Consider the following 72,089-nt stretch of genomic DNA (forward strand, 5'->3'; position numbering starts at 1 on the left):
TAGTACATAAATAAATATGTAAACATGTATTTTTAAATCAAATATTTTGCAAGGAAAAACTATTATAGCGTTTTAGGTATGATTACCCACTCAATTCTTTAATATTTTTAAATAATACCATGTGAATCCAAAGCTACGACTTTCCAACTTTCCTTTTCGTTGTGTCAACTCCACATCCCACGTATCCTTAGTTCCTTACCATTCCCTATAAATATAAATCCCAACACAGCCTATTCTCAAAACACCAATAACCTTCAAAATCATTCAAGATTTCAAATAATCATCTGAGATTTCTATCTACAAATATTTGAAGGACAAAACATGGCAGGTTTAAGGTTCAATTTGGTGGTGATGATGGCATTCATGCTTGCATCTGTGCAGTTTCATGACACGGCGGCTCAGACAACCCATGTGGTCGGCGACGCCTTGGGTTGGAATATTCCTCCCAACGGACCTTCTGCTTACACCACCTGGGCATCAACTCAGACCTTCAGAGTCGGCGATGTTCTTCTCTTTAACTTCACCACCGGATTCCATAACGTCGCTGAAGTATCACAGGTGGCGTACGGCCCATGCACCACCACCAACCCCATCTCCATCGCCACCACCGGCCCCGCTAGAGTCACCTTGAATGCACCTGGCACACACTATTACGTCTGTACCGTTGGAACTCATTGCCAAATTGGTCAGAAGTTAACCATCAACGTCTCCGCCGGGTCGACCACCCCTGCTCCAGCCCCGACACCCGCCACTCCTGCGCCGGTTTCTCCACCAACCACCACCCCGACCCCTGCCCCCACCACAACAACTCCTCCACCAACATCCTCACCTGTACCTTCTGCTGGGGAAGCCAGCCCAATATCACCACCCACCTCCGGCCAATCTCCCTCAGGGAGTAACACCCCTTCTCCCACCGATAGCACCACTCTACCACCACAATCACCCAGTTTTGCTCCATCTTTCACCGCCGTGGTGCCCTTCAGTTTATTAGCGATTGCTTTAGCTTTCTTTTATTAAATCTAGTGGTTAACTTGAGACGCGTGTACGTAAATTATTTTTGTTTGGATTTTTCTTTTTAATTTTGTTTATGTACTTATTTAATACAGATTGATATTGCTTTATGTTAAACATATTATTTCATCATTTTCTTTTTGAATCCCGTGTTTGACTACATAACAGGAACAATATTACTTTGTCATCGTTTCCAAAAAAAAAAATCGTTTCCAAAAAACTCTGTCATAATTAGCTAAATGAGGAGCTTATCTATACGTAAAAGCCGTTGGTCTTATAAAACTAGATGTTAACTTATATTATTGGATTATATAAGTGGGCAAGAGGCGCAGTTAACAGATTCATCAGGTTAGGGCTTGGCCAGAGAATGGTTAAAGAAAGGCTCTATTAATAGAGGTTCGGTGGTAGTTGAAGAATACCCAACTGCTACAGTGCTTAAGAAGGCCCTAGAGATGCACAAAAAAGTGTTCACAATTAGAAATAGGTTTTCAAAATGACCTGAAATGCACAAAAAACTGCTTATTGGCCGGTTTGTAAACAAATAAAGTTCTTTAAATTATGACTTTAAATTATGACACCGAAAGCAAGTTGGTAAAATACAAAAAACTAGCAAAAAGATAGATTTTTTTAAACCGGTTTCAAACCGAACCTAACTGTTCTTGTAGGTTTGTATACTTTTGCTCGGGAATAGGTTTGAAGTCAATCCAGTTTTGACTCAATCTGGTTATGACTTTTGTTGACCAAAATCGATTCGGTTTGGAGAATTTATGGCACCTTTGAACAATGGCACATGATGTAACATACATCAGTGAATTTATGGCACATTGTCCGTCATCACCTTGTTCACGTCTTATAATATGAATTTAACAATCTAACTGTCAAAGCCACCTCATCTCTACCGATACTACTAGAGATTGAAAGACTTGTAGATCAACTAAATGATATAGGTAATGTGGTTAACAAACAAAGGCTCGTGGTTTAATTTATTAATATTGGTCTTTACATAATACATGACACCAACACAAACCTTCCCCTTATTTTAAACAACTTAAACAATGCTTGAGATCGGGTATAACCATCAACTTGCTCGTGAAGGTACACCGACTCCTAACATCCATATAGTCGTTAATAACAATCCTATTTACAATGATGGGTTTTGAACGGATCAGATTTGCCCACCACTCTTTTGCTGGTTTAATGATCATCAATTTGAGGAATGTTGACCCTACCACATGGTTATAGTAACACAATCACCGACTAGGGTGGGCGATCGCAACTACAACAAATACACCACTAAACTACATCCCACGATGCGTTAGCCCGTAAGGTTACTGATCATGTTCCCGTATTATTTATACCCAACATAAATGCTCTTTTGGAGAGACAATCTTAGGCTTCACATATGTTTACATTGTATTATAGTTGTCGTCTCGCACCCCTGTGGCTCAGCACATCCATGTATATCCTCATCGAGCCTACGAGTTTGAGAGGGGGGGGGGGGGGGTTAATGTATCCTACATCGGTGAAACATGGTCTTATAAGTGATTATATATGTTAGAGTATCCCATTTTTCCATAAGGGATCTCTTTTCCATAGGGGATCTCTTGTAGAGATAATCTCGGGCTCCACATATGTTCTCATGGTGGTAGAGCTTTAGGTTAAAACCATATAGTTGCCCAAACCCCAAAGTTGCCGACCTCCACCTCCGACTACATTCTCTAATAGTGTTGCAGAAATCGGCCGTAGCGGTCGAATAATCGGCGATTAATCGTTTGACGGCCTTGAACCGATTACGATTAGGGTGCTTGGCGGAAATTGGTCAAAATCAGTCAAACTTGGGCTTGGCGGCCCTGGTGGTTCTCGACGGTCATAGGCAAGAAATATTTAATAAAATTCAAAATTTTTAATTTTCAAATTTTAACTTTTCAAACTTTTAAGTTTTCAGATTAAAATATTATATTCAAATTTACAAAATTTCAAATTTTTAAAATTTAAAATATTCAAATACTTATTTTTTTAGGATATATTAATTTAGAGTTTCCGATTAATCGACGCCTAGTCCTATTAATCGCTTAATGACAGTCGACCACCAAGTTACCGTCAAACGATTTTTACAACCTTGTTCTCTAATAATCGTTGAGGGTGTCTTCATTATACTAAATATTTTTCCTTCTCCTTTTTCTCCTCCTAAATAATAATACAATCGTCAACACCAAACCATGGCTCCTTCCTCAGCTTCTTCTACTACATCAATGCTTTTGTCTCCTCTTACCCCTACCTCTAAGTCTTCTGTGTCCTCTTCAGATAGTATCTTCTTCTCTAGATCCCTTTTATGAGTTTGCCTCTTCCGATGTTGCTGCCTCCTTCCGATGACACCTTCTTTGTAGGAAAACCTTTGTTCTACAATCGTCTCTCTCTTTCTCTATCTCTATCATTACTAGTCATTGATCTCACTGGAATTAGTTATGCTTGCTGCAGCTTGAGCCCTCTTTCTTTCTCATTGCCTTTCTCCGGACTTCTGTGTCGCCGACTCCATCGTAGTCGTTGTTGCTGCTCCTATTCTCTTCCACAACGGAACCGCCTCTACTCACCGCTTCTTCTATCTTCATCTCCAACGAGCAAGCATTTTTAGTCGTCATCGTCAAAGCTCTACCGCTATCCTTATCTTTGTTTTTATATTTATTTGTTTCCAGTTTAAATCATCTCCTTCCGATAAAACTGAGCTCACGTTTTGCAGCAACCGGAGGGGGGGGGGGGGGGGAGGATGTTAGTGATTAGGGTTAGCTAATACTCATTAGGATTGAACCCTTTGGTATTCATATTTATATGAGGTTAAATCCTCATTATAATAAAGTAATTTATTATAAGTGTCCTCATTTTGAAATAAGATCACTAATCTACCTCATGGCGCGAACCAATCTAAGCTGCTTACTAGGATCAACTATTAGTTTTCTTGGCCATCGATATCCTCCTATAACTAATCTTAAATTTGACTATCTCCATCGTCTACACACCACACACAATATAATTCATTTACCCTAATAACCTTTGTCAATCTTTTCAAACAAGTTTTTAGCTTACCGAAAATCAATGGTACATATACAAACCACTTTCCAACTGCAAGTCTTACACTTTCCTTGTTGACACCAACTCAATGACATCATTGGTAAAGGAATTTCACAACAATTTAAGCATTGAGATCCTATTGCTATGACTAAGGGGTATAATAGATAGAAATATAAGATCGTCGTTACCATGGGGAGCATTGAGAGGGGGGGGGGGGGGGGGGAGTGGGCAGCTGCACATGTCCCATTTTTTTTATTACATATTATTTATACATTTATTTAAAAATAAAAAACTTATAATAACGTAGGAGCCCATTTTTCTCCGACTCGTCCAATGCATTTGGAGATATTTACATCCTCATGACCGACCCTGAACGTTACATCGTAACAGACTTTTTTTTGTACTCCTTAAAAAAAATTTGTGGTAATCCTTATCGCTTAGCATGACATAGATAAATATATACATCACATAATCATGAGAAGGCATGCGTTTATTCTAAAAAGCTTTAAATAACCTCATGTATAAAGATATTAATTTTACATAATTAGCATCACAGTTCATATAAAATTACTCATGTATGACATCATCTCACTATAATTTCGGATCATGACCACCACCATAGAGTTTTCAGGGTATAAGGAGCATACTCATTGGAAAAACTATCCATATGTTTGTGGCATACCACCTCTTACCACAATTTTAGTTTGTCAAATCATATTACCTCATTCTATAAAATTGGTGGTGTCATAAAACACCCACCAACCCACCATAATACACATTTTTATGTACAAAATACTACATTTGAGTGATGTTTTTGTTTTTCACGGGCGATAGAACTTCATTGTGACTCATCCCACAAACAACCTACCACACCTGGTCGGTGTGGTGTTTACCGCACCACCGCAATGCCATTTAAGCCACCGTAGTTTCAGGTGCCATGTACTCCCATCGGTCTAAGACCATATGTTAGTGATTAGGGTTAGGCTAATACTTATTAGGGTAGAACCCTTTTGTATTCATATTTATATGAGGTTAAATCCTCATTATAATAAAGTAATTTATTATAAGTGTCCTCATTTTGAAATAAGATCACTAATCTACCCCATGACGCGAACCAATATAAGCTGCCTACTAGGATCAACTATTAGTTTTCTTGGCCATCGATATCCTCCTATAACTAATCTTAAAGTTGACTATCTCCATCGTCTACACACCACATACAATATAATTCATTTACCCTAATAACCTTTGTCAATCTTTTCAAACAAATTTTTGGCTTACCGAAAATCAATGGTACATATACAAACCACTTTCCAACTGCAAGTCTTACACTTTCCTTATTGATACCAACTCAATGACATCGTTGGTAGAGGAATCTCACGATATAATTTAAGCATTGAGATCCTATTGCTATGACTAAGGGGTATAATAGATAGAAATATAAGATCATCGTTACCATGGGGAGCATTGAGAGGGGGGGGGGGGGGGGGGAGTGGGCAGCTGTACATGTCCCAATTTTTTTATTATATATTATATATACATTTATTTAAAAATATAAAACTTATAATAACGTAGGAGCCCATTTTTCTTTGACTCGTCCAATGCATTTGGAGATATTTACATCCTCATGACCAGCCCTGATCGTTACATCGTAACAAACCTTTTTTTTTTGTACTCCTTAAAAAAAATTAGTGGTAATCCTTATCGCTTAGCATGACATAGATAAATATATACATCACATAATCATGAGAAGGCATGTGTTTATTCTAAAAAGCTTTAAATAACCTCATGTATAAAGATATTAATTTTACATAATTAGCATCACAGTTCATATAAAATTACTCATGTATGACATCATCTCACCATAATTTCGGATCATGACCACCACCATAGAGTTTTCAGGGTATAAGGAGCATACTCATTGGAAAAACTATCCATATGTTTGTGGCATACCACCTCTTACCATAATTTTAGTTTGTCAAATCATATTCCCTCATTCTATTAAATTGGTGGTGTCATACAACACCCACCAACCCACCATAATACACATTTTTATGCACAAAATATTACATTTGAGTGATGTTTTTGTTTTTCACGGGCGATAGAACTTCATTGTGACTCATCCCACAAACAACCTACCACACCTGGTCGGTGTGGTGTTTACCGCACCACCGCAATGCCATTTAAGCCACCGTAGTGTCAGGTGCCATGTACTCCCATCGGTCTAAGACCATATGTTTTTTTTATCATTTATCTTTCATTATTTTATTGAGACGTCAACATCGCATCACTACATTCATCCATCTTTTAGACTTTTAAATTGTGTTATATGTATGTTTTATCTTTTTATTTTTTTAATTTTTGATAAAAACAATAATTTCTAAATTTAAAATAATGTTTATTTACTAAATAAAAACGAAATTAAATAAAAGATTAATATTTTAGTGTAAATTACATCATTGGTCCCTCATGCATATGTCAAAATGCATGTTTAGTCCCTATTTTCTAAAATTAACTCGGACGGTCCCTGGTTTTGTTTTTTCTTACATGCTAAGTCCCTATTGACATAAAATGACTATTTTGCCTTAAAATTTTCTTTTTCAATTTTATTTTTTTTTATTTATCACTTTTAGATTGAAAAAAAAGAAAAATAAAATAAATATCTACACCCCCAACCTATACTTCCCATTCCCTGCCCCAGCTCGTCTCCCTCCTTCTCACCACTTCTTCCTCTATATCGATCCTACCACTAACATCGGTAAAGAACATCACCACTGGTCAACACTAACACCGCCACTGGTCGATGTCATCACCACCATAGCTCTTCTTCACAAACTTCCCTTCTGAAACCTATTTTAAACCATATATGTAGCCTGATTTTCAGAGATGACAATGGAGTTTGAGGGGTTAAAACGGGAGCAGAAACCACAAGAAGAGGAGATTTTAGGTATGAACAAAAGACTTGAGGCGATGAAGCAGCAACCAGAACAAATTATGGCGGTTCTTTAAAGTAGCTATTAGAATTATCCAAAGCACTCTTTGATATCAAAATCCAAGCAAAAGAAACCGGTGATGGAGATGAAGAAATCGACGTATTGATAGCGACGTATTGAATTACTTTTTTGTTCTCCATCTCTTGGCAGACGTATGTAAGATTTAAGGCGATATTCTTTCTCCTCTCCTCGAGATCCTCTACCTATGATGGCGATGGAGGCTGGAATCAAAGCAAGAAGGTTCATCGATCATTAGAAGTGAAAACCTAGGCAGCGACGGCAGCGATATCCGCCAAATGTCGGCACCAGAAAACCATATGGGATCTTTATGGTTTTGTGTAGCTTAAATTATAGCTTAGATTTTGAAAGCGAAACAAAAATTATTGTCGGAGAAGACGACCACCAATGAGCACCTGTGTTTGGGTTGGGTAAGTAAAGGGGGAGGAGTGGTGGTGAATATTCCAGTGATGTTATATGGAGAGAGAGAGAGAGAGAGAGAGAGAGAGAGAGAGAGAGAGAGAGAGAGAGAGAGAGAGAGAGAGAGAGAGAGAGAGAGAGAGAGAGATTTAAAAAGGAGAGGCCATATTTTTTTAATTAAAAATAATAATAATAACATTAAATTAATTGGAAAAGAAATAGACAAAGGGTATTATGGTCATTTTAGATCTGTCAAGGACCAGATGCGCAACAAAAATGTATATCAGGGACGAAAAGTTCAAGTTTTATGCAAACGAGGGACAGTGCGAGTTAATTTTAAAAAACAGGGACTAAACACGCTTTCTGACATGTACATGAGGGACGATTGGTGTAAATTACCCAATATTTTAAGATTTTACATTAGTTTGCTATCACAAAGACGTGTATTATAGAAATCAATGGATTTATAAATAAATTGATAAAACATGCAATACGTACGTGATATGTCACTAGTCGTAACCCGTAAGGAATTAATTGGGACGTTGAATCAAATATAGCGCATTTTGACTGCTGGAAGCTTCCATTGGATTCTGTCCATTTTCTCCGTCAATTTGTAAAAACACGTCTATATGTCAACAAAAAAAAATCTATTTAAAAATTAATATTGAATTAGTCATGGTGTCAAGAAGTCAAACCAATATATTATTTTAATTTTAACACTTATTAACGTGACAAATCACCACACCCAAATTCTTATTGATTATACTCAGGAGATTCCAATTAATAAAACTTACGCACTGTAAAAATAACAAACACTCATATATAGAAAATTAAATATATGAAAAAGGTAGCTACAAATATATTATCTTGGAACAGATCATAACATAGTGGGAAAAAAGTTGGAACAACTCAAAAGAGAAACAAACCAAAATTATCCGCGTGAATCAAAAACTATTGACTTCTTCTTTTCGTTGTATCGACTCCACATGCCTTTGTTTCCCTATAAATTATAGCCTAAACACAGCCAACTTCTCAAATCAACATCAACCTTCAAAACCTTTCCAGAATTCAAATAATCATCTGAGATTTCTCTTTACAAGAAGTTAAAGGACAGAAAATGTCAGGTTTAAAGATCAATTTGGTGGTGATTATGGCGCTCATGCTTGCATCTGTACAGTTTCACGACACGGCGGCTCAGACTACCCATGTGGTCGGCGACGCCTTGGGTTGGAATATTCCTCCCAACGGACCTTCTGCTTACACCACCTGGGCATCAGGTCAGACCTTCAGTGTCGGCGATGTTCTTCTCTTTAACTTCACCACCGGATTCCATAACGTTGCTGAAGTGTCACAGGCGGCGTACGCCCCATGCACCACCGCCAACCCCATCTCCATTGCCACCACCGGTCCCGCTAGAGTCACCTTGAATGCACCTGGCACTCACTATTACATATGCACCGTTGGCACTCACTGCCAAATTGGTCAGAAGTTAACCATCAACGTCTCCGCCGCATCTGCCACCCCTGCTCCATCACCAACACCGGTACCCGTCATCCCCACACCCGTTTCTCCACCAACCGCTACCCCAACCCCAACCCCTGCTCCCTCCACTACAACCCCACCACCAACCTCCTCCCCTGCCCCTTCTTCCGAGGATGGCAGCCCAGTATCACCACCCACCTTCGGCCAATCTCCCTCAGGCAGTAACGCCCCTTCTCCCACAGATACCACCATTCTACCACCACCATCACCCAGTTCTGCTCCATCTTTCACCACTGTGGTACCCTTCACTTTCTTGGCCGTAGCTTTAGCTTTCTTTTACTAGATCTAGTGATTGGTGGTTACCTCAGATAGAATGTGATATTACGTAAATCATTTTTGTTTAAAATTCTTTTTTCTATATTTGTCAATGTACTTATTAAATTGAGATACATAATATTAATTTATGATATTTATATGATTATGTCCAAGTGTCCATTGTATTCGACGAAGCCGGTCCAATATCACCACCTACTTTTTTTAATTATACCATTGTACTTTAAATGACATTTTGAATTATTGCATCCTACTTTTTTTTTTTAAGTTTTTCAATTATAACATTGTACTTTACATGGTATTATGAGTTATAATTTATAATGTCATTTAAAGTACAATACTATTGTAACAACGGAAATTTTCAAACAAATTTTTCATTTCAAAATAAAGTGTTTTCATCCAAAACAAGGCATAAACATTCCACGTGTCATGTCATAGTACAAATCATATGAATCCCAAGATCATAAATCATCCATCAGTGTGTACAGATCACGCCGGCGCCTTCCCACGGTCCTCGCTAGTACCTGAAACACATACACAACAACTGTAAGCATAATTGCTTAGTGAGTTCCCCAAAATACAACTTACGCACATACGCCTTTCCAGGCCCTGACCTTCCGGTCCATGTGTCTCAGGGGACTTCCGTCCCTGCTGGGTAAACCTTCCGGTCCTACCCATGCCAACCCTTCGGTCCACATTACAACACCTTCCGGCCCATAACATATTCGCCTTCCGGCCTATAATATAATGCCTTCCGGCCCACATTAAGCATATCATACATAGCACATATAACAATTAACTTATCACATATAGCACGTATATCTCATATCATATCCGACCTTCCGGTCACACAGTCAAACCCTTCCGGGTACAGTATAGTGAGAAGACTCACCTCGTGAATATCGATAGCTAGCAAATCTCGAAGTCACTCGTGCTCGATCCGCCGAGCTACAATCTCCCTATAACATCATACATCTCTTGTTAACACTTTTATCTTCTAAGTTTGACTATCCCTAAGAAGTCAAACATAGGTCAACTCTGGTCAACGGTCAACGGTCAACTTGACCGGACTCGGCGAGTGCACGAGGGCAACTCGGCGAGTCTAGACGTTTTCGCCAACTCCCTAGGATTCCCTTCTTACACGTCGAGTGCTTCCCCTGACTCGTCGAGTTCCACCTGGGAGAGTCGCGGGGCCACCCCGACTCAACTCGCCGAGTCTCAAGAACAACTCGGCGAGTCCCAGCTCGACTCAGTCCGCCTGTCGACCCTCTCTAACTCGTCCTGACTCACTGAGTCAACCCCTGACTCAACTGGATCACTCACTGGCCGATCCAAGGCAATCTTCAAGCTACTCGCCGAGTCTGCTCATCGGACTCGGCGAGTCCATGCCATGCAATCACTCAAACTTGCTTCTAAGGTCAGATCTGTTCCAACAATTCATAGATCCGGCCTTCCTAGACTGATTCATCACGTAAAGCCCTTATCTTGGTGTTCACAATACACTCCATGTCTCATAAATGGCATTTTGGCCCAAGGCATAAGGATTCCAATCCAAAACCTCCATTGATTCACAGAAAGCTTGGGCAAAGGGACACTCTGGACCCCCAAGGGTCCAGATCTATGGTCTAAAACGCTTAAGGGACCAAGGGAGCACTAGATCTAGCCACATGAGGCCTTAATAAGCCCTAATCAATGAAAACATCAACATAGAAGAGGATAGTTCGAAGATATTACCACAATAACGATGCTCTGGACTCCAAACCCTCATAAATGGCTCCTCTTGCTTTCCCTTTAGCTGATCCTCCCTTTCCCTTGCAAGATGACACTTCCAAGGTCAATAATGGCCTCCTTCTTTGCTCCAAATGCTCACACTCGATTAGGGTTTCACTCAAGGGACTGGTGAGCACAAATGACGGCCATAAGGCCCTTTAAATAGGTCCCAAACCCGAGCAATTAGGGTTTCATTAAACAGCGCGGACTCGCCGAGTCCAGACGAATCCCGCGTCCAGAATCGCGACCCTACTCGGCGAGTCTGAGCTCCAACTCGCCGAGTCCCCTCTCATAACACCAAAAATCAAAACAATAAAGATACATGGAAATTCGGGCTGTTACAATTCTCCCCCACTGGAACTAGACTTCGCCCTCGAAGTCTCACACTGAAAATAGCTCCGGATGCTGCTCCCGCATCTCGCGCTCCGGCTCCCAGGTCATCTCTGATCCCTTCCGATGTTGCCACTGTACCAACACCAGAGGTACCTCCTTGTTCCTCAGAACCTTGATCTTCCGATCCCTGATGGCTACTGGCCTCTCGGCATAATTCAGGCTCACATCCACCTGAATATCCTCTAATGGAACCACTGCCGACTCATCGGCTATACACTTCCTCAATTGCGACACATGAAAAGTGTCGTGGATCTGCCCCAACTCTGCTGGCAACTCCAAACGGTAGGCTACCCGGCCTACCCTTGCAATCACACGAAATGGCCCAATATACCGGGGTCCCAACTTGCCCCTCTTCCTGAATCGAATCACTCCTTTCCAAGGAAAGACCTTCAGGAGAACGAAGTCGCCGACCTGAAACTCAAGCTCGGACCGACGTCTGTCTGCATAACTCTTCTGTCGGCTCTGGGTGGTCAATAACCTCTGTCTGACCTGCTGAATCTGCTCTGTCGTCTGAAGCACGATCTCTGTACTACCCATCACTCTCTGCCCAACCTCCCCCCAACAAATGGGGGTCCGACACCTCCTACCATACAACAGCTCAAAGGGTGGCATACCAATGCTCGAATGATGGTTGTTGTTGTAGGAAAACTCTGCCAAGGGTAAATACGCATCCCAGCTACCCCCGAAATCTAACACACATGCTCGAAGCATGTCCTCAAGCGTCTGAATCGTCCGCTCGCTCTGGCCATCTGTCTGGGGATGATATGCGGTACTAAAATGCAATCTAGTACCCAACTCCTCATGAAATTTCTTCCAGAATCTGGAAGTGAAGCGCACATCACGGTCCGAAACAATCGAGATCGGCACCCCATGCCGAGATACCACTTCCCTCACATATATCTCCGCCAACTTCTCCGCTGAAGAACTCTCACTGATGGCAAGGAAGTGAGCGCTCTTCGTCAACCTGTCCACAATCACCCAAATTGCATCCACTTCTCTGGTAGTTCTCGGCAATTTGGTGATGAAATCCATAGTGATCTGTTCCCACTTCCATTCGGGAACCTCCAATGGCTGCAACTTGCCATGCGGTCTCTGGTGCTCGGCCTTAACCCTGTGGCAGGTCAAGCACCTTTCAACGAACCATGCGACGTCCCTCTTCATACAGGGCCACTAATACTCTTTCCTCAAATCCAAATACATCTTCGTAGCCCCCGGATGGATCGAAAATTTCGACCGATGAGCCTCTTCCATCAAAGTAATACGCGTACCGCCCACAAACGGTACCCAAATCGGACCCTGAAATGTCATAAGCCCTCGTCCATCTGTAACGAACTCTAAAACCAAACCAACGACCCGCTCTCTCTTCTGCATCTCCGGTCGCACAGCCTCGGCCTGTGCCCCACGAATGACATCCAATACCGGAGCTATCACGGTCAATCTCAAACATACATCTCGTAGTGGAGTGCTCTCCGCCCTGCGACTCAACACATCGGCTACCACATTAGCCTTGCCTGGGTGGTACAGGATCTCACAATCATAATCCTTGACCACATCCAACCACCTCCTCTGACGCATATTTAGGTTGGGCTGATCCATCAAGTACTTTAAACTCTTATGGTCCGTGTATATCGTACATCGGACCCCGTACAAGTAGTGACGCCAAATCTTGAGAGCGAACACTACTACCCCCAACTCTAGATCATGCGTGGGATATCTCGTCTCATGAGGCTTTAGCTGCCTCGATGCATATGCTATCACATGACCCCTCTGCATCAACACCGCGCCCAGCCCCAAAATTGATGCATCATAATATACTACAAAATCCTCCATCCCTTCCGGGAGAGCTAATACCGGGGCTTCGCACAACCTTTGGCGAAGTGTCTCAAAGGAGGTCTGCTGCTCGGGACCCCATGAGAATGCGACACCCTTCCGGGTCAATCTGGTGAGCGGTACTGCGATCTTGGAGAAATCCTTGATAAATCTCCGATAATATCCTGCCAACCCAAGGAAGCTCCTGATCTCAGATGGTGACTTCGGCACCTCCCAACTCATCACCGCCTCAACCTTGGCCGGATCGACCAGAATCCCTTCCTGGTTAACGAGATGTCCTAGGAACTGGACCTCCCGCAACCAGAAATCACACTTGGAGAACTTTGCATAAAGCTTCTCCGATCTCAAAACCCCAAGGACCTCCCTCAAATGCTCCTCATGCTGCTCTCTAGATCTCGAATACACCAGAATATCATCGATAAATACAATCACCGACCGATCCAACATCGGCCTGCATACCCTGTTCATGAGATCCATGAACACAGCCGGGGCATTGGTGAGCCCAAAAGGCATCACCACAAACTCATAATGCCCATATCGCGTCCTAAACGCTGTCTTCTGGACGTCCTCATCCCGCACTCTCACCTGATGATATCCCGACCTCAAATCGATCTTGGAGAACCAAGATGCTCCCTGCAACTGATCGAATAAATCGTCAATCCTCGGTAACGGGTAACGGTTCTTGACCGTCAGCTTGTTCAACTCCCGGTAGTCAATGCACATCCGGTGTGAACCATCCTTCTTCTTGACGAACAAGATAGGTGCTCCCCACGGCAAGCTGCTCGGCCGAATAAATCCCTTCCCCAGCAACTCCTGGAGCTGCAAGGACAACTCTTGCATCTCTGGAGGTGCAAGGCGATAAGGCACCTTAGCAATAGGCGCAGCCCCCGGGATCAAATCAATACCAAACTCCACTTGCCTCACAGGAGGCACACCCGACAATTCCTCGGGAAAGACATCTGGAAACTCACGTACCACCGGTACCTCCTCAACTGAACTCGGTCTCTCGGAAGTCGCTCACGTGTCCATCACATACGCCACAAAACCCTTACAGCCCTGCTGTAGACACTGCCTCGCCCTAGCGGCCGAACAAAAGGCTGATCCCGAACGTGTACCCTCGCCGTACACCGAAAGAACTCCCCCACTAGGGTCTCGTATAGTCACCAGCTGATGCTCGCAGTCGATGACTTCGCCGAATCGGCTCAACCAGTCCATGCTCACAATGACACAGACATCACCCATCACAATAGGAATCAGATCAATCGGAAACTCAACCCCGAAAATCTCTAACACACATCCCCGGAGAACCTCCGTGGCACAAATCACCCTCTCGTCAGCTATAGAAACTCTCAGAGGCCGACTCAACGGCTCACGACTAACGCTGATATGCTGACTAAAGGCCAAAGATACAAAAGACCGACTCGCACCCGAGTCAGATAACACTAAAGCAGGCACAGAGTTCACAAGGAAAGTACCTACGTATATCATAACATAAGCATAACATCTCAACATCAAAATAAATACATGAAATAAAGCATACCTGCCACAACATCGGGCGCAGCGCGGACCTCCTCCGCACTCAGCTGAAAGGCTCTCCCACGAGCCATCGGGGCCTCGGCCTTCACCGGTCGAGTCTCAGTAGCCCTGGCAGCAGGTGCAGATCCCTGAAGAAGCTGAGGGCACTCGGCCTTCCGATGGCCGGTCTGGTTGCAATGAAAGCAAACCATAAACCCCTTGGGGCAATCCCTAGCGATGTGCCCCTCCTTGCCACACTTGTAGCAAGCACCAGATCGACATGTCCCCTCGTGACCCTTGCCGCACTTTCCGCAAGTGCGGCCCTTCGGACCTCCCGTCCTCGAATCGGCGGACTTAGTCCGCTTGGCTGCCGGCTGAGACTGAGCCGGCCGCCGATCCACCCGTTGAGACTCGGCCTCCTCCCTGGCCTGGGTCTCCAACTCGATCTCGCGCTTCCTGGCATTCGCCTGAAGCTCAGCAAAGGTATGATATGTGGAGTTTGACACAAACTCCCGGATATCCCTCCTCAACACACCCAAGTACCGGCTCATCCGAGCCTGCTCTGTGGACACCTGCTCGGGGCAGAACATCGCCCTCTCATGAAACTTCCGCGTGATCACCGTAACCGAATCAGTACCCTGCTTGAGGGTCAAGAACTCCTGAACCAACCGTTCCCTCTCCACCGGGGGAACGTACTCGTCTCTGAACATAGAGGTAAACCTCTCCCACGTCACAGCTGAAATCTCTGCCAAAGTGAAGTTCGCCGTCACGAACTTCCACCAATCCTTCGCTCCCAGACGGAGCTGGTTCAAAGCGAACCGTACCCTCAGATGCTCCGGACACGAACAAGTGTAGAAGCACCCCTCGATATCAGCGATCCACCTCATCGCAGCGATCGGATCCTGCGTCCCGTCAAACTCAGGTGGCTTCGTGTTGCTGAATTCCCGAAATAGCAACGAGTCACCTCCCTGTGGCCTGGCAGCGGCCACAATTGCGGTAGCTACAGCGGCTGCAGCCTCAGTCAACGCGGCGTACCGCTCATCAAAAGTCTCCATCAAAGTGGTCTTAATAGACCCAAACATCTCCGGAATCTCGGCCCGAATCGCCGCAGCCACCTCCTCATGAATCATCTGACGAATCTCCTCGTCACTCACACTGCTCGTACTCGGTCTGCGGCGTGGTCCAACCATGATGTCTCTGAAATACAACATAAAACTATCAGAGACTCTATCGAGTATAATCGTACTCGATAACGCAACCCTACTCAATCTCCGATATCTAGGGATTCTTACTTGGGTTGCCCACTGACCCGGTGCCTTCGGTAGTACGGGCCCAATACTACTGACCACACCGAATCAGCATTCATCCCAAGTCTTCCTCCCCAAACCCCGGATCGTGAGTACTCTACTTTTGTTATGCACTAACTACCCGCACGCTATCAAAGCATCTCATATCGACAGACTTCCCTAGACTAAGGCATCACAAATCAAGCCACTCTAGTCCTATCATGAATACCTAGTCTTCTAGCATGCATAACAATTCATATCATATCATATCTCTTAACATAACATTGTAAGGTATTTTGGGGATCTTTACCGTTCGGGCGCTGACTGATCGTACACACTGCTTCATTCTTATTTACCACAAAATCATTTACAAAAGTTTATGCCTTTATTTTAAAAGTTTTCCTCAAATCCTCGGTTTGAGTTCAGTTACGCCCGAAGGTGCACCCGAATCCCTCAAACCAAGGCTCTGATACCAATTTGTAACAACGGAAATTTTCAAACAAAATTTTCATTTCAAAATAAAGTGTTTTCATCCAAAACAAGGCATAAACATTCGACGTGGAATGTTTATGCCTTGTTTTGGATGAAAACACTTTATTTTGAAATGACAAATTTGTTTGAAAATTTCCGTTGTTACAACTATAATACTATAACAGACAAAAGTACAAGATTCTGTAACTAATAATTTCATTTAAAAAAAGTAGGATGTTATTTCATAATGCCATGTAAAGTATAATGCTATAACTGAAAAAGAAATAAAATTAAGATTATATAACTCTCCATGTTATTTAAAGTACAATGCTATAATTAAAAAAGTGGGACGTTATATATATATATATATATATATATATATATATATATATATATATATATATATATATATATATATATATATATATATCATCCTACTATTATGGGTCGTGGACATGGGGTGATGGAGCCGAAATTGTATCTGTATATCTTATAATTTTTCAAGAAACCGTGTCGATATGGCTCTTGTGTTTGTACACCATGACTGCTGTTATGGGCTGTGGACATGGGGGTGATGGAGTCGAGGACCCACCTTTCCTATGCGGTAGAGGTGTTAGTCATCATGAGCAGGATAGTAAGTATTATTATGAATTTTTATTTACTATTTTTGTTTAGTTTTATAAAATACCATTTCTAATATTTTTTAATTATATTTGTAGTTGTGCCACATAGGAGAGTCCGAGGAAAGAGAAACACATTAAGCTCGAAAGAGCACTCTTACAGAATAAGGGCAAACCGATTGACATGTGCTATGATGGGGATATGCCATTTGATCCCGTAGCAGATGAGAATGACATATTTGCAGGCAAAGTTGGGATATTATAATGTGGCGGATGGTCCCTTTTGATAAATTGACATGGAAAAAATGTTTCCCCCGCGATAAAGGATACAGTAAAACAACAATTAGGGGTAAATTATCTATATAAGAATATTTTATATGCTTAACTATGACAGGTTTTTACTTGGCTATTTTTTTTTTGTTTTTGTAGTGTAACACCTCAAATTTTAGACCAAAATTTTCATTTTTAATTTACCAAAATTTAGATTTTAGAATCCAAGTTATCAAATACATAATTATCGAAAACAACCATTATTACAAGATATCATAGTTCATAATCAGTCCCAGTAGTAAATCTCACGGCGAGTGTGTACAATCAGACCTTCACCTTTCCGCGGTCCTCAGAAGTACTTGCCACATATAAATCAATAGTTGTAAACATGAAGCTTAGTGAGTTCCCCTAGATACCACATATAGCACAACATAAATAAACAACTATGGATTATCAGCAACCCTGGGGACAATCAGTAGTCCCAGTAGGCTAACAACACACCTTGTGGGTTATTAGCAACCCTGGAGACTATCAGCAATCTAAGTCACATATAAGCAGCATAACATAATAATAACAACTAGACCCAACTAGTTATCACAGATACAACTATTCTACCATACAAGTGAGAATAAGTGAGGAGATTCACCTGATACTAACGGCAAGTAAATCTCACACCCGAACTGTCGGAATTAGACTCCGCCTAATCAATAAAATAATTAACCCTAATTAATAATTAAGGTCTAAAACTCAACTCACGAGTCCACATCCCACAACTAAATCCTCTAAGGGAAAAAAAGAGTATTTTCCCTTATGCGGGGCATACAACGCGATCAAAACCCATCGGGAGCAGAACGGCTACACGGGGTGTAGCCAGTAGTACGACCGACGTACTCCGTCTGCTCCTACTTTCACCAACTTTGTGTCTTAATCCCTTAAGAAAACTAACCCAACCTCAAATCTGACTATTCTAAGATGTCTTAACCCATAAAGTCGTTGGCTTTAAGCCTTTGCATGGCTAGGAAGGATCTAATTCAACAATCTTTAACTTCTAGCCCACTCTAAGCTACTTTACTCATGCATGAGCCAAAGGGAATGATCAAGCAACCATTTTTATGAATCTGCAGGTCCTAAAATGCATGAAAGGACAGCTACAATTCCTTGGAGTGCTCCAAACTCATAAAGGTCCAATCTTGGGGACGAAAGTTCATAAAACATCAACTATATAGATCTAATGGAAAAATTATCAAGGTATAAACTTTATACTTGAGAATGATGCACCAAGAGAAAAGGTTCCTGGATCTACAAGCTTGCAATCACTCTCTCCTTCTTCTCTTGGCACCTTCTTCAACAAAATGCACCAACAACACTCAATAATCTTACAAAACTCACACAAGCAACTCAAACTCGGAATTAGGGTTTAAAGGGGGGGGGGGGAGGAATAGTAGCTGATAAGGATGATCAAATGGTGACATAATGTTGTTTAAATAGGGAACAACCCTTAAGATTAGGGTTTAAAGTCTGGGCTAGTATGCTCGCCGTACCTCACGTATGCCCAATGTACTAGCTGATCACAAGCGATTCCATGTTGCATGAGTACGCTGCGCATACTCTTAAGTACGCATTGCGTACGACCACAATGCAAGCCGTTTTACTCAAGGGACCAATTGTGACACTTTTGATAAAGATAAAATCAATAATAAAAATACCTGATATTGGGATGTTACAATTCTCCCCCACTAGAATCAGATTTCACCCTCGAAGTCATCCTCAGGAAACAACTCAGGATATTGCTCGCGCATCTTGGACTTGGGTTCCTACGTCCACTTCGAGCTTTTCCGGTGTTGCCACTGAACTTTAACCAAGTTCACTACCTTATTCCTCAAGGTCTTCACCTTTTGATCCAAAATTTCCACAGGCTTCTCAACGTGGTTCAGGCAATCATCGATCTGGATGTCTTTCAATGGGACCATAACTTTCTCGTCAGCTATACACTTTCTCCATTGGGAAACATGGATGGTATCATGGATCTGACTCAACTCCTTCGGTAGCTCCAATCGGTAAGCCACCTTGACCACACTGGCCAAAAGTCAGAAAGGGCCAATGAACCTGGGGCCCAGCTTGCCCCACTTCTTGAAGCGCACAACATACTTCCAGGGTGACACCTTCAGAAGCACTAGATCCCCTACCTGAAACTCTCTCTCATAGCATCATCCATCCACGTAACTCTTTTGGCGGCTCTGAGCTGTCAGCAATCCCTGTCTAACCTACTGTATAAGCTTAGTCGTCTTGAGCACTACCTCTGTGCTCCCCATGACCCTCTGTCCAACCTCACCCCAATAAATAAGAGTCCGACATCTCCTTCCATATAGAAGCTGGAATGGGGGCATACTGATAATGGCATGATGGTTGTTGTTATAAGAAAACTCAGCCAACGGAAGGTAGGAGTCCTAACTCCCACCAAAATCAATGACGCAGGCACATAGCATATCCTCGAGCATCTTAATAGTCCACTCACTCTGCATGTCCTTCTATAGATGATATGCAATATTTAAATGTAGCTGGGTCTCCAACTCATCATGAAAGCTCTTCTAAAATCTGGAAGTAAAGCGCACATCCCGGTATGACACAACTAACGTCGACACCCTATGCCGAGCCAGCACCTCTCAAACATAAATATCGTCCAACTTCTCTGCGGAAGAGATCTCACTAATGGCTAAGAAGTGAGCACTCTTCATCAAATGATCCACTATCACCCAAATAATGTCAACACCCCTCGCAGTCCTCGACAACTTTGTAATAAAATCAATGGTAATATGCTCCTATTTCCATAGAGGAACCTTTAGAGGTTGCAACTTGCCATAAAGGCACTGGTGCTCAGCCTTGACCTTCTGACAGGTTAGACATCACTCGACAAAACATGCTACATCTCTCTTCATACATGGCCACCGGTAATTATTGTTCAGGTTGAGATATATATTGGTAGCCCCTGGGTGGATGGAAAATCTTGACTTGTGGGCCTCCTCCATCAAAATCTGTTAGGCCCCACCCGCATACGGTACCCATAACCATCCATGAAGAGTCAAAAGCCCTCGGCTGTCAATATTAAAGGCTGAAATCTGGCCGATCACCCATTCACTTTTCCATTTTTCTTTTTATGGCCTCCGACTGTGCTTCTTTGATAACCTCTAAGACTGGAGTCATCACCATCATCTTTAAACACACATCTTGAATCGGGGCACTCACCACCCTTCAACTCAAGGCGTCAGCCACCACATTGGCTTTTCCCGGGTGATATAGGATCTTACAATCATAGTCTTTCACTACATCCAGCCACTTCCTTTGTCTCATATTCAGGTTAGGTTGATCCATAATATATCTCAGGCTCTTATAGTCTGTGTAAATGGTACACAAAACACCATAGAGATAGTGGCACCAAATCTTGCGGGAAAAAACCACCGCCCCCAACTCCAAATCATGTGTGGGATACTTTGCTTCATGAGGCTTCATTTGCCTCAAAGCGTAGGCTATCGCATGCCCCTTCTGCATCAACACAACACCCAACCCTGCATAGGATGCATCAAAATAGAACACAAAGTCCACAACACCCTCAAGGAGGGAAAGTACCGGTGCCTCACACAATCTCTGGCAAAAAGTCTCAAATGATGCCTGCTGCTCAGGCCCCAAACTAAAAACAAAATCCTTCCTTGTCAAATTGGTGAGAGGAATAGTAATCTTGGATAGAAGTCTCTAATGAATCTTCGATAATAACTTGCCAATCCGAGGAAGCTCCGAATCTCATATGGAGATCTCGGCACTTCCCATTACATCACCGCCTCTATCTTGGTTGGGTCGACCAAGATATTGTTCTGATTGACGAGGTGTCCCAAAAGCTGAACCTCGAACAACCAGAAGTCACACTTGGAGAACTTGGCAAAGAGCCTCTCCATCGTCAAAACCCCAAGAACCTCTCATAAATGCTCCTCGTTCTATTCCCTAGTCATGGAATAGAACAGAATGTCATCGATGAAAACGATCACTGATTGATCCAATATAGGCCTGCACACTCGGTTCATGAGACCCATGAACACCGTCGGTGAGTTGTTGAGCCCAAAAGGCATCACTACAATCTCGTAATGCTCATGCGAGTTCGGAAGGCTATCTTTTGAATGTCCTCCTTTAGCACCCTTATTTGATAATAGTCAGACCTCAAACCAATCTTGGAAAACCAAGATGCCCCCTGAAGTTGGTCAAAAAGATCATCACTCCTCGAAAATAGGTAACATTTTTTCACAGTCAACTTGTTCAACTCCAGGCAATCGATGCACATCTAGTGTGAACCATCCTTCTTTTTAAAAAAAGGATTGATGCTCCCCAATGAGAACTGCTCGGTCGAATAAACTCTTTTCCTAACAGCTCCTGTAGCTGAGAGGATAACTCCTGCGTCTCGGGAGGTGCAAGACGGTACGGTGCCTTGGCGATCGGCAGAGCACCCGGAATCAGATCAATCCAAAACTCCACTTTCCTTGCAGGAGGCACACCCGATAACTCCTCGGGAAAAACATCGAGAAAATCACATACCACCGAAACATTGGAAATAGAGGCCGATCCCTTCTCTTCAACTCGAGTATCCACTACATATGCCAGATAACCCATACACCCATGCTGCAAACTATGTCTTGCCCTAGCGGCAGAACAGAAGGTTGATCCCGACCTAGTACCCTCGCTGTAGATAGTCAACACTCCCCCGCTAGGGTCTCGAACCGTCACCAACTGACGCTCATAGACAATCAGAGCCCCAAACCGGCTTAACCAATCCATACCCACGATTACACAAATATCTCCCATCGCAATAGGGATAAGATCTATTAGATGACCAACACCGAAGATATCCAATGCACAACCCTGATAAATATCAGTAGCAGAGACTAGACGTTCATCATGTATGGAGAATCTCAAGGGCCTGCTCAGGTGTCTCGCGTAATACTAAAACCGCGACAAAATGATGTCAACACAAATGATCAACTCGCACCCGAGTCAAACAGCACAAGCGCATGCTCAAAATTCACAAGAAAAGCACCTATATAATCGATAATATAAGCAACATAAATAAATCAGTAGAAAATATAAAGAACACATACTATCCATGATGTATGGGGATGCACGGGCCTCCTCTGTTGTCAACTTAAATGCTCTCCCTTGAGCCCTCAATGCCTTGACCATCCCCTGCCGGCCATCAGTGATACACAGGGTCGCTGGGGCCGGAGTCTGAATCGCCCTAGATGCAAGCTGATGACACTCTGCTCTCATGTGACCCGTCTGGTTGCAATTGAAGCAAACACAAACCCCTTGGGGCAATCCATCGCCAAATACCCATCCTTTCCATACAGGTAGCAAGCCGATCCTGACCATTTGTCCCTCATGTCCTTTGCCATACTTTTCACAAGTCTGACCCTTCTAGCCTCCAGCTCTCTGATCAGCAGGCTTGGGCCACTTATTCGCCAGCTGCGCTATACTGGCGTCCTATCTCTCCCTTGGGTCTCCCTATCTTCTCTAGCGTGGGTCTCCAACTCAATCTCTATTCTCCTGGCATTGGTTTGCAGCTCAGCTAATGTACGATATGTGGTGTTTGCCACAAATTCACGGATATCCCTCCTCAGAATACTCAAATACCGACTCAAATGGGCCTCCTCTGTGGACACCTGCTCTGGGAAAAACAAGGTCCTCTCATGAAACATCCTGGTGATCTTAATCACCTTCTTTGTCTTCTACTTGAGAGACAGGAACTCCTGGGCCAACCTTTCCCACTCAACCGTGGTGACAAAATCATCCATGAGCATCTCAGTAAACCTCTCCCAAGTCACCGCAATATGGTCTGAAATAGTGTAATCATCTATCATCAACTTTCACCAGTCCTTTGCTCCTAAGCGAAGCAGGTTCAGTGCGAAACGAACCTTCTGATTCTCCAGACAGAAGCAAGTATAAAAACATCCATCAACATCAGAGATCCATCTTATAGCAGCAATTAGATCCTGGGTCCCATCAAACTTGAGTGGTCTCGTGTTGTTTAACTCTCGGTACCACAACGAATCACCCCCTGCGGTCTCGCAGCAGCAACAGTTGCGGTGGCTGCGGCAGTAGCAGCCTCAGTGACAACAACATATCGCTCGTCAAAAGTCTCAATCAATGTGGTCTTGATAGACCCAAACATCTATGGAATATCCCCTCTGATTTTTGAGGCCACCTCTACGGCAACAATCATGTGGAGCTTATCATCGCTGGCACTCGGACTCTTAGGGTCGCTGGAGCCTGAACCTCGGGTAACTACCATTCTGTCACATAAGAAAATCATCAGAAATCAGGATAGTGTGCATATACCAACACCCACACACTCCTACAAGCTCCTTAGTTCCTTGAGGTTCCTCCTGGAGCCGTGTACGAATCCAATACTTCTAGTAGTACGGGACCAATACTACTTTCCATACCAACTTGTATTTGTCTCAAGTCGTCTCCTCTATACCCAAAGTGGCTAGGACTCAAATCAGCTATGAACTCGCCCTGCTGGTTCCTTGGAACCACAACTAAGCATCTAGACACCCACTCTAGACTACTCCCAACATTGCCATGCGTCACAAGATCTCCACTGTCCTTGCCATTTGCTTCGCATATGCCAACTGTACATAATACGAGACTCAATAGACATTCGAATAAATGATCCTACCTCAAATCTACAACCAGACAAGGAATAAGAAGAAAGGCTAAATTAGACATTCTAAGGCTATAAAATCCTAACTATGTACAATTATGGAGCATGCCCTAAGCAAATAGTAGTGACAGTTTCAATGTCATAAGAACGAACTCCTAGGCTAAGACATCACAAATAAGGCAACATTACCACATTATTTCTGCGAGATTCCTTAGCCTATCACTGACTAGCATGCAATTCTATAAGGTCATAATATATATATATATATATATATATATATATATATATATATATCGGCTATAAGATCTTAATTATGTACAACTATGATGCATACACTAAGCAACTACAATAATGATGTCAATTTCATACAAGGAAAACCCTAGGCTATCAGACATCATATAATCAAACAGTTCTATCATGCAATTCCTGAAGATCCCTAGCCTATCACTAGCACGCTGTTCTAACATCACAATATCAAATATCCGTATGGTATTTTGGGGTCTACTTACTGGCTCCGACTGGTCGTACACTTTGCATCCTCCTTTAGTATTTTGAAAACCATTTGAAAATCATTTTGAAAATCCTTTCCTTAGTTTGAGACTGGATTCACATGAGTGTTCCTCCAATTCACTCAAATTAAGGCTCTAATACCAACTTGTAACATCCATAAAATTCATGAAAAGTTAAAACTTTTTCAAGCATTCAAAGACCATTATTTATTACAAATTGTTTTCAAAATAGTTTCATATCAGAGTATCCCAGAAATCAAAATCATAAAACGTGAGGATGTGCACGATCAAGGCTTCTTCTTCCCACATCATCCGAAGTACTTGAAATAAATTCCAAAACTGTAAGCCCAAACCTTAGTGAGTTCCCCCAAAATACCAACGCCATACAAACCATAACCATATTATAAAAAACAACATGCATATAGAGTTTGCAGTATGACTGGACTGCCCTCACTAGGACTTCAGCCTATCTGGCCCACTCTCTAAACCTTCAGCATGTCTGGTCCGCCCTATCGGGCCATCAGCATGTCTGGACCATTCTCTGGGCCTTCGGTCTGACTGGTACGCCCCATCGGGCCTTCAGTCTATCTGGGCCGCTCTGGGTATGTTGGCCTACAACACAAAGCAGGACCGCCTCAACCCACCCCCAAGCATACAATCAACACTTAGATAACAAATCCTATCATGCCCAAATAGTCAGACCGATCTAACAGATCACTAATCATAACATTATCTTATATACCAGGATACCGACCTAACATGTCACCAAACATAAAATCATCCTATATACCAAGATACATATCTAATAGATCACTAAGCATATCAACATGCGATAACCAGGATAACAATCCAAAAGGGCCGACATTGGTGCCTACGACCATGTTAGTATAGTGAGGAAAACTCACCTCACAAATAGTGTTGAATCAAGAAGATCAAACCCAACTCTCGGCTCCAAGCTCAACTGCCTGTAATCACCATATTAATGATTCCATTAGAATCCCAAATTACCAAAATACCCTCAAAAGTCAAACTTGGTCAACCCTTGGTCAAAGTCAAAGTCAACGGTCAAGGTCAATAGTCCATGTTGACCCAACTCGTCGAGTTCCTTCAGAACTCAGACACCTAAAACTCGATTCAACTCGCCGAGTTACCTGAGTAACTCGTCGAGTTCTTCATTCTCCAGAAGACTGGGAAAACCCTAATCAACTCGCCGAGTTATCTCACCCACTCGCCGAGTTCACTCAGAATCCATAAGGTGGGTAAACCCTATCCGACTCGTCGAGTTCCTTCCATCTTTTTCTCAGTCAGACGCTTTTAAGTGAAACCCAGGCCTAAAACTGTAGATCTATCCTCCTAGGGTGTATTTACCCCGTAACGTTGCCAACTTTACGTAAATGGAAGGCCTTAAGAGGTTAAAATACCCAAAATTTGTCTTAAGAAGGGGTTTAGGGCATGAAGAAAGGCCAATGCTAGATAAAGTCTGTAACTTTATGATTATGGGGCCTAGAGGAGTCTAGATCTGAAGTTACAACTTCAAATCATGCTCAACTTCCAAAAATGGATCCAAAGTGGGCTAAAAAGCCCTAAACTCTTGAATGGAGAGATCTAACAAGAAAATGATCAAGGTAACGACTTTTTACCTTCAAAAGGTTGCCTTAACTGAGTAGATGCCGGATCTATAAGCTTCTTCTCACTCCAAGCTCCTAAACCTTCAAGTTTCTCCAAGAAATGCACCAAACACACACTCTTTAGCCTTGTACACACTCAATATGGAAGGTTATCTCCTTTAGGATTTTCTTCTAGACGATAGGGTGGTAAGGGAGGCTGGAGAGAGGACTTAAGGTCCTTTAAATAGGGTACAAACCCTAAAAATAAAGGTTTTCATGCACAACCTCAACTCATCGAGTTGGGTCCTCCAACTCGTCGAGTAGGCTTCATAATCTTCACGACCATATAAGTTTCTACACGACGAGTTGGGGCATCCAACTCATCGAGTAGGTCTAAAAATATGAATATAAAAGCTTCAAATTTATACTTGGGAGTTGGGATGTTACAACATCGCTGCTTCTGCCTCCTCCTTGGATGACCCCTACCTCTGAGCCTTCTGTCTCTTCCTCGGATGGCCTCTTATTCTCTAGATCCCTTTTCCGAGTCAGCCTCTTCCGATGTTGTTGCTGCCTCCCTCCGATGGCACCTTCTTGGTAGGAAAACCTTTGATCTACAATCGTCTCTCTTTCTCCATCTGTCATTACTAGTCATTGATCTCGCCAGAATTGGCTCTGTCCACCGCAATTTGAGCCCTCTTTCTTTCTCATTGCCTTTCTCTAGACTCTTGTGTCGCCAGCTCCATCATAGTTGTTGTCGTTGCTCCTCTTTTCTTCCACAACAAAACCGCGTCCAGTCACTACTTCTTCCCTCTTCATCTCCGACGAGCAGTCGCTGTTAGTCGTCACCGTCAAAGCTCTACCACTATCCTTATCTTTGTTTTTATGTTTATATGTTTCCAATTTAAATCATCTCCTTTCGATAAAACTGCGCTCACGTTTGCGGCAGGGGGAGGGGAAGGAGGGGGGTGTTAGTGATTAGGGTGGCTAATACTCATTAGGGTATCAGTTATGCGAAGAACCCATTTGTATTCATATTATATGAGGTTAAATCCTCATTATAATCAAGTAATCTATTATCTTTAAAAGTGTCCTCATTTTGAAATAAGCTCACTAATCTAGCCCATGATGCAAACCAACCCAAGCCGTCTACTAGGATCAACTATTTGTTTTCTTGGCCATCACCAATCTTAAAGTTGACTCTCTCCATCATCTACACACCACACACAATATTATTCATTTACCCTAATAACCTTTGTCAATCTTTACAAACAAGTTTTTAGCCGACCGAAACTCAATGGTACATGGACAACTACTTTCCAACTACAAGTCTTACATTTTCTTTGTTGACACCAACTCAATGATATCGCTAATAACATCACTGGTAAAGGAATTTCAAGACAATTTAAGCATTGAGATCCTATTGCTATGACTAAGGGGTATACTAGATAGACATACAAGATCGCCGTTATATCGATAGTAACCAACTTTTTTTTGTAGTCCTTAAAAAATTAGTGGTAATCCTTATCGCTTCGCATGACACGGATAAATATATACATCACAAACTCAAGAGAAAGCAAATGTTTACCCTACAAAACTTTAAATAACCTTAAGTATAAATATATTAATTTTACATAATTAGCAGCAAAGTTCATATAAAACTACTCATGTATGGCATCATCTCACCATAATTTCCGATCATGACCACCACCATAGAGATTTCTATGTATAAGAAGCATACTCATTGGAAAAGCTATCCATAAATTTGTGGCATACCATGTCTTAACACTCTTTTAGTTTGTTATAATCCCTCATCCTAAAAAATTGGTGGGTGTCATACCACACCCACCAACCCACCACAACATATATTTTTATATACAAAGTACTACCTTTGAATGATGTGTTTGATTTTCTCATGTGGTAGAACTTTATTGTAACCCATCCCACAACCAACCTACCGCACCTCACCTGGTCGGTGTGGTATTTATCGCACCACCGCAGTGCCAGGTAAGCAACCGTAGTAGTGTCAGGTGCCATGTATTCCCATCCGTCTAAGACCATATGTTGTTTTCAATCCTTTATTTTGACTGCTGGAAGCTTCCATTGGATTCTATCCATTTTCTCCATCAATTTGAAAAAACACGTCTACATTTCAAAAAAAAAATCTATTTAAAAATTAGTATTGAATCAGTCATGGTGTCAAGAAGTCAAACCGATATATTATTTTAATTTTAACACTTATTAACGTGACAAATTATCACACATTCACACCCAAATTCTGATTGATTATACTCGGGAGATTCCAATTAATAAAACTTACACACTATAAAAATAACAAACACTCATATATAGAAAATTAAATATATGAAAAAGGTAGCTACAAATATATTATCTTGGAACAGATCATAACATAGTGGGAAAAAAGTTGGAACAACTCAAAGAGAAACCAACCAAAATTATCCGCGTGAATCCAAAACTATTGACTTCTTCTTTTCGTTGTATTGACTCCACATGCCTTTGTTTCCCTATAAATTAAAACCTGAACACAGCCAACTTCTCAAATCAACATCAACCTTCAAAACCTTTCAAGAATTCAAATCATCATCTGAGATTTCTCTTTACAAGAAGTTAAAGGACAGAAAATGTCAGGTTTAAAGATCAATTTGGTGGTGATTATGGCGCTCATGCTTGCATCTGTACAGTTTCACGACACGGCGGCTCAGACTACCCATGTGGTCGGCGACGCCTTGGGTTGGAATATTCCTCCCAACGGACCTTCTGCTTACACCACCTGGGCATCAGGTCAGACCTTCAGTGTCGGCGATGTTCTTCTCTTTAACTTCACCACCGGATTCCATAACGTTGCTGAAGTGTCACAGGCGGCGTACGCCCCATGCACCACCGCCAACCCCATCTCCATTGCCACCACCGGTCCCGCTAGAGTCACCTTGAACGCACCTGGCACTCACTATTACATCTGCACCGTTGGCACTCATTGCCAAATTGGTCAGAAGTTAACTATCAACGTCTCCGCCGCGTCTGCCACCCCTGCTCCATCACCAACACCGGCACCCGTCATCCCCACACCCGTTTCTCCACCAACCCCAACCCCAACCCCAACCCCAACCCCTACACCTACCCCTGCTCCCTCCACAACAACCCCACCACCAACCTCCTCCCCTGCCCCTTCTTCCGAGGATGCCAGCCCAGTATCACCACCCACCTTCGGCCAATCTCCCTCAGGCAGTAACGCCCCTTCTCCCACAGATACCACCATTCTACCACCACCATCACCCAGTTCTGCTCCATCTTTCACCACTGTGGTACCCTTCACTTTCTTGGCCATAGCTTTAGCTTTCTTTCACTAGATCTAGTGATTGGTGGTTACCTCAGATAGAATGTGATATTACGTAATTCATTTTTGTTTAAAATTCTTTTTTCTATATATGTCAATGTACATATTAAATTGATCAGATACATAATTTTAATTTATGATATTTATATTATTATGTCCAACTCTCAATTTTATTCGACTTAAACATGCATGTGACTACATCACAAGGGAACCAATAATACTATAATACTATATGAAAATTACGATATCTTTTATATTACCGAATTTAGAAATATGGTGTATATTATTCAATTTACTATGAATACAATATCCATATGTAATATAATCATCAACACCACGATGGTGTTGATATAAAAACATGATATTAATTTATGATTTGGCTATAACCTACATGGCCAAGAGGCCACTTAACTGATTGAGCCTTAGGATGTGACCTAAACTGTTGGAATCCTAAGTCAAGTAGGACTTGGAGGCCAAGTTATAACGAGACTTAAGCAAGTAGGTTTAAGAGTCCTAATACAATTTTAATTACAAGTCGGTAGATTAAAATCTATATATCCATCTTGTTTAGCCGTGTAGGGTTAAGAGAGATTGTATTCACAAATTGAGTTTTGAGTTATTTTCTCAATTAATCAAAGAGATAGTTTGATTAATTGTTTGTGTTATACTTTATTGACTTAAATTTGATTAATTGTTTGTGTTATACTTTCTTGACTTGAATTGGTATCAGAGCCAAGAACATAGCCCTCTGAGATCGAATTTCTTGCTTGTTGAACATAATGGCCGACATGGCAGGATATGAAGGGCCTTTAGGCGGTGCTCCGGTGAGGGAGAAGGAGATTGGAGCCACTTCGGTGCAATGTCCCATGCTTAATTCACCCAACTACATTATATGGGCACTAAGAATGAAGGTGGTGTTGCGGATTCAGAAGGCATGGACCGCAATCGATCCAGGAACAGAGAAGAATGAAGTAAAAGATTATCTGGCAATGGGGTTGTTGTATCAGGTGATCCCCGGAGACTTTGACTATGCAAATCGGAGATGTGGAGTCCTCAAAGGTATTATGGGATGCAATCAAAGCCAGGCACATGGGTGCTGACCGTGTGAAGGAAGCTAGGTTACAAACCTTGATGGCAAAATTCGACCACTTGAAGATGTCTGACTCGGAATCGATTGACGATTTTGCAGGAAAATTGTCTGGGTTAGCCTCAAAATCGGTAGCCCTAGGAGAAGTAATTGATGAGACGAAGCTTGTGAAGAAGTTTCTCAATTCGTTACCGAGAGAGAAGTTCATTCACATAGTGGCTTCGCTGGAACATGTTTTAGACCTAAAAACTAACGGATTCGAGGATGTAGTTGGGCGATTGAAGGCGTATGAAGAGGAGATTAGGGAGGAGGACATCGGTGGGAAGGATCAGGTGAAAGTTCTGTTCGTTGACCATGGTGGAAGTACGAATTGGAAGTCACAAAAGGGAACGAAAGGGAAGGGTCCTAATGGGTCTAATAATGTGAATGGGTATAACGGGTCTGGTGGATCAAATAGTGCTAATCGGGCTTCTGATGGTGGAAAGGTCAAACAACAATGGCCTAATAACAATCAAAAATTAAATCAGCCCATGAATAGTAATGACTCGAACCAGAAAAATAAAGAAAGATCGGTCCAAAATTATTTGTTACTTGTGCAATAAACCGGGCCACTTGGCATCTCCATGTCTGGACCAAATTAAAAAATTATAAGAAAGTAATTTTACCGAATATGACGATACCGACGAGACTGTATTTTTACACGAGACCGTATTTTTAAGTGAAGAAAAGGTGAGACTGTCTCAATACGACTCACATGATAACGATGTGTGATATTTGGATAACCGGGCAAGCAATCATAAGACGGGAAACCGGTCATTTTTCTTCGAATATGATGAAGGCATAACCGGGAGGGTTAAATTTGGAGATAATTCGTGTGTAAAAATAAAGGGAAAAGTGTTATACTTTTCCAAGACAAAAGGGGTCAACAAGGGCTGATGACCGAGATTTACTACATACTGGATCTCAAGAACAATATTATTAGTCTCGGACAAGCAACCGAATCCGGGTGTGATATTCGAATGAAAGACAACTATTTGACCATGTATGATGTCGATAATTGCTTATTAATGAAAGTACAAAGAACTCCAAACCGCCTGTATAAAATAAAGTTACAAATTAGAGCACCAATTTGCCTTCATTTGAGACTAAATGAAGATATGTGGCGATGTCATGCAAGACTTGGACACATCAATTTCGAGTCAATGAAAAAGATGTCCAAGAAGGGTCTAGTCAAAGGGTTACCCCAATTTTATCATGAGAATCAATTGTGTGAGTCTTGCTTTGTGGGCAAGCAAACAAGAAAGTCATTCCTTACTATGACAACATACAAAGCAAAACGACCATTGGAACTAGTTCATGGTGATTTATGTGGTCCGATCACGCCGACAACCAAGGGTCAAAATCGGTATATTTTTACACGCTTTGATGATTTTTCATGATTTATGTGGAATTATCCCATGAAAGAAAAGAGTGAGGTATTTACACACTACAAAAAATTCAAAGCTTTGGTGGAGAATGAAATTGAAAAGCCTTTGAAGGTGTTTAGAAGTGATCGAGGAGGTGAGTTTACTTCTCTCGAGTTTAATTCTTTTTGTAATCAAAACGGAGTCAAATGCTACCTTACCGCTCCATACTCTCCACAACAAAACAGAATTGTGGAACGAAGAAACCAAACTCTTATGGACACGACACAAAGTATAATGAAGGCAATGCATGTTCCAAACTACTTATGGGGAGAAGCGGTAAATCGGTCTACAAATCTAATCAATCGTGTTTACACAAGAGTCCTTGATGATACAATTCCTTACGAAAAGTTGTATAAAAGAAAACCGAATTTAGAAAATGTTCGTATATTTGGGTGTCTAGCACATGCAAAAGTTGAACCGGTTAATCTAAAGAAGTTGGATGCAAGATCAAGACCACTAGTGCATGTTGGTTCCGAATGGGGTACGAAAGCTTATCAGTTATTTAAACCGGTGACACAAAAAATTATCATGAGTTGATATGTTATTTTTGATGAAACCAAAGGGTGGGATTGGATTAAAAAAGCAAGAACCAACAATGAAGAACCGGTCTCATTCATAATACCATGTGACTACCCAGAAGGCAAGACGAGAAAAGATCAAGGAAACGAGGTAAACAATGACCCAATGGAATCGATAGAATCATATCATGAGATTGGAGACGGAGTGGAAGTACAAGATAATGAGCAACCTAGTTCTGTCAATAATAATGTTCAACAAGGTGCTACAAACCAAAGGCCCTTGAGAACAAGAATACCTCCAAGACGATTTCAAGATTATAAGCTTGATATTGATAATCTTGAAGAACTTCTTCTAACAACCAATGACGAGTCGGTATCGGTTGAAGAAGCAAAGAAAGAACCAGAGTGGTTCAAAGCCATGGATGCAAATATCAATTCTATAAACAAGAATAATACTTGGACACTTGTGAACAAGCCTATTGGGGTGAAACCAATTGCACTCAAGTGGGTGTTCAAATTAAAGAAAAATGTAGACGGCACCATTAATAAATACAAGGCAAGGTTGTTTGCTAAAGGTTACATGCAAAAACGCGATATTGATTTTCAAGAAGTATTTACTCTAGTAGCATGAATCGAAACCATGCGATTTCTTATAGCCTTGGCTGCTACTCATGGGTGGGAGCTTCACCACTTAGATGTTAAAATGATGTTCTTTAATGGAGAAGTGAAGGAAAACGTTTACGTGTCACAACCGGAAGGCTATATACAGAAATGCAACAAACATAAAGTAAATCGCCTTACAAAAGCACTATATGGTCTAAGACAAACACCTCGAGCATGGAACACGAAGATTTACAGGATTTTGAAGAGTATGAAATTTCAAAAGTACATGAAAGAACCATCGGTGTACCGAAAAAATGAAGGATCTAAGTTGTTGATATTGGCAATTTATGTTGATGATTTATTTGTCTCAAGTACAAATTTGAGCATGATAAAGGGTTTCAAATTAAAGATGTCCAGGAACTTTGAGATGTCGAATCTTGGAAGATTGACTTATTACCTTAACATTGAAGTTAAGAAAGAGGAATTGGGGATTACTATAAACCAAGAAGCATATGCTCAACGCATTCTAAAAGAACCTGGTTTACATGATTGCAGTCCGACCCGCATTCCAATGGAACCAGGAAATAAATTGTCAGAGATTAAAGATGAACCCGAAATTAACCCGACACAATACCGAAAGGTGGTTGGATGACTTAGATATCTCTTGAAAATAAGACCCGATATGTCATATGTTGTTGGAGTTGTTATCCGATGCATGCAAAGTCCAAGAGAATCACATGGCGGAGCAATCAAACATATCCTGAGGTACTAACGGGGAACAACGGGATACGAAATCGTGTATAAGAGGATGGGACAAAGGAGACTTGTGGGTTATAGTGATAGTAGTCACAATGTTGACCAGGATGACGGAAAAAGCACAACCGGTCACATTTTCTACTAGGGGTCATCTCCGATAACATGGTGTTCGCAAAAGCAAGATATCGTTGCTTTATCATCTTGTGAGGCGGAGTTCATGGCAGCCACAACGACCATATGTCAAGAAAAATGAATTCAAGATTTTTTTGGTGAAATCAAGAAGAAAGCGCAAGAGAAAGTGGTTTTAAGAGTTGATAACAAGTTGGCTATCGATCTAATGAAAAATCTTGTTTTTCATGGAAGGAGTAAACACATTCACACGAGGTTTCACTTCATTTACAATTGTGTTGAAAACAATCAAGTGGAGGTGGAATACACTTCCTATGAAGAATAAAGGGAGGATATTCTTCCAAAACCGCTAGTTCGAACCAAGTTCAAGGAAATGCGGAGCTTAATCGGGATTGAAGAAGCTTGTAGAAGGACTTAGAGATTCAGGGGTGATTGTTGGAATTCCAAGTTAAGTAGGACTTGGAGACCAAGTTATAACGGGACTTAAGTGTGACAACCCGGAAAATTTTTAATTCTCGTTAAGACTACATTGATCAACCTTAATCCTTCCATAGCCTTAAAATAAATGGTTTATTGGGTTATAAGTGTTGAAGCCTAGATTAACTAGGAGTATTAAGGTTTGGAAGTGAATAGCTTTAAACACACGATAACCTTCGCATGGCCGCAAACTCTTCGCAGCCGTGAACTCCGAGCCCTAAACCACTTCAGACCGTGAACCCTCGGTGTACGGCCGTAAACGTGGCTTCAGTGGTGAACCTCTGGCCGTAAACTCCTCGGCCTCAATCACTTCGCTATATAGATAGAATCACTTGATAATTTCTTGATTAGTCACATATTCAAGTCAAGAACTTCCATTCTCTCTCAAGTATCATCATGGATATCCTCCTTGATCTTCAATAGTGTTAGTTATTCTTGCATATTTACTTGATATCCTTCTTAATCAAGTAAAACCCTTTGATTTCATCCATGGATTCATCACTTTTGATCTAGATCTTCAAGATCATCGTCTTTCACCAAGAACGCCAAGAACACACATCTTCCTTTGGCCGTAATCTCCCTTTCATACAATCACATGTGATTATAACACTTCATTTCTAGTGTTTCCTAGTGCCTAAGGTTGTTTCTTTGCATGTTAGTTGTTTAAAACACTAATTACATGCCTACATATATATATATATATATATATATATATATATATATATATATATATATATATATATATATATGCCATTATATGTCATTTAGGACTTGTTTGAGTCTCGGGAATTCATTCGTGGAAATTCTCTCCTTACTCGAATCTTCAAGTTGAATCACCCAGATAAGGTGAGTTCATACCCCTATAATCAATCTTTTAAATGTTTTAAATGATTTTAAGGGGGGAGGGGGGGGGGGGAATACAAGTTGAACAAAATATTATAGTGTAAATATTTACATGTGATAATAATCACATTAAAGAGATTACTTATGATTTTGTAAGTGATCAAATCAATTCAACAACTCTTTTGTAAAAATGTTAGTTTATTGTTTATAAAAATTGTGTTTTCAAAGTTCATGCATAACTCAGTAGATAATCGAGTCTTTCTACAAATCAGAGACAGTTCAAAACAAACATACTAGTAAACTATAATGGGTATAGTTTAAGGGTTCTAACAATACTATACCAAGAACAGGAAGGAACATACGATAACAAGAACAAATAAAAATAATATGAGATACTAATTCAGGGTGCACCAATTCAAATGTTGTGTCACGTTTTTGTAACCAGAGTCTCCTGGAGGGAGAGTGTGAGTTTGGGTATAGATCTAGACGGGATTGACCATCCTACACCTCACTGCTAGCTACAGTGGGATCTGTAGGTCCACGGGTGAACAAATGTCATACCTTTTCGACGCCTGAAAAACATTGTGTACTTACACTAGGTCGATCAAGCATGGTTACAACCATATCACATTTTACCTTAATTTAACTAATTGGTTTTAAGATAGTTAGTGCTTCAGTAGTTATTTATACAAATATTACTACACACTTTCATTTTCCCATTACATTCTTATAGTGATATTCTCACTTAAAAGGTAATGCAAACTGTACTTTTAGTAAAGATAGTCTCAAACTTTAGAAAACATACATTAATACAAAAGACAAACAAAATAGTTGAGTCTTAGTACATATAGTTAGCGGGGGCCCGTAATGCTAACTTTATGATTCCTCGGTAGATACATAAGGGATATATATTAATCGGGTCCGACAGACAATAGGATGCGTGCTCTCCGCTTCATTTCCTGTTCCTTGTTTGGTTGTGGGCTTAGAGCAGATTCACCCAGTCTACTATCTATTCGATCTTAGCTATATATATATATATATATATATATATATATATATATATATATATATATATTATGTATACACCAAGTAATCATAAGGAGTATCAAGTATGGGTCAGGTCATAGTATACAAATTCAGTATACCGTTTCTAGTATAAAAACATACTTTTTGGATAGAACACTAAGTAGGAGAAACCAGAAACTTACTAGTAAAGGGTTTAATCAATTTTATTAAACCAGTATATCTTAAAGGACCTTTAGTGGTTAATTCTATAATACCTTTGTTAATACATCAGGGTTATACATAATTATTATCCGATAGGAAGTTGGACGTGTGCTTTCCACCTTACTTCCTGCTCCCTGTTTGGTTGTGGGCTTATGGCAGATTCACCCATTTAACTATCCGTTCTATATTAGATTATATACAGCTAGTATAAACTAAGTGATTATAGAAGGAACTATTGTGGTTACCATTTTACTAAAGGAAATATATGATTTTCTTTAAGAGTGTTTTCATCAAATATAAAGAACTATTACAGTTAACTCCGTGAGTACCAAATGAATACGTCAGGGTTATATAACAGTGATGATCTAACAAACAATGAGATGTGTGACTTCTGCCTCATTCCCTGTTCCTTGTTTGGTTGTGGGCTTAGGGCAGATTCACACAATCGATTGTCTGTTTACTCCAAATTTTATATAACTTGTATCCATTTAATACTCATAGAAGGAATTATAGAGTCATTTTTACTTTCATTCATTATATCAGAAAATATAGGATTTTCTGTAGGAACAGACGGACTTTTTTAAAAGAACTTACAACTTTCTTTTCATCACTTAAATACTTATCAACTCACCAGCTTAAATCTTGATCCTCTCTGTCAAAATAACTTGTATTCTCAGAAAACTAGTAGACAGGTACGCGTACTGGGATTCAAAAGATGGAGTATAGTAGCTTCATGTCTTGTTTTGTTAATTACTTTTGGAGTCAATCTTTTGTGAATTACATACTTTGTAAACACTTTAATATTAATACAATGGTTGTTTGTTACTTTGATTACTATGATGCATGTGTTGTGATACTAAACATGACGTCCTCCACCCCCGAACGTTTCCGTCGTTCCAGTTTGGGGGTATGACAGATTGGTATCAGAGCATTGTTTATAGTGAACTAAGTATATCAACCGATAAAAGATATACAACTATAAATGCAATGGGGCCGAAGTGCTCTGACTTAAAGTATATTTAAAAATATAACAATATTTTATAAAAGTAAATATACATGATTACTCATATATACATACTAAAATAAGTATCGCAAAAAGAACAGAACATAAGTATTTAAAGTTTGGACACTGTGGTCAAACCTGGACAGTTATGTAATCATATCTGGGATCAATATAGCCTGATCAACTATATTCATTTGAGATATGATCGACATGTGTTTGGGAGTGATGTGGTGTTGCAACAGTCTTAAAACTTACTTAACTCTATTCAAGGGAATTCTAGATCAGAACATAAAGTTAAAATACCATAGAAGTATTTTATGATACTATAAGACAACAAAAAGTTTAAAACATACCAATTTCATTACATTAAAATACTATAGGAGTATTTTAGACACTATTGTTAACACGCTGTTGTGCGTGTATTAAACAAGTAAATTTATCACTGCTGGTTGCACTAAAAATATAGCACAGGGAAGCAGGGTCGAATCCTCAGGGACACGGCTTAATGGTCAATGCTTTTTTGCATCAGGCACAATCCAGTCAAGAAACAGAAAATATAAAAAGGGGGTTTTGAATTAAACTAAAAACTAGAATTACAATGATATTAAACTAATTAAAAATCAATAATAAAAACGATTTCAGCTCTGCTGCGACTTTCCTAATCATGCAACTAACCCAGATCTGATTATTTGAGATGCGTTCTATCTAAGCTGGTACTGAGAAAAAACTAACAAGATCTAGTAATTCTCTTTTACCTAAATTAGTTAATCAAAACAAGCTCTTCAATTAACACTAACTTTTTACTGTCTAATCAAACAAGCTCTTAATTAAGTCAGAAAAGTTGAATTATAATCTATGTAAAATTCCCAGCAATATCCAATACTTCTCAAAGGCTCGGAAGCGTAAATATATGATTTTTACAGTTTATACCATAGTTAAATCCCAAAACAGAACCAATCTGATACTTGTTACTTTAACCAGTTGATAAAACCCAATCTGGGGGTTATCTACCTCGATACAAGGATATGTACTTTCTTCTAACCCAACTACCTTCGATAGCGCCAAACGCCTAGCCTAGCGACTCATTAACCATGTATTCCACCATGGCGTGGTGGTCCCTATTTCCAAACCATCAAAGGGAGGAGACTTTAAACGAAAGTCGGGGAAAAAGAGGAAGGAGCAAACAACATAGGAACTCCCACATGAGCAACAAATGGTTACTGTATACACCGCCACAACACCTGCTACTCCAAAACCTTCCAGACGATATGCTGGAACTCTCCCGAAGTGTGGAAAGTCTAACTACCACCACACCAGAGTATGTCGGGAAATGCAGTGCATGAACTGCCACAGGTTAGGGCACACAACCCGTTTCTGCAGGGTGCCGACACAACTGATCTCCCAAGTCCCTAAAGTAGAAGTAAACTAGGCTTGTCATGGTTGTGATGAGATAGGGCATTACATGAGGGACTGCCCGATAACGAATAACTCAGGCATGAATAGACGGCTTCTGATGATCACCGTAGAAGAAACTACCCCGGAGTCCGCAGTGACCAACGATATGTCTTCGAAATAAGAATTGCTTTAAAATTTAATTTATATTTATATAAAATTAAAACTTGGGGAAATAATTAAAAGTAATTACAAAAACTCACTCATCTGAACAAGTCACATCATTCGTAAGAGAACTAAAGATCCGTACAGGTGATCTATGATGGCTTAGGATGTACATCAGGGTAGTGCATAGCTAAGATTTTGCAGACATAGAGTGAGTGATTCCGCCTTAATTTCTGGTTCCTTGTTCGGTTGTAGATTTAGGGCATAGCCACTCAGTCGACCGTCTTATTCATCTTAATTATAAATAACTTGTATATGCTAGACGATCATAGAGGTACCGAGGAGGATCATAATATAGAGTATCGATACTAGTTATCAAAGCAATTTCACTGTTAGTACTCGCTCATCGCGATAGAATTTTTGGCAGTGGTAATATCAAGGAGAAAACTGAAAGCTCTAGAAAGTCTACACATAATACATTGTCGAGCACACTCGGGATACACCATCGTATAACAAACGTTTCTTTCAAATCGACCTAACTTTTGTTTCTGTAAAGAGTCCGTTGTCATCATTCGTCATGAATTGGCGTGGTCCTCACCATAATAAGCTCCTATATTTCGAAATTCCATCGCCCTAACCGACAAATTCATGAAACCCTCGTCATTCATAACGAACACCCGAACTAGACCTCAGTATAGTCTCTTGTCTTCTAAACCCCGAAGTACTCATGCGAGGAGTACCTTGCCCTCCGAAACCTTGCCGCCGTATACTCAATAGACCTTCCCGAACTACCACTCGGCCAACAGATCAAGTTCAAGCACAGAGGCTACGGACGAAAACAGCCCACCTATCACTAATAAGTGTATACGCAAGGATGGTATACAATTATGATTATGCAGATTTAGGTTGTATGTTTCCGCCCTATCTCCTGTTCCTTGTTTGGTTGTGGACCTGGTGCAAAGTCAGACATCATACCATCTTACTAATCATAATTACATACGACTTGTAACTGTTGGATATAGTGTCTAAGTCCATAACTTTATTTGGTATGTACTTGATCCGACCCGACATGGTCCATTTGGGTTGCATGGCATTGCAATACTTGGATAGACTAAATGAGAGAATATGGCACTTATGATTATTAATATATTATAAGTTCTAATATACTAATAATAGTGTTATTTAATTAGTATTGATCAAGTATTAATCTAGTATTAATTTGGTGATCAAAGTGAGACTAATTAAATATATAAGGTTGATTATGACAATCATCAATTATTTTATGGTGGATTAATGATCCATGGTTTATGGGTTATGGATGTAACCATTTGGAGCTCCATGGATAGTCCATGGGAGTTACAAACCCATGGGTCATGAGAAATGAAGAGTCATGACAATTATGGGTCTTCTTAATGAAACCCTAATTATGACACCACTATAAAAGGAACCCTTTGGCTAGCAAAATTGTGACCTAGGGTTACTAGAGAGGGCATAACCAATTTTGAGTGCTAGAAGTATTCTCTCAAGTTATTCCAAGTTTTGTGGTGTTGTGTGAAGCATTTGAGGCACAACATTTGGGGTGCTAGGCTCACAAAGTCTTGAAGGAATCCTAGCAACAACAAGGTATGTATTTCTACTAGTTTTTATGTTTCATATATTCCTAATGCCATGCTAGTTAGGAAATAACCTTGAAAAAGAAATTTGCATGTATATAGAGAAAACATAGATTCAAGGTTATTAGGGTTGCATTTACACTTAGGAAGTGTTAGAATGCTCAAAACCCATCAGTGGTATCAGAGCCTAGGATTGTTTTCTGTATACTTGATGCAAAACTGCTTGAAAATCGAAAATTCTGCTCACTGTCGACTGGACTCGCCGAGTTCATGGGGAGGACTCACCAAGTCCATGTACAAATTCATCCTACTCGTCAAGTAGAATCATGCACTCGACGAGTAGGTCCGTGCTGGGCAGTCTTTTCATGTTTTGTTGCTGGAAATGGATTAAAATCATTATCCCAATCTGTTTTGGACTTGTAAAAACTGTTTTTCAAAATGATAATGATAATGTTAACTCATTTTCACATGACTTTTATCAATTTTCAAGAATTGTATATGTTAATATGATTCATGAAATTGCTTGGGATGAATTTGTGTTCTTATGAGTTTTTAGAAGATCATAGGAATTATGTGTAACCTCCATGTGTTTTTAATTCATGATCTTAATTGTAATGATGGTGTTCATAACTTATCCTCAAGTTATGGATAACCAAAAGTCACTTCTTTAAATTATGATTAAAGAACTAAAGAGGTTTCATAAAATGAAGAGTCTTCATTTTTATGAACCATTAAAACTTATAAGTTACAAATTGAAGAGACTTGGAATAGTTTCAATTCTTGCCCTCAAGTTTTGGAATTTGAAAAGTCTTACACTCTAATACTTTAATTCCAAATTAAACCTTAGATTTTTAAAAAGTTTAAAAATCAACACTTATACTATTATTATAATTTTATTATATAGATATGTATAAGAACGTGTCGTTCTTACCGTTAGTAGGCCTCATTCATGAAGCCGGTCTATAAGGGGGGTATAAGGTTGTTGCCTATAAAATGGTGACTTAATGGGTGTCCACTCTCACCCACCGCTTCCTTGATCGGTGGAGGGTCGTTAGCCGAACGGGTAGGATATGACTTTAAATTCTCATTAAAAGTATAATGAACTATAAAGTAACTATACATTATAAATTCCCAATCTTAGTTACTTTAGGAAAATGTGAATTTGGTGCTAGCCCATAAAATTACACTTTGTACCTTACCAAGTCGTTAATGGAGCGTGTGTTGTTAACCGCCACACTAACATGGACTAGTAAGAGTGGCAAAGGGTAACTTGACTTTATTATAGATCGGTGGAGCGTGTGTGGTTAACCGGCACATCGATTAGGTAATATTGTTGAGGGTACCAAGTCAATTTGTATGGTTATTCACACCTTGTTTGTGATCCTCGACATCCTAGTCACAAACTTGAGAGGGCACAATCGAGATTCAAACATGCCATTGAAAAGTTCAATGTATCTCAAAAGATCTAGGAGTTTCAAAACCAATAAAACCTAATAATAAAATATTTCGTCTTATGGTGGAAATTGGTAAATCGTCATTTACCTACCTTCAAATATTTTATTGTGTGGATTACGGCATCCCTTTTCCACCTATAAATAGTTTGTTGGATCCTAGCCTTAGTATTTCATTTGGGTGACTTATTAAGGACTCTTAATCTAATGAAACTTATCTTCTTTTTATTCCAGATGTCTTCCAATAACGCTGCTGGCTCAAACCCGATAGGCTCCTTTTCCCTAATGAACTTGTGTAGTAAGGTCATCTTTGATGGATCCAACTTTAATGAGTGGATTAGAAACATCAGGATGATTACCCGCTATGAGGACAAAGAATATGTCCTTGACAGGGAGCTTAAGGTTGTTAATGAAGCCACTGCTACTCCAGAAGAGCTTGCGGAGTTCATTGCACATGAAAAGGATGCCACCAAGGTGTCCTGCATCATGATGGCCACAATGACTCCGGAACTCCAAAAATCTTATGAAGATTTCTACCCCTATGAGATGCACCTAGATCTGATGGAAAGGTACCATCAGAGCGTGCGTCAAGAGAGGTATAAAATCATTTCCTCCATGATAACCGCAAGGATGAAGGATGGTGAACCCATCACCGGTCACCTGCAGAAGATGCAGAGGTTCGTTGACCGGTTGCTAAAGCTTAATGTTGACTTCCCTGAGGAATTGGCGATTGACATCATTCTCCATTCCTTACCTCAAAGTTATGATCAGTTTCGTATGACTTATCATATGAACAAGGAGAAAGTCACACTTAGCAAACTTCAAGGACTCTTAAGGACAGCTGAAAATGGCCTTAAGGGTAAAGCGGTTGCTACTTCTACTCCTTTAACAACCCCTGTTCTTGCAATTGGGCAAGGGAAGGGTAAGAAGAGGAAAAGCCCTTCAAAGGGTACCAATGGTAAGACTCTTGATGGTTCCTCTTCAAGTGGGACAAAGAAAGGTCCCATTACTCCTTCTTCGAACCCAAAGGAAGCACAGTGCTTCTATTGCCAAGATAAGGGACACTTCAAGCGAAGCTGCGCCAAATATCTGCAAGATGTAAAGGATGGGAAGGTTAAACCCACCCATGCAGCTATTTACACAATATTGTCTAACAACTCATCTAATGCTAATTCTTGGGTGCTTGATACAGGGTGTGGTATTCACATTTGTACTGATTTGCAGGAACTAAGAAGAAGTGAGCAAGTGGAGCACGAGAAGATAAACTTAGTCATGGGCAACAGGAAAGCATCACCTGTTACCAAGATAGGAGTTTATTCTTTATTGCTTAATAATGGGTTAATGTTAGATTTGAATAAGTGTTGTTACTCACCCGAAATGGCGAGAAATATTATTTCTTTTCATGGCTTGTACAAACAAGGTTTTACATTTTCATTTGATAATAAAAATGGTGGTATTAATGTTTATTACAATGATGTATTTTACTTTAAAGCAATACCTTATGATGGTGTATATGAAGCTGTGAATGTTGTAGACAATTTAGGAAATAATGTGTTGTATATTGATTCTTCTGATAGCTTGGACAAAGCATCCTTGTGGCATTGTCGTCTTGGACATGTTAACAAGAAGCGCATAGGCCAACTCCAAAAGGCTGGAGTCTTGGAATCATTTGACCTCAAGTCAGATGATAGTTGCGAGTCTTGTTTACTTGGAAAAATGACAAAGTCACCCTTCACAGGTACTTGTGATAGGGGTGAAGGTTTGTTGGACCTTGTACACACGGATGTGTGTGGGCCCTTCAGAGTTGCTACAAGGGATGCTAATCATTATTATGTGACTTTTACTGATGATTACAGTAGATATTGATATATTTACTTAATAAAGCATAAGTCAGAAACCTTTGAAAAGTTCAAAGAGTTTAAGCAGGAAGTTGAGAATCAATTGGGCAGGAACATCAAGATGCTCCGATCCGATTGGGGAGGAGAGTATCTTAGCATTGAGTCCCTTGACTATCTTAAGGAATGTGGGATTGTCTCACAATTGACACCTCCCAGGACACCACAGTTGAATGGTGTAGCTGAGAGGCGCAATCGAACCCTGTTGGATATGGTTCGTTCCATGATGAGTCGAGCTTCGTTACCAATCTCTCTCTGGGGGTATGCCTTAGAGACTGCCACCCATATCTTTAATCTAGTCCCTACTAAAAAGGTTGCCAAAACACCTCACGAGATGTGGACTGAGAAAGTGCCCAATTTGGACCACATCAAGATTTGGGATTGTGAAGCTTTTGTGAGGCGTGAGACTCATGAAAAGCTTGAGCCCCGAAGTGAGAGGTGTATTTTCATCGGCTACCCACAGAGATCCATTGGTTACCTCTTCTACAGACCCAGTGAAAATGTGGTCTTTAGAGAATTCATAAGCCAAGGGGACAGTGGGAGGCAAATTGACCTTGAAGAGCTTCAAGAGTCAAGTGGTGAAGGAACCTCAAATGCTGTCAGCCAACCTGAGGAGGAAACTTCTGTTGAGCCGATAGATGAGTCTGTACCTCCAAGACGTTCCACTAGGGTAAGGAACACACCTGAATTTTATTATGGTTATCACATCACCACTGATGGTGATACATTTATCAGTGATAATACACTGATAGATTTGGATGAACCTAAGAATTATAAGGAAGCCATGGTAGGCCCTGAGTCTACGAAATGGAAGGAGGCTATGGACAGCGAGATTCAGTCCATGTATGACAATCAAGTTTGGAACTTGGTTGACAATGTACCAGGTCGTAAAACAGTTGGGTGCAAATGGATCTTCAAGAAGAAGACCAACATGGATGGGAAAGTACACACTTATAAAGCGCGACTGGTTACGAAGGGCTTTACTCAAACTCCGGGAGTTGACTATGATGAGACCTTCTCACCAGTAGCTAAGATTAAGTCTATTAGAGTGTTGTTAGCCATAGCTGCATTTCATGACTATGAAATATGGCAAATGGATGTCAAAACCGCTTTCCTTAATAAGAAGTTGGCTGAGGATGTTTACATGGCTCAGCCAGAGGGTTTTGTCGATCCAAAATACCCTAATAGAGTGTGTAAGCTTGAAAAATCCATTTATGGATTGAAACAAGCATCTCGCCGGTGGAATCTTTGCTTTGATGAGAAAGTCAAAGAGTTTGCCTTTTCTAGGAGTGAGGATGAGTCTTGTGTGTATGTCAGGGCTAGTGGGAGCATAGTTAGCTTCTTGGTGTTATATGTGGATGACATACTTCTCATAGGAAACGACATCCCAACTTTGCAGGAGGTTAAGGCCTGGCTTGGGAAGTGTTTTGCTATGAAGGACCTTGGGGAAGCTGCCTATATACTAGGGATAAGGATATTGAGAGATAGGAGTAAGAGACTAATTGGACTTAGTCAAAGTACTTATGTGGATAAGATACTGAAAAGGTTCAGTATGCAAGATTCCAAGAAAGGAGAGTTACCAATCCAGAGTAATGCCAAGCTAAGTAAGACTCAAAGTCCGAGTACAGAGGCTGAGATAGCTGAGATGAGTCAGATACCCTATGCTTCCGTTGTGGGCTCGATCATGTATGCTATGACCTGTACTCGCCCTGATGTGGCCTTTGCTTTGAGCATGGTCAGTAGATATCAAGGGAACCCTGGCAAGGCACACTGGACAGCGGTAAAGAACATTCTCAAGTATTTGCGGAGGACTAAGGACTGGGTCCTTACCCTCGGAGGCAGTGATGACTTGAGAGTGGAAGGATATAGTGATGCTAGCTTTCAAACTGATAGGGATAATTTCCACTCTCAATCAGGCTGGGTCTTTATCCTAAATGGAGGAGCAATTACTTGGAAAAGTTCCAAGCAGGAGACAATAGCTGATTCGACTTGTGAATCAGAGTAGATAGCAGCAAGCAAGGCAACAACAGAGGCGATATGGATAAAGAACTTCATCGGTGACCTTGGAGTTGTGCCAGCTATAAAGGAGCCAATGGAAATTTTCTGTGACAGTGAAAGTGCGGTTGCTTTGGCGAAAGAACAAAGAGATCATGGGAGATCTAGGCACATTGACAAAAAATACCATTTCATCAGACATAGAATAGAAGGACTCCTCGTGGCAAAGAGGGTATCATCAGATGAGAACCCGACAGATCCCCTCACGAAGGGACTGAGCAGGGTTAAGCATTTACAGCACGCAAGGCGCATTGGGCTGAAGGATGATATTAGTTTCAATAATTAGATTCCTGAAACTCGTAAAATGTAATTGACATTTGATGATAAATAAAAGTTGTTATTTATGTATGAGTAAGGTGTTACTATCTTGTGTTGATTGTTTACTATGTTTCAATTTTGCAAGTTTTTACTTCCAGAATAATCATGTTATTATTCAAACCATCCACAGTCGGTCAAACTTTGGAAGTAAGTATTGATTCAAGACTGTCATGAATTTGGCTTGTATGATTTGTCTAAAGTTCTTTAGACAATGCAATGGTTGCTACAACATTCATGAGTACTCATAAGGGCTGAGTATTGGATTCAACCCACGCTCACTTGCATCACTTCATGGAATTTATCTCGAGTGATCGTGAGACGGTAATATCATATAAATCTTCAAACCTAGAGATATGAGTTGTTGACTATGAGTTGGTTATTCATTGATTGTCGAAAACATATTGGTAACTCGATGTTATAAAATGTGCCTTTGTGAGTAATTCAACGAGTAGTTAGTACAAGCATATCAGTCGAAGTTTATCTGTTCCTTCTAGAAATAGAAGCGATATCTGGGCCCCTCGATGATTTGGTTTTGACCTATGTACCGGGCCCGGTCAGAACCTAATTGATGTGTTCAATTTAGTAATATGTCGAAACAAATCGGAATCGAGAAATAAATGCTGGACAATAAGTAAGACCATGTTCCATGTGTTTGTCCGGCTGATATCATGAGAGCAGAGGATTATATGATCACTTATCTTAAATGGCGTATCATCATCATCTCAGTTCCAAGAGACTTTGAAAGAGCTACGATTGCTAGTCGGATTTTGAAGTCATATTTTCAAATATAGTTATTAGACTTATCCAAGTGGGAGACTGTTGGATATAGTGTCTAAGTCCATAACTTTATTTAGTATGTACTTGATCCGACCCGGCATGATCCATTTGGGTTGCATGGCATTGCAATACTTGGATAGACTAAATGAGAGAATATGACACCTATGATTATTAATATATTATAAGTTCCAATATACTAATAATAGTTTTATTTAATTAGTATTGATCAAGTATTAATCTAGTATTAATTTGGTGATCAAAGTGAGACTAATTAAATAGATAGGGTTGATTATGACAATCATCAATTCTTTTATGGTGGATTAATGATCCATGGTTTATGGGTTATGGATGTAACCATTTGGAGCTACATGGATAGTCCATGGGAGTTACAAACCCATGGGTCATGAGAAATGAAGAGTCATGACAATTATGGGTCTTCTTAATGAAACCCTAATTGTGACACCACTATAAAAGGAACCATTTGGCTAGCAAAATCGTGACCTAGGGTTACTAGAGAGGGCATAACCGATTTTGAGTGCTAGAAGTATTCTCTCAAGTTATTCAAAGTTTTGTGGTGTTGTGTGAAGCATTTGAGGCACAACATTTGGGGTGCAAGGCTCACAAAGTCTTGAAGGAATCCTAGCAACAACAAGGTATGCATTTCTACTAGTTTTTATGTTTCATATATTCCCCATGCCATGCTAGTTAGGAAATAACCTTGAAAAAGAAATTTGCATGTATATAGAGAAAACATAGATTCAAGGTTATTAGGGTTGCATGTACACTTAGGAAGTGTTAGAATGCTCAAAACCCATCAGTATACACAAGGTAATGATAGATGGACCAGGTATGAATCCTATCATGAGCATTAGGCCAAAGTTACCCAGGTCTACGAGTGGGTATCGTGCCATTCAGAGAAGCACAACCCCAGGAGTACTTTTAGGAAAGCTAATTTCGGGACAAAATTCCCTTTAACGGGGGGATGATGTAACAACCCAATTTTTTTTTTTAATTCTCGTTAAGTCAACATTGATCAAACTTAATGCTTCCATAGCCTTAAAATAGATGGTTTATTGGGTTATAAGTGTTGAAGCCTAGATTAACTAGGAGTATTAAGGTTTGGAAGTGAATAGCTTTAAAGAAACGAGAACCTTCGCATGGCCGCAAACTCCTCACAGCCGTGAACTCCGAGCCGTAAACCTGTGAGCCGTAAACCACTTCGGACCGTGAACCCTCGGTGTATGGCCATAAACAAGGCTTCAGCCGTGAACCTCAGGCCGTAAACTCCTCGACCGCAATCACTTCGCTATTTAGATAGAATTACTTCATTATTTCTTCATTACTCACATATTCAAGTCAAGAACTTCCATTCTCTCTCAAGTATCATCAAGGATATCCTCCTTGATCTTCAATAGTGTAAGTTATTCTTCCATATTTACTTGATATCCTTCTTAATCAAGTAAAATCCTTTGATCTCATCCATGGATTCATCACTTTTGGTCTAGATCTTCAAGATCATCATCTTTCACCAAGAACACACACTTGTTCTTGGTGGCCGTGAACTCCCAAAGGCTTCCAAATCGTAAGAATTCTTCCATATTCTTGTTATACACTAGAAACTCTTGAAGCCTCATGAAATAAACACCCTTTTAACATGAATGAAGTTCCAAAAATGCATGAACATCAAGAATTTACGGCCGTAAACTCTTGCATGGCCATGAACACATATTCCTTTAGCCGTAAACTCCCTTTCATACAATCACATGTGATTGTAACACTTCATTTCAAGTGTTTCCTAGTCCCTTAGGTTGTTTCTTTGCATGTTAGTTGTTTAAAACACTAACTACATGCCTATATACATACATACATACATACATACATATATATATATATATATATATATATATATATATATATATATATATATATGCCATTATATGTCATTTAGGACTCGTTTGTGTCTCGGGAATTTATTCGTGGAACTTCTCTCCTTACTTGAATCTTTAAGTTGAATCACCCACATAAGGTCAGTTCATACCCCTATAATCAATCTTTTAAATGTTTTAATTGCTTTTAGGGGGGGGGGGGATACAAGCTGAACACAATATAATTGTGTAAATATTTACATGTGATAATAATCACATTAAAGAGATTACTTATGCTTTTGTAAGTAGTCAAATCAATTTAACAACTCTTTTATAACAATGTTAGTTTGTTGTTTATAAAAATTGTGTTTTCAAAGTTCATGCATAACTCAGTAGATAATCGAGTCTATTCTACAAATCAGGGACAGTTCAAAACAAACATACTAGTAAACTATAATAGGTATAGTTTATGGCTTTAGTTCATACTATAACAAGAACAGGAAGGAACATATGATAACAAGAACAAATAACAATAATGTGACATACTACTTCATGGTACACCAATTCAATTGTTGTGTCACGTTTTTCTAACCAGAGTCTCCTACAGGGAGAGCATGAGTTTGTGTATAGATCTATACATGATTGACCATCCCACACCTCGCTGCTAGCTATAGTGGGATCTACAGGTCCACGGGTGAACAAATGTCATACCTTTTTGACGCCTAAGAAACGTCGTGTACTTACACTAGGTCGTTCAAGCATGGTTACAACCTTATCACATTTTACCTTAATTTAACTAATTAGTTTTAAGGTAGTTAGTGCTTCAGTAGTTATTTATAGAAATATTACTACACACTTTCATTTTCCCATTACATTCTTATAGTGATATTCTCACTTAAAAGGTAATGCAAACTATATTTTTAATAAAGATAGTCTCAAACTTGGGAAAACTTACATTAATAGAAAAGACAAACAAAACAGTCGAGTCTTAGTACATACAGTTAGAAGGGGTCCCATAATGCTAACTTTATGATTCTTTGGTCGATACATTAGGGATATATATTAATCGGGTCCGACTTACTGTAGGATGCATGCTCTCCGCTTCATTTGCTATTATTTGTTTGGATGTGGGCTTAGAGCAGATTCACCCAGTCTACTACCTATTCGATCCTATATATATATATATATATATATATATATATATATATATATATATATATATATATGTATCCTGTATACACCAAGTAATCATAAGGAGTATCAGGTATGGGTCAGGTCATAGTATACAAATTCAGTATACCGTTTCTAGTACAAAAACATACTTTTCGGATAGAGCACTAAGTAGGAGAAACTAGAAACTTACCAACAAAGGGTTTAATCCATTTTATTAAACCAATATATCTTAAAAGACCTTTAGTGGTTAATTCTATAATACCTTAGTTTATACATCAGGGTTATATATAATTAATATCCGACAGGCAGTTGAATGTGTGCTTTCAGCCTTATTTCTTGTTCCTTGTTTGGTTGTGGGTTGAGGGCAGATTCACCCATTTAACTGTCCATTCGATATTAGATTATATATATCTAGTATAAACTAAGTGATTATAGAAGGAACTATTGTGGTTACCATTTTACTAAAGGAAATATATGATTTTCTTAAAGAGTGTTTTCATCAAATATAAAGAACTATTACAATTAACTCCGTGAGTACCAAATGAACACGCTAGGGTTATATAACAGTGATGATCTAACAAACAATGAGATGTGTGACTTTCGCCTCATTCATTGTTCCTTGTTTGGTTGTGGGCTTAGGGCAGATTCACACAATCGATTGTCTGTTTACTCTAAATTTTATATAGCTTGTATTCATTTAATACTCATAGAAGGAATTGTAGAGTCGTTTTTTACTTTCATTCATCATATCAGAAAATATAAGATTTTCTGGAGGAACAGACGAACTTTTCTAAAGGAAACTAGTAGACATGTACGCGCACTGGGATTCAGAAGATGGAGTATAGTAGCCTTATGTCTTGTTTTGTTAATTACTTTTGGAGTCAATCTTTTGTGAATTACATACTTTGTAAACACTTTAATATTAATACAATGGTTGTTTGTTACCTTGATTACTATGATGAATGTGTTGTGATACTAAACATGACGTCCTCCGCCCCCGAACGTTTCCGCCGTTCCGGTTTGGGGGTGTGACATTAAGCAAGTAGGCTTACGAGTCCTAATACAATTCTAATTACAAGTCGGTAGATTAGAATCTATATACACATCTTGTTTAGCCATGTAGGGTTAAGAGAGATTGTATTCACAAATTGAGTTTTGAGTTATTTTCACATTTAATCAAAGAGATAGTTTGATTAATTGTTTGTGTTATACTTTCTTGACTTGACAAACCACTTAAAGAAGGCTCGTCTTGCTTAAAAAATAACCGACTTGGCTACACCCATTGTCAAGACCAGTTGAAATGGTTTGATTAAGAAGTCTCACACTCACACATTCATTGACCCAATTAACAATCTCAGTCAAATTCCCATCTGTTAAAAAATATATTATTGTGTTAATTGTTTATTCTTTTAACCCTAGGTAAAATAGGCCCTACCGAATCTGGATAATCTTGGACGATTAATGATTTGTTATGGCTTTTTTGGACCCATCCCAATAAGGCTCGATGATGTTTATTTAAACATTTTAGACCCGAAACAAATTAAGGCTCAATGATTATGGCTTTGTACTACTTTAGTTCGAATATGATCATCACTTGCGGCGATGGATAGTATCCCAAAGATAGTAAAATGTATTCCAAAGATAGTGCAAGGAATTAAATGAAACAAAACATCAAATAGGCAATAAAAAAATATGAGATATCATATACATAAACTTTGAATAGGTAGTTGTAGTTAGCATACTGTCATTATAGTAAAATGTGATAAAAGGTGTATTATATACACTACAAGAACTATGGTTATTACCATGTGATAGTGGGTGTATTATATACACTACAAGAAATATGGTTATTACCGGCGACGCTTTTGCCTGTGACATGAGCTTTATGCGGCGAATCATTGAATCGTTGTTGAAAGTCCATGTCGCTGGAAAAGTGTCTCCGATAATGCCTTGGTGGACCGATCCGTGTGAAACCGTTCTGACAACCTCCAACCGTCCGATTGAGCTTCTAATCCAACGACCAAGAGTCCGTTTCGCCTTGATCCATTAGCAGTGACATCAATAGCGGCGACAATTTTCGCTGCTAAAAGTCGAAAAAAACACGCGGTAAAATTCCCTCCATATTTGTCGCCGCAATTGAGCCTAGTCACCGCTAAAGGTAAATGTGTCTCCAATATTGCTCCTTACATTTAACCCGAAAAATCGACACCTCTTTTCCCTTTCTCCTTCGGTTTTGCTTCCATTTTCGTTGTGTTTTTTTTCTTCCCTTTTCTTCGACGAGTCGCACCGATTTAGACCACCCCCGATGAACTCGACCATTTTCTTCCCAACTGTGAGATTCTGACGGGAATAGGAGATACTGGCGACACATTTTCAGTTTCTCCAACAAATGTGGAGCATTTCCGGCGATGGTAGGGCATCTCCAACTCATTTCTATTTGTCTTTCTCTTGTAACATCGATTTTTAGCTCATAATAGTGATTAATTGCAAAAAATGTCATTTTCAGTTTTTGATTTCTTTTACCTATCGCCGTCGACGGCTACCACCACCACTACGCTATACGTTTGATTTCCGCCACCATAGTGTTCTGATTTTAGGTTAGTGATTGTATCTAATCTGTATATGCATGTTTATGTCTAATTGGGTTTTTTGCATTGGTGAAGTGTGTATTGTATATGTATATGTGTATGAGTTTCTTTTATATGTTTATGTGTTCATTGTAAGTGTAGTATAATGTTAATTTCGTATTTGTATATATTGTGTATATATGTATATGTATGTGTGTATAATGTTATATGTGTATTTGTATATATTGTGTATTTGTTTATATATATATATATATATATATATATATATATATGTGTGTATTTATATGCAAACAAGAAAGTATGTATGTATAATGTTAAGATTTAATTAGGCAAACCTCAAAACTACAAGGCTATAATTAGAAAACAAAAAAAAAGTAGGATTCTATCACTAATGGTAGGATGATATTTCATAATGCCATGTAAAGTATAATGCTATAATTGAAAAGGAAAAAATAATTAAGATTATATACCTCACAATGTTTTTTAAATTACAATGTTATAATTAAAAAAAAGTGGGTCGTTATATATAATTAACATCCTATTTTTTTTGTTTTTTTAAATTATAACATTATACTTTAAATGACATTTTAAATTATAGCATCCTATTGTTTTTATCAACTATAACATTGTACTTTACATGGCCTTATGAATTATAATTTATAATGTCATTTAAAGTACAATACTATAGCAGAAAAAAGTACAAGATTCTTTAACTAATAATTTCATTTAAAAAAAAGTAGGATGCTATTTAATAATGTCATGTGAAGTATAATGCTATAATTGAAAAAGAAATAAAATTAAGATTATATAATTCACAATGTTATTTAAAGTACAATGCTATAATTAAAAAAAGTGGGACGCTATATATAACATCCTACTATTATGGGTCTTGGACATTGGGGTGATGGAGTCGAAATCGTATCTGTATATCTTAGAATTTTTTAGGTAATTGTGTTGATATGGCTCTTGTTTTTGTACACCATGACTATAGTTATAGGCCGTGGACATGGGGGTGATGGAGTCGAGGACCCACCTTACCTAGGCGGTAGAGGTGCTGGTTATCATGAGCAGGATGGTAAGTAATATTAATAATTTTTATATACTATTTTTATTCAGTTATTATAAAATATAGCTTCTAATAATTTTTAATTAAATTTGTAGCTGTGCCACACAGGAGATCCCGAGGAAAAGCGAAAAACATTAAGCTTGAAAGAGCGCTTTAACAGAATAAGGGCAAACCGATTGATATGTGCTATGATAAGGATATTCCATTTGATCTTGTAGGAGATGAGAAAGACATGTTTGCACGTGAAGTTGGGAAAATACTGTGGCGGATGGTCTCTTTTGATAAACTGACATGGAAAAATGTTTCCCTGCGATAAAGGATAAAATAAAACATCATTTAGGGGTAAATTATTTATATAAGAATATTTTTTATGTTTAAGTATGACTGGTTTTTACTTGGCAAAATTCTTTTTTTGTTTTTTTAGTGTAATACCTCAAATTTTAGACCAAAATTTTCATTTTTAATTTACCAAAATTTAGGTTTCACAAGCCAAGTTATAAAATATATAATAATAAAAAACAATCATTATCATAAGATATCAGAGTTTATAATATGTCCCACTAGTTAATCTCCCAGCGAATGTATACAATCAGACCTTCGCCTTTCCCCGGTCCTCAGAAGTACCTGCCACATATAAATCAACAACTGTAAACATAAAACTTAGTGAGTTATCCAAGATACCACATATAACACATCATAAATAAACAACTATGGGTTATCAACAACATTGGGGACTATCATCAGTCTTAGTGAGCTAACAGCACGCCCTGTGGGTTACCAGAAACCATGGAGACTATCAGCAGTCTCAGTCACATATAAGCAGCGTAACAGAATAATAACAACTAGACCCAACTGGTCATCACAAATACAACTATTATACCACACATGTGAGAATAAGTAAGGAAATTGCCTGATACTGACGACAAGTAAATCTCACACCCGAATTGTCGGAACTAGATTCCACCTAATCAACAAAATAATTAACCCTAATTAATAACTAAGGTCTAAAACTCAACTCGCGAGTCCAAATCCTACAACTAAATCCTCTAATGGGAAAAAAGACTATTTTGCCCTTCTCATGGTCTAAAACCCTAAATCTTGACCAAAAGTCAATAGTCAACGAAAGTTAACTGCCCAACGCATACGTTGGGCGTACACTTCCTTACGTGGGGCGTATAATGCGACCAAAACCCATCGGGGGTGGAACTGACTACACGGGGCGTAGCCAGTAGTACGCCCTGCGTACTCCGTCCACTCATAATTTCACCAACTTTGTGTCTTAATACCTTAATACAATTAACCCAACCTTAGATCTGACTATTCTAATATGTCATAACCCATAAAGTCGTTGGATTTAAGCCTTTGCATGGTTATGAAGAACCCAATGCAACAATCTTTAACTTCTAACCCACTCTAAGCTACTTTTACTCATGCATGATCCAAAGGGAATGATCAAGAAACCATTTTTATGAATCTACAGGTCCTAAAATGCATGAAAGGACAACTACAATTCCCTGAAATGCTCCAAACTCATAAAGGTCCAATGTTGGGGACATAAGTTCATAAAACTTCAATTATGTAGATCTAATGCAAAAATTATCAAGGTATAAACTTTATTGTAACGCCTGTGTTTCTGGGCTTGCCATTTTTTTAGTAATGTAATAGTCTAGGCTAACCTTTGTAACCCGTTTTGAAATAATAAAAGTGTATTATTTGAGTATTATGTGTTTTGTGCTTAATTGCTTAATTATGTGGTGTGATTAATTAAGAATAAAAATAAGCGTCAAAATTAAAGTGTGATATAAGCCCGATATCTTTTCATAAAGTTGTAGTGGTCGAAACAAGGATTCCGGAGATATAAGGAATGCCAAAATCCGAGTTATAACGAAGAAGTTATGACCTGTCGAAGTTTCATGACAGAACCGGTACGACCCAACGCGACCCAGCGCGACGTAGATAGTGAATTTAAGGTAGATAGATATATATCCTTAGTGATCTAAATAAGAATTGAAGATCTCATCGATAGTAGTGCAACGACGAAAAGACGGACGGAATCGAAGTTCAGATGAAGGAGTTATGAATTTCGAACGGAGTTTTCCTGTCCCGGCCTACTAAAGATGATATATAAGTAATATACTTATAATATATAAAAAATAAAGTCAAAATTAGCCAATGGAGTCTAAACGAGAGTTGTAGAGCATAATCTCACCTTCGCGGCGATATAAAGAACGTCGAAAACGGAGTTCGTATGCGAAAGTTATGAATTTCTGAAGTTCGGGGTGTGAAACCCCAAAACTGTCAGAGACCACGATATGGCAAGCAGTGCCACGATGTGGAAAGTGTCCTGACACCTCCGGGAGGCCCCCAGATGCAACTTGGGATGACGCATGCAGTGACGACCAAGCCCACGACGTGGAAAAAGGTTGCCACGACGTGGCAAGGGCCAAATTTGCCCTATAAATAGATTTGAAGGGCCAGCCGTTTAGGGTTGCTATTTTCTCTATTCTCTCTCTCGTTTTGCATCGTTTTGCGTGCCAGGAATATCCCGAAGCCCCGGTATTGTTCCCGAGCCCCGAGACAAGTCCCGAGATCCCGAGAAGTGCGGTTCCCGAGCCGAAGCTCTGCCCGCGAGAAGTTCGATTTTTGAAGAGATCTTCCAGATCTGCTGAGGATTACTACTTCTGCAAGTCGTAGTGCTGTCCGATCATCTTCTGATCAAGTGAGTGTATACTACCTTTCATAAACACGATAATAATACAAGTTTGGTTCGAGTGTATTAAGTATATTGTTGTTTATAGGTGTGAGTGTGTAGTTACCTTCTTCTAACACATAAATATTAAGTATTTTATATAAAATATGTGCTATGTGTATGGTATATTGTTGTTTATATGTGTGAATGTGTATTCACTCTCTTCTATCTCATAGATATGATCTATTCTCTATGAGATATGTGTTATGTGTGTGTGCCTCATCTGTTATGTGGATTTTGTGTTGATTAAAGTATGCTATACATGTTTTTAAACTATGTATAAAAATGTATATTTTTATCTACTAATATGTTGGGTAGAATATGGGTAGATAGTTGGTGTGTAATAAACAGATGAGAGGCCTCGTTGTTGTTTGATTTAGTCATCTAGCGGAGTTTAGATGACGACCACATACTTTTCTAGATAGTCTTGTGGAAACATTAGCAGGTTCGCCACCTGTAGGTGTTAATAATGAACTTGGGTGTTCATTCGCTGTACTCCATCCCCCTCATGGTTGCTTTATTTGACTTATATTGTTGAGGTACCCCCGAAGCATGTGTTGTCGCCCCGATGAAATATTCTTAGACTAGGTCCCTTGTGTTAGTTGTTTTAGGGACATAAAGTGAGAATAACAGAAATGGGTAATTGGGTTATTGTTGGTTGGTGAAAATTAAATATGATTATTTATTGTGAGTTGAAAACCCTATATGCTCACCAGGCTCCCAAGCCTGACCCACTCAGTTTTATTTGTATTACAGGAAGTGGCGCGAGGGCATGAGATGGATGAACCATCAGTTGTTTTGTTTACAAGTCTGTATATATATATATATATATATATATATTTGTTGAATGACTTGTAATGTTATCGTTTATGCTTATTGTTCTGTATCGGAACATGACACCCCGAGTTTTGATTATATAATGAAAAATACATTTCTTTTATGAAATGCTTTGGTAAACATTGTTTTATCATGTTTTGTTTTTGGGAACAAATTCCGCAACTCTTTCAAATCAAAAGGATTTATTCTGAAAATATTTTTAAAGCATAAATGAAAAACGGTCTTTTCTGGCCGAGATTTTGGGGATGTCACAGTTGGTATCAGAGCATTAGTTTAAGCGAACTAGGAATTTGTAGGATTTATAGACTTAAACTTAGAATGCTAAATGGAATTTTGAGAAGTGTGTCTATTGTGTTTTAGACACAAGCACTGGTTTATTTTAGGAAAGTTGCCTAAAATGCTTTATGTGCTAAATGTTATATGTTGCCATATATGATATTATTTGTTCAGATCTATGGCCTGTTGCCGACCGGATCTAGAAACTTTATGTGTGTAGGATTCTAAGCGTACGTCTACGATATTAGAACTAGCATGTAAACGTTTCGGAGTGATAAGGATGATTTGAATATCTATCGTGATTGAGGATCTAATTTCACCTTATTCGGTGTGTAGATCAAAATGGTGAGAACAAGAAGTGGAGTTGGAAATGCTGATGAAAACAGGAATCAACCACCAGTGATTGAACAATACCTGTCGTAGCAGCAGCACCTGAGCCAATAACCATGACTAGTGTGCAAATGATGATTCAGATGATGTTGGATCGTCAGATGGGTGAAACTAGACGGTTGCTTCAACAGAATCGTGAAGAATTGTCAATTCGTGTGGGGGAGCCTGAATTAAATGAAGGGCACTCGGAAGGTGGAAACTTCAGTGGGTCTATTGGTCAAGCCAACCCACCGATAGTTAGGCAAGATAACCGTGATGGAAGGAATGATGGAATAGGATGCAAGTACAAGGATTTTCTAACTTGCAAACCATCGACCTTCAATGGAAAGGAGGATCCGATTGGGGTTATGGATTGGATCTCCAAAATGGAGTTAGCCTTTATGACATGTGGCTGCAGAGGCAAGTTGCAGACTATCTATGCCGTGCGTCAATTCCGAGGTGGAGCCGTTCGTTGGTGGAACACTCTAGGGAAGACCTTGAGCCCTAATGAGCCACTGCAATTGTCATGGGCAGAATTCTTGGTAGAGTTCAAGCGCAAGTTCTGTTCGGCTCAAAATTTGTTGGAGTTGGAGAACAAGTTCCTGACATTGACGAAAGGCAGCATGTCAGTTGATGAATACACCAATAGCTTCACCGATAAGATGGAGTTTGCCTTGCGTATCGTTCCAGAAGAGTTGACAAAGGTGGACCGGTATGCGAAGGGACTTCCATGGGAGTACGAGGTGCCAGTACGTCAGGCACTTACTCTAGAGGCAGCTCTCTGGGCTGCCAAGTCTGTTGAGAACATGATTAAGGGAAGAAACACCGTCAAGGTTGAGGTTGGTGAGAAAAGGAAGTTTGAGGGAACATCTAGTTCCGGTAAGAAAAGCAAATTTTCGAAATCTGATTCGAAAAAGTTTGGAGGAAAAGGAGGCGAAGCGAAGTGGTGTGAAAAGTGTAAGAAAAAGCACTTTGGGAAATGTAGCAAGGATGTGACCTGCTACAAGTGTGGAAAGGTTGGACATTTTGCCAATGAATGTCCGAACAACAAAAGGATGTGTTTTGGTTGTAATGAAGAGAGGCATATTTTGAAAGACTGTCCGAAGAAGAAGGAGACAACTAGGCCCAACATTCCACCAAAGCCGAAGGCGAGAGCCTTCCAGATGACACTTGAGGCTACTAAAGATGAAGCTGATGTCGCTTCAGGTACCTTTCTCGTAAATGAATTACCTGCTCAAATTTTGTTTGATTTTGGAGCCAACTACTCCTTTATTTCGCATGAGTTTGGTAGAAAGCTAGCTTTGCCTGTTGATAGACTAGATGATGCTTTATTAGTCGAAGTAGCTAGTGGCAAGTTTGTACCTATTAGCCATCGTATGAAAGACATCTTAATCGACCTTAATGGGAATAAGTTTCGCTAAGAATTATTGCCTATCGAGCTTAATGGTTTCGACATCGTTTTGGGAATGGATTGGCTTAGCGCCAATGATGCCGAAATTTTATGCAGGAAGAAGATAGTTAAAGTAAACCCGCCTGGTAAAGATTCGTTTATGGTGTATGGGGACAAACGCAGAGTGAATTCTGGAATCATTTCCCTAATGAAAGCCATAAAGTGTTTGACCAAGGGATGTACATCATATTTAGCATTTGTGATTGATGCTAAGAAGGAAAAGAAGGTGATGCAGAGCTTTCCAGTGGTGTGTGATTATCCGGAAGTATTTCCCGAAGATCTTCCTGGATTACCACCTGATAGTCAAGTGGAGCTCAGAATAGACTTGTTACCAGGAACCACGCCAATAGCAAAAGCACCTTACCGATTAGCACTGACGGAGATGAAGGAGCTAATGATGCAACTTCAGGAGTTATTGGACAAAGGTTTCATTAGACCTAGTTCATCGCCCTGGGGAGCTCCGGTGTTGTTCGTGAAGAAGAAAGATGAAAGTATGAGAATGTGCATCGATTACAGAGAGCTGAACAAGGCAACAATAAAGAATAGATATCCGTTGCCGAGGATTGATGACGTATTTGATCAATTGCAAGGTTCGAGCTATTTCTCAAAGATCGATCTAAGGTCGGGATATCATCAGCTGAAAGTAAGAGAGCAAGATATAGAGAAGACTGCATTCAGAACGCGATATGGACACTACGAGTTCTTGGTTATGTCGTTTGGACTAACCAATGCTCCGGCAGCATTCATGGATTTGATGAATAGGGTTTGTAATCCATTCCTTGATAAATCTGTGATAGTGTTCATAGACGACATTCTGATTTACTCGAAAAGCCAGGAGGAGCATGGCAGACACTTGCGAGAAGTGTTAGAAGTTTTGAAGAAGGAGAAGTTGTATGCGAAGTTCTCCAAATGTGATTTTTGGATTCGTGAAGTCCAATTCTTGGGTCACATGGTCAACCAAGAAGGGATAATGGTTGATCCAGCAAAGATCGAAGCTGTGATGAAGTGGGAACAACCGAAAAGTCCCACGGAGATTCGAAGCTTTTTAGGATTAGCCGGATATTACCGAAGGTTTATCCAAGGTTTTCTTTAATTGCTACTCCATTGACAGCTTTGACCCACAAAGGAGCTACTTATGCTTGGAGTGATAAGCATAAAGAAGCATTCGAGAAGTTAAAGAAGAAGCTATGCGAGGCACCGATACTTTCTCTACCCGATGGAGTTGAAGACTTCGCTGTTTATAGCGATGCGTCTGGGGTTGGATTGGGTTGTGTTTTGACCCAAAGAGAAAAGGTGATAGCATATGCGTCTCGATAGCTGAAAGAGCATGAAAAGAATTACCCGACTCATGATTTGGAGTTGGCAGCGGTAATTATCGCTCTGAAAATATGGAGGCATTACCTCTATGGCACGAAGTGCAAACTTTTTACTGATCATAAGAGTCTCCAATATCTCTTTAATCAGAAGGAATTGAATATGAGGCAACGACGCTGGCTAGAATTACTTAAAGACTACGACTGTGAGATACTTTACCACCCCGGTAAAGCTAATGTTGTTGCTGATGCTCTCAGTCGGAAAGTCAATCTTGAAAGGAAAAGGCCAAGATCGTTGAGAATTGAAGTTGTCTCGACCATTGTGGAAAGTATAAAGAAAGCTCAAAGCGAAGCTTCTGAGAAAAATGACCGAAAGGAGGAACGTTTGGGTAAAACGTTGGTGTTTGGTACTAACGGTCATGGACTGAAGGTATTCCAAGATCGTATTTGGGTACCTAAGTCAGGAGGAATTAGGGATCTTCTGATGGAAGAAGCTCATGAAACCATGTACTCGATTCATCCTGGTAGCACTAAAATGTATAGGGACCTGAAACCCTACTACTGGTGGCCGACAATGAAGCTTGATGTTGCAAAGTTAGTGGCTGAGTGTGTGACTTGTGCGAGAGTAAAGACACAACATCAGAAACCGTATGGGAGTTTAGAACCATTGCCTGTGCCTATGGGTAAGTGGGAAGACATTGCTATGGATTTTGTCACTAAACTGCCAAGAACAAAGAATGGTCACGACATGATTTGGGTGGTCGTTGATCGATTCACTAAGAGTGCGCATTTCATCGCAGCCAAGGAGAAATGGTCTATGGAAAAGCTTGCGAATTCTTACGTGAGGGAAATTGTGAGGCTTCACGGTGTTCCGTTAATGATTGTATCGGATTGTGATAGCCGTTTCACCTCGAGGTTTTGGAAAAGTCTACAAGAGGAAATGGGTACCAAGTTATGTTTAAGCACAACTTAGCATCCGCAGACTGATGGTCAGAGTGAAAGAACGATACAAACACTTGAAGATATGCTGAGAGCATGTACCTTGGAATTCCTAGGTAATTGGGATGAACACTTACCTTTAGTAGAATTTTCCTACAATAATAGTTTTCACTCGAGCATTAAGATGGCACCTTATCAAGCTTTGTATGGACAGAAGTGTCGTACGCCGTCTTGTTGGCTTGAGGCAGGGGAAAAGCAGTTTATGGGACCAGAGATGGTTCATCAAACTGCTAAAAAGTTGAAAATAATTAGGGAAAGAATGTTAGCGGCTCAGGATCGTCAAAAGAGCTATGCTGACAAAAAGCGAAGACCGATGACTTTTGAGGTTGGAGATTCGGTTTTGCTTAAAGTCTCGCCGTGGAAGGGACTTATAAGATTTGGTAAAAGGGGAAAGTTGAGTCCAAGGTTTATTGGACCGTTTAAAGTTCTTCAAAGGATTGGGAACCAAGCTTACAAGCTCGAATTACCCGAAGAACTGAATGGAATTCACAACACTTTTCATGTGTGCTATTTGAGGAAGTTCACGGGAGAAGTTCCCGACATAATTCCAATTTCTGAATTGAGAATTGATGAGAACAAAAGGTTGATTGAAGAACCAGAGGCAATTGTTGACCAAAATACTAAGAAGTTGCGACGCAAAATGGTTGGGTTAGTACTTGTCCGATGGAAACACACGAATGGGACGAATCTCACCTGGGAGACGGAGAGTGACATGTTGAGTCGCTATCCGCATTTTTTTGTTGATGTGTGATTCCGGGGACGGAATCATCCTAAGGTGGAGAGAATTGTAACGCCTGTGTTTCCGGGCTTGCCACTTTTTATTAATGTAATAGTCTAGGTTAACCTTTGTAACCCATTTTGAAATAATAAAAGTGTATTATTTGAGTATTATGTGTTTTGTGCTTAATTGCTTAATTATGTGGTGTGATTAATTAAGAATAAAAATAAGCGTCAAAATTAAAGTGTGAGATAAGCCCGATATCTTTTCATAAAGTTGTAGTGGTCGAAACAAGGATTCCGGAGATATAAGGAATGCCGAAATCCGAGTTATAACGAAGAAGTTATGACCTGTCGAAGTTTCATGACAGAACGAGTACGACCCAGCGCGACCCAGCGCGACGTAGATAGTGAATTTAAGGTAGATAGATATTTATCCTTAGTGGTCTAAATGATAACTGAAGATCTCATCGATAGTAGTGCAACGACGGAAAGACGGACGGAATTGGAGTTCAGATGAAGGAGTTATGAATTTCGAACGGAGTTTTCCTGTCCCGGCCTAGTAAAGATAATATATAAGTAATGTACTTATAATATATTAAAAATAAAGTCAAAATTAGCCAATGGAGTCTAAACGAGAGTTGTAGAGCATAATCTCACCTTCGCGGCAATATAAAGAACGTCGAAAACGGAGTTCGTATGCGAAAGTTATGAATTTCTGAAGTTCGAGGCGCGAAACCCCAAAACTGTCAGAGACCACGACGTGGCAAGCAGTGCCACGACGTGGCAAGTGTCCTGACACCTACGGGAGGCCCCCAAATGCAACTTGGGATGACGCATGCAGTGACGACCAAGCCCACGACGTGGAAAAAGGTTGCCACGACGTGGCAAGGGCCAAATTTGCCCTATAAATAGATTTGAAGGGCCAACCGTTTAGGGTTGCTATTTTCTCTCTTCTCTCTCCCGTTTTGCATCGTTTTGCATGCCAGAAATATCCTGAAGCCCCGGTATTGTTCCCGAGCCCCGAGACAAGTCCCGAGATCCCGAAGATCCCAAGAAGTGCGGTTCCCGAGCCGAAGCTCTGCCCGCGAGAAGTTCGATTTTTGAAGAGATCTTCCAGATCTGCTGAGGATTACTACTTCTGCAAGTCGTAGTGCTGTCCGATCATCTTCTGATCAAGTGAGTGTATACTACCTTTCATAAACACGATAATAATACAAGTTTGGTTCGAGTGTATTAAGTATATTGTTGTTTATAGGTGTGAGTGTGTAGTTACCTTCTTCTAACACATAAATATTAAGTATTTTATATATAATACGTGCTATGTGTATGGTATATTGTTGTTTATATGTGTGAATGTGTATTCACTCTCTTCTATCTCATAGATATGATCTATTCTCTATGAGATATGTGTTATGTGTGTGTGCCTCATCTGTTATGTGGATTTTGTGTTGATTAAAGCATGCTATACAGGTTTTTAAACTATGTATAAAAATGTATATTTTTATCAACTAATATGTTGGGTAGAACATGGGTAGATAGTTGGTGTGTAATAAACAGATGAGAGGCCTTGTTGTTGTTTGATTTAGTCATCTAGCGGCGTTTAGATGACGACCACATACTTTTCTAGATAGTCTTGTAGAAACATTAGCAGGTTCGTCACCTGTAGGTGTTAATGAACTTGGGTGTTCATTCGCTGTACTCCATCCCCCTCATGGTTGCCTTATTTGACTTATATTGCTGAGGTACCCCCGAAGCATGTGTTGTCGCCCCGATGAAATATTCTTAGACTAGGTCCCTTGTGTTAGTTGTTTTAGGGACATAAAGTGAGAATAACGGGAATGGGTAATTGGGTTATTGTTGGTTGGTGAAAATTAAATATGATTATTTATTGTGGGTTGAAAACCCTATATGCTCACCAAGCTCCCAAGCCTGACCCACTCAGTTTTATTTGTATTACAAGAAGTGGCGCGAGGGCATGAGATGGATGAACCATCAGTTGTTTTGTTTACAAGTCTGTATATGTATATATTTGTTGAATGACTTGTAATGTTATCGTTTATGTTTATTGGTCTGTATCGGAACATGACACCCCGAGTTTTGATTATAGAATGAAAAATACATTTCTTTTATGAAATGCTTTGGTAAATATTGTTTTATCATGTTTTGTTTTTGGGAACAAATTCCGCAACTCTTTCAAATCAAAAGGATTTACTCTGAAAATATTTTTAAAGCATAAATGAAAAACGGTCTTTTCTGGCCGAGATTTTTGGGATGTCACATTTATACTTGAAAATGATGCACCAAGAGAAAAGGTTCATGGATCTACAAGCTTGAAAGCTCTCTCTCCTTCTTCTCTTGGCTCCATCATCAACAAAATGCACTAAAAACACTCAATAAGCTTACAAAACTCACACAAGCAACACAAACTTGAAATTAGGGTTTAGGGAGGGAATGGTGGCTGATAAGGATGATCAAATGGGGAGATAATGTTCTTCAAATAGGGAGAAACCCTTAAGAGAAGGGTTTGAAGTCTAGGCTAGTACGCCCAAAATACCACACGTACGCCCGACATACTAGCTGATCACCCGTGATTTCATGCTGCATGAGTATGTTGTGCGTACACTTAAGTACGCCCTATGTACGACCATAATGCAAGCCTTTTTCCTTAAGGGACCAATTGTGCCACTTTTGATAAAGACAAAAGAAATTATAAAAATACTTGATATTGGGATGTTACATGTAGAAAAACATTGATTTGGATGGGATGTCTCGGGATCCAGATGTTGCTATGCTTCTAGAGAGATTTGACGTGGCTTTGTTAAAAGGTTATCAAGAGCGTAAAGCTGATGCAAAAGAATATTTTTTGCAAGTCGGAGGGTATGAGGATATCCCAAGAGCATTAGCCAACTCCTACATGATATGTGGGTTGATAAATTGAGGAAAATAGTTGAGTATTTTCAAACGGTTAACACATAACTGCTTCAGAAAGCAACAAAAAAGTCTGTGAAATGAAAACGACCATGAACTGTGGGGAATCAAGCTGGTACAACAGTACTTGCTATAAGAAGGTAGCATATGCTATTTGTAATTTTTTAAAAGTATAATCTAATTTTTAATTTTAAATAAAACCCGAAGAGAGTGGAAATCTTTCACAAGGCTCATGTCGATAGGAATGATGTATTTGTTAGTATCAAGGTACAACAACAATACGTAAGTATTTAATTATAATTTTATCATATAATTAAGTGTTTATTTATACTTAATTGTTAATCACTTTTGGAAAACATAGAATCACTTAGTGGAAGAGCTCTTAGAACAAACGCAAGGGCCAGAAAGTGAAAGAGAATTAACACCCGCTCAAGAAAGAGCTACTTTCGAGAGAGTATTAGGTGAAATACATGACCATATCAGAGGCATCGGCCAAAAACCTTCTGTTATCTCGCCGATTGCACAACCATCGCAACCACCATCACGGTCATCACAACTATCACATGTAAAACAATATTAATTAATTTCAATAAATGCATGTAGATTTGGTAATTTTGGTTTACGGTGATTATTTGCTAATAGCTTTGGTAATTGGTTTTTTGTCCCAAATACACGAAATAGCAATGTACTTTGGTTTTTTAGCATCAATAAATGCATGTTATTTTGGTAATTGTGTTTAAGGTTCTTTAGCACAAAAAAATAGATTTTTTAATTTCAAAGTCTCATGTATCTATATAATGATCAATAAATGCATGTTGATTTGGTAATTATGTTTGTAATTGTGTTTATGTTTTAAGTGCAAAAAATAGCAATGTACTTTGGTTTTTTGTCAATAATTAAAAAATATCAATGTACATTGACATCGATAAATGCAAGTTGATTTTGTAATTATGTTTCTATTTCAAGTGCAAGAAATAGAAATGTACTTTGGTTTTTTGTCCCTAGTATAAAAATAGCAATGTACATCGGTAGTTTTTTGTTTATGTTTGATAATTTAACTTAAAAGTTTATATATGTTGTTATTTATTATGTAGTTAGAAAATCTTCGGGCAATGCTCAACGGCCTGGAGTATAGGGATGAGCTTTATGTGTTTTTTCAATCGGGGAAAGATCAATGATGAAACGACGGGAACATAGATTGTTCGTCGAATAATTAGTTTATTTTTTGTATGTTAGACTTGTCCTGACACTTTGTACTATCTTGTTGTAATTATAAAACATTGGTTGTTTATTTTGGTATGAAATTAATTATATATAATGTCGTTACACTATTTTGTTCCTAATTCGATATTATGTAATTTTTTTTATGCATTTAATGTCGTTATGTATCGGTTTTTTTGTACAAAAAATTGTTGATTAACAAAAAATTAAAAAAAATGAAAAATGTTATTACCGACAACACTATTACCGGCGACGGGGGCATAAAGAGCATACTCATTGGAAAAAGGGATAATGACTTAAAAGGGTAATATATTTTTCGATTTGTACGCACTTGGTCACAAAGTTTTTTTCGTCCACATTTACCCCTTCAACTTGTTAAACTGTACACATCCAGTCCTTATGACCAGTTACTGCAGGTTAGCCGGGAAAAATAACTTATTAGGGTAATATATTTCTCATTTTGTATACATTTAGTCCTTAGTATTTTTGTACACATTTAGTCCTTAATATTTTTTGTTTCAAAATAAGTCATTTTTTTGTTTTTGTACCAATTCAATACTATGAATGATTTATTTAGGATTTTTCTCACGACATCTAGCATGAGACTGTCATTCATGACAGCAACGATTCTTTTTGGGTGCCCGCAATGGCACCGACAACCCCTGTTTTTTCTGTATGCAGTGTAAATTTTTTGATATTTTTCGATATATATATATATATATATATATATATATATATATATATATATATATATATATATATATATATATATATATATTCTACTTACCGGAAACACCTACTATCAAATCCTGCGATCGTCCCTGATTGATGAGGTGTTTGGGGCTGTTGATGCTTATGTCCATCGCGGCCTCGACTACTTGGTTGCATAGGTCTTGTGGTTTGGCTTAGATTTTGTATTCCAAATGTCGTAACTTCTTCATACAATATCTGGTTTTAACGATCTTTATATCTACATGTTCGTTTTTAAGTCTGCTATAATTTTCGTTAACATTACTCCCGTTAAAATATAATATGTTTTTACTTACGATTTTATAAAAAAAAACATCCATACATGCATTCATAAAAAACGTATGGATATAAAGATCGTAATTAAAAAATATATTACTTTTTAATGAGAGTAATCTAAACGAAAGTTGTAGTAGACTAAAATACAAACGCATAGATATAAAGATCGTTAAAATCCGAGATAGTATGAAAAAGTTATGACGTTCAAAACACATTACCTAAGCAACCAAGTAGTCGAGATCGCAATGAACATAAGCAACAAAAGCCTAAAACACATTGTTAATGATTGTTCCATGTAAGATGTTGTGAGAAAAAATTAAAGAAAACATTCGTAAGTATTGAATGAGTACAAAAATAAAAATAAATTATTTTGCAACAAAAAAAATTAAGGACTATATGTGTACAAAATTATTAAGGACTAAATGTGTACAAAATGATAAATATATTACCTTATTATAAGACATTTTTACCGGTTAACCTGAAATAACCGGTCATAAGGACTGAATGTGTACAGTTGAACAAGTTGAAGGAGTAATGTTAACAAAAAATAAACTCGGTGACTAAATGTGTACAAATCGAAGAATATATTACCCTTTTAAGTCATTATCCATTGGAAAAACTATCAATAAATTTGTGGCATATCACATCTTAACACTATTTTAGTTTTGTCATATTTCTTCGTCCTATAAAATTGGTGGGTGTCATACTACACCCTCCAACCCTCCACAACATATATTTTTATATTGAAAGTATTACCTTTGAATGATGTGTTTGTTTTTACCATGTGGTAGAACTTCATTGTAACCCATCCCACAACCAACCTACGACACATGGTTGGTGTGGTGTTTACCGCACCACCACAGTGCCAGGAAAGCAACCGTAATGTCAAGTGTCATGTATTCTCATCCTCTAAGACAATATGTTGTTTTCATCATTTATCTTTTATTATTTTGTTGACACATCAACATCACATCGCTACATTCATCCATTTTTCAAATTGTGTTATACGTATATTTTATCTTTTTTAGTTTTGATAAAATAATAATTTCTAAATTTAAAATAATATTTATTTACTAAATAAAAACGAAATTAAATAAAAGATTAATATTTTAAGATTTACCATTAGTTTGCTATCACAAAGACCTGTATAACAGAAATCAATGGATTTATATGTAAACTGATAAAACATGCAAATACGTACGTGAGTCGTAACTTGTAAGGAATTGGGACGTTGAATCAAATATAGCTCATTTTGACTGCTGGAAGCTTCCATTTGATTCTATCCATTTTCTCCATCAATTTGAAAAAACACGACTACATTTCAAAAAAAAATCTATTTAAAAGTTAATATTGAATCAGTCATGGTGTCAAGGAGTCAAACCAATATATTATTTTAATTTTAACACTTATTAACGTGACAAATCATCACACATTCACACCCAAATTCTTATTGATTATAGTGTGGAGATTCCAATTAATAAAACTTACACACTAAAAATAACAAACACTCATATATAGAAAAATATATGAAAAAGGTCGCTACAAATATATTATCTTGGAACAGATCATAACATAGTGGAAAAAAAGTTGGAACAACTCAAAAGAGAAACAAACCAAAATTATCCGCGTGAATCAAAAACTATTGACTTCTTCTTTTCGTTGTATCGACTCCACATGCCTTTGTTTCCCTATAAATTATAGCCTAAACACAGCCAACTTCTCAAATCAACATCAACCTTCAAAACCTTTCAAGAATTCAAATAATCATCTGAGATTTCTCTTTACAACAAGTTAAAGGACAGAAAATGTCAGGTTTAAAGATCAATTTGGTGGTGATTATGGCGCTCATGCTTGCATCTGTACAGTTTCACGACACGGCGGCTCAGACTACCCATGTGGTCGGCGACGCCTTGGGTTGGAATATTCCTCCCAACGGACCTTCTGCTTACACCACCTGGGCATCAGGTCAGACCTTCAGTGTCGGCGATGTTCTTCTCTTTAACTTCACCACCGGATTCCATAACGTTGCTGAAGTGGCTCAGGCGGCGTACGCTCCATGCACCACCGCCAACCCCATCTCCATTGCCACCAACGGTCCCGCTAGAGTCACCTTGAACGCACCTGGCACTCACTATTACATCTGCACCGTTGGCACTCATTGCCAAATTGGTCAGAAGTTAACCATCAACGTCTCCGCTGCGTCTGCCACCCCTGCTCCATCACCAACACCGGCACCTGTTTCTCCACCAACCCCAACCCCTGCTCCCTCCACAATAACCCCACCACCAACCTCCTCCCCTGCCCCTTCTTCCGAGGATGCCAGCCCAGTATCACCACCCGCCTTCAGCCAATCTCCCTCAGGCAGTAACGCCCCTTCTCCCACAGATAACACTATTCTACCACCACCATCACCCAGTTCTGCTCCATCTTTCACCGCTGTGGTACCCTTCACTTTCTTGGCGATAGCTTTAGCTTTCTTTTACTAGATCTAGTGATTATTGGTTACGTCAGATAGAATGTGATATTACGTAAATCATTTTTGTTTAAAATTCTTTTTTCTATATATGTCCATGTACTTACTAAATTGAGATAAATAATATAGTATTAATTTATGATATTCATATGATTATGTCCAACTGTACTTTTTGAAAGGAAACATGTGACCACATCACAAGGGAACCAATAATACTATAATACGATATGAAAATTAAGATAAATTTTATAAGGGTAAATGTCTTAAAAGCCAACGAAGTTTCTAAACCATTCAAAAAAACCCAATCATGTTTTGTCTGTTCAAAAAAACCCAACAAATTTAACATTTTGTCTAAAAAGTCCAACAAAGTTCCAAACCATTCAAAAAATCCTAATTTTGTTTTGTTTAAGTTCGTTAGGTTGTTTTTGAACAATCAAAACATGATTGAAGTTTTTTTAAACGTTTTGGAAACTTTGTTGGTCTAACAAGTCGTTTTTCCGATATGGTAATAAGTCACGTCATCTGTTTCTCTTATTTGACTTTCAGGAAAGTGTAACTTAGTTGGGCTTTTTATACAAAATATTAAGTTTGTTGGGTTTTTTTGAATAGAAAAAACATGATTGAGGTTTTTTGAACGGTTTATAAACTTCGTTGGGCTCGTAAGTTATTTTCCAATTTTATAACGGGGGAGTTCGACTATTTTTTTACTGAATTTAGAAATATGGTGTATATTATTCAATTTATTACGAATGCAATATCCATATGTAATGTAATCATCAAGAAACCCGGGGGTGTTGATATAAAAACTTGATGTTGATTTATGATTTGGCTATAGCCTAGAGACGTGGCCAAGAGGCCACTTAACTGATTCAGACCTGGGATATGACCCAAACCACATATATAAAGAAGGATCGTTCTGCATCAAAAATAACCGACTTGACTATAGCAATTATCAAGACCGGTTACAACGGTCTAGTTAAGAAGTCCCTCACTCCCGCATTCATTGGTCCAATTAACAATCTCAGTTAAATCTCATCTGTAACGAGTCAAGAAGAATGTAACGAGTTTATTCTCAAAATCTATAAATAACCTAAAAACTATATACAACACTTTAAGTTCTAAATCATGTGAGGAGTGAAATGACGACAAGCCTAGCTTTGCTAGATTTCTCCCTAACGCAATCCAAAGAAATTCCATGAATCCATCCATGGATAATTTTAAGAGACGAGCTAGCTTTCTTTTATGTGTAAGTGTAGCACAATGAGTGTGAATCTAAGAGTTGTGAAGTTTTTCAAGGTGCGAATTAAGACGGTTACTTTCTAAATATTTTCACAGTTGACTCTAAATGATATATTTAATAAATTTTGTTTTGTCAGAGATATTCTACGTTGGTTCTACACAAACATTTTCTCAATCTTATGATAAATGCGTTATAAATACAATTTTAACCGATGTTTTAAAACGACAAGCTAGACAATATGTTAAAATAAATGCAATTTCAACATGAAGTATACTAGCTAACATTTTTCATTATTTTTTGAAAGTTTGATTGATAACTAATGTTAGTATAATAATAACTAGGTGGGAAACCCCGATCCACGGGGTTTGGAACAAACAAATTTACTTAACACAC

The 72,089-nt window shown here is 39.3% G+C and overlaps 4 protein-coding genes across 4 annotated transcripts; all 4 read left to right on the forward strand.

Moving 5' to 3' along the window:
• The first annotated feature begins 228 nt into the window (after positions 1-228).
• LOC145053675 (blue copper protein 1a-like) lies at positions 229-1,128 on the forward strand. The gene has a single exon (XM_079001764.1). The coding sequence runs from the start codon at positions 322-324 to the stop codon at positions 1,015-1,017; it is 696 nt and encodes a 231-aa protein (XP_078857890.1). The 5' UTR covers positions 229-321; the 3' UTR covers positions 1,018-1,128.
• A 7,380-nt stretch (positions 1,129-8,508) lies between these two features.
• LOC145053676 (blue copper protein 1a-like) lies at positions 8,509-9,450 on the forward strand. Its single transcript, XM_079001765.1, has one exon. The coding sequence runs from the start codon at positions 8,605-8,607 to the stop codon at positions 9,310-9,312; it is 708 nt and encodes a 235-aa protein (XP_078857891.1). The 5' UTR covers positions 8,509-8,604; the 3' UTR covers positions 9,313-9,450.
• Positions 9,451-28,838: 19,388 nt separating this feature from the next.
• Positions 28,839-29,789, forward strand: LOC145053677 (early nodulin-like protein 15). The gene has a single exon (XM_079001766.1). It carries the CDS (start codon positions 28,916-28,918, stop codon positions 29,639-29,641), a length of 726 nt encoding a protein of 241 aa, XP_078857892.1. The 5' UTR covers positions 28,839-28,915; the 3' UTR covers positions 29,642-29,789.
• A 39,900-nt stretch (positions 29,790-69,689) lies between these two features.
• LOC145053678 (blue copper protein-like) lies at positions 69,690-70,619 on the forward strand. Its single transcript, XM_079001767.1, has one exon. The coding sequence runs from the start codon at positions 69,789-69,791 to the stop codon at positions 70,467-70,469; it is 681 nt and encodes a 226-aa protein (XP_078857893.1). The 5' UTR covers positions 69,690-69,788; the 3' UTR covers positions 70,470-70,619.
• The last annotated feature ends 1,470 nt before the right edge of the window (positions 70,620-72,089 follow it).

Source organism: Lactuca serriola, chromosome 5 (genome assembly GCF_051521515.1).
Source record: "Lactuca serriola cultivar US96UC23 chromosome 5, Lser_US96UC23_V15, whole genome shotgun sequence".
Taxonomy (NCBI): domain Eukaryota; kingdom Viridiplantae; phylum Streptophyta; class Magnoliopsida; order Asterales; family Asteraceae; genus Lactuca; species Lactuca serriola.

Bases quoted from the DNA above. Each gene is read 5' to 3' on its own strand.
- LOC145053675 (XM_079001764.1), top strand. From the start codon at position 322: ATGGCAGGTTTAAGGTTCAATTTGGTGGTGATGATGGCATTCATGCTT.
- LOC145053676 (XM_079001765.1), top strand. From the start codon at position 8,605: ATGTCAGGTTTAAAGATCAATTTGGTGGTGATTATGGCGCTCATGCTT.
- LOC145053677 (XM_079001766.1), top strand. From the start codon at position 28,916: ATGTCAGGTTTAAAGATCAATTTGGTGGTGATTATGGCGCTCATGCTT.
- LOC145053678 (XM_079001767.1), top strand. From the start codon at position 69,789: ATGTCAGGTTTAAAGATCAATTTGGTGGTGATTATGGCGCTCATGCTT.